Source organism: Dermacentor andersoni, chromosome 1 (assembly GCF_023375885.2).
Source record: "Dermacentor andersoni chromosome 1, qqDerAnde1_hic_scaffold, whole genome shotgun sequence".
Classification (NCBI taxonomy): domain Eukaryota; kingdom Metazoa; phylum Arthropoda; class Arachnida; order Ixodida; family Ixodidae; genus Dermacentor; species Dermacentor andersoni.
Window position 1 is genome coordinate 164281234 of NC_092814.1, and position 72089 is coordinate 164353322.

Sequence of the window (72089 nt, forward strand, 5' to 3'; positions counted from 1 at the left end):
TTGCGACCCATTTGCAACAACGGGCGTCAGCGCCGAGATTCCAACAACTGTCTGCCAGCGGTGAGATCGCGACAACGGAGGCCAGCAGCGAAGATATGCAGTTGACTGTATGCTGAGCAGCACAATGACCATCCGGGAGCAGTGCAACGACCCCTGTGTGATGACTGGTTGCCTGCAGCGGAACGACTGCGCTGAATTCTTGGCTGCGAGGTTTGGTGAGTGCGGGACTTTCTTCTTCTGAGTTTTGCCAGGCTTTTGTTAGTGTCAGAAACAGAGCTGGTAATTGTGGTTGTCGTTGCTGCCGGGTTAGTTTGCGGCAAGACAATAGTAGGCAGTAGAGAAAGCAGCATTCATAGCAGCCATGGATTTGAAGTTGTTGCGCAAACCGAAATTGCTGGAGCTTGCAAGAGAGTTGGGTCTGGATGTCTCAGACAAACTCAGAAAACCAGAACTGCTAAGGGCTATTCTTGAGTTAGAAGCGGAGGATGACGAGCTGTCGGAATGCCTTGAGACCATTGAGGAGAGGGCAAAAAGACAGGAGCGCGAACTTAAAGAACAGAAAGAGAAAGATGAGCGTGAACGTAAAGAACAGATAGAACGAGAGCAACAAGAGAAAGAAAGAGAGCGCGACCGTCAACACGCTTTGGAAATGAAGCGTCTCGAGTTAGAGATGGAACGCGCTCGTAATGGAAGTCAGGCACACGGTGCAGGAGAACGAGTATTGTTCAAAATGACTGATCTGATGCGGCCGTTTAAGCTTGGAGAGGACATTGGTTTGTTCCTGGTTAACTTTGAGCGAACGTGCGAGAAGCAGGGGTTCTCTCGGGAAACGTGGCCACAGCGCTTGCTCACTTTGTTACCCGGCGAGGCGGCCGACGTAGTCGCTCGCTTGAATAGAGAGGAGGCAGAGGATTTCGACCAAGTGAAATCGAGTCTGCTAAAAAAGTACAGGCTGTCAGCGGAGGCTTTCCGTCGGAAGTTTCGGGAAAATGAGAAAGGCAGAAGTGAGTCATATACAGAATTTGCCTACAGGCTAATGTCAAACATGCAGGAGTGGCTCAAAGAAGAGAAAGCGTTTGGTGACCACGAGAAAGTTCTGCAGTGTTTCGGGCTGGAACAGTTTTATAGTCGGTTACCTGAGAACGTGCGGTACTGGGTCTTGGATAGGCCAGACGTTAGTACGGTGGCTAGAGCCGCTGAGCTAGCCGAAGAGTTTGTGACGCGTCGGGCTCGCGGAGCTAAGGACGGTCAAAAGGGTGAATTTGGCTCCAAGTTTGAGAGGCCGAAGTTCACGCCCATGAGAGCAAAGGGGGACACACGTAGTGCGGATGCGAGTGAAAGCAGTCCGACCGAACGTAAGGAGACGGCGGCAGCGGAAGCCGAACGCAGAAAGCGGTTCGAGACGAGGCAAGCGCGCGTTTGTTATACGTGCCAGAAGCCGGGTCACTTTTCGGCGCAGTGTCCAGAAACAAAAACAAAAGTCGTGTTTTTGTCATTATGCAGCACTGACGAGAACATGAAGCTTCTCGAGCCTTACATGCGAGACCTCCTCGTGAACGGGAAAGAGTGCCGAGTACTTCGCGATTCCGCAGCTACAATGGATGTAGTTCACCCCTCTTACGTAGAACCCGATATGTTCACGGGCGAGTGCGCATGGATCAAGCAAGCCGTGGAAGCTCATAGCGTGTGTCTGCCCGTAGCAAAAGTGCTTATTGAAGGACCTTTCGGAGCACTTGAGACGGAGGCGGCAGTGTCATCTATGCTGCCCCCCCAGTACCCGTACCTATTTTCGAACAGGTCCGATCACCTCCTGCGCGAGAAGGGGCTTTTGTTTGGTGAGGCTAGCGTTCAGGCCTTAACCAGATCGAAGGTTCGGGAGCTCGCTGCAAAGGCGGTAGTTGCGGGGCCGACGTTGTCGAACAATGAGAAAGGGTCAGAGGCGCAGCAAGCTGATATTCAGAGCACGCCCGAACTGAATAAAATTGAGCCTGTAGCGTTAAAGGCACCAGATACTGGAGAGGAAATTCCCGATGCGGGTAAGTTAGAAGAGCTATCTGCAGATTTGCTCATCGCGCCTACGTCAGGCGGACTTAATAGGTTGCTAAAAGTCAGCCGGGCGGCTTTGATAGCCGAGCAAAAGAAGGATGGCAGCCTAGAAAACATACGCTGCGTTGTCAAGGAAGGTATCGCCAAGAAAAATGCTCGCTTTGTGGAAAGAGGTGGGGTCCTGTACCGGAAGTATCTAGACCGCAGGGGAGTGGAGTTCGATCAGCTGATCGTGCCTCAGTGCTACCGTCAGGATCTGTTGCGCTTGTCGCATGGGGGTTCGTGGTCCGGACACCTAGGAGTTAAGAAAACTAAGGACCGTCTCTTGCAAGAGTACTATTGGCCAGGGTGTTTTCGGGACGCAGACCACTTTGTGAGGACAAGTGACACCTGTCAGCGGGTGGGCAAACCAGGGGACAAATCGAGGGCGCTGTTGAAGTTGGTACCTATCATTACGGAGCCTTTTAGACGGCTCGTTATTGATACAGTGGGACCTCTGCCGGTAACAACCACGGGGTACAGACACATTTTGACTGTGATCTGCCCAGCGACAAAGTTCCCTGAAGCAGTGCCGCTTAAAGAACTCAGCTCAGTTGAGATAGTCAATGCACTACTGTCCATATTTGCGCGAGTTGGTTTTCCTGCGGAAATTCAGACAGATCAGGGCACAGAGTTTACTAGCGCTTTGACGACAGCCTTTCTCGAAAGGTACGGGGTAAAGCTGTCACACAGCTCAATGTACCACCCACAGTCGAATTCCGTTGAGAAGCTCCACTCCGTCATGAAGCGCGTGTTGAGAGCATTGTGGTTTGAGCAAACTGACTGGGAGCTGTGTCTGCCTGGGGTGAAGTTTGCATTAAGGACCGCGCCGCATGCGGCTACGGGGTTTTCGCCAGCTGAGCTAGTGTACGGTCGCTCGCTGCGATCTCCGCTTCGCATGCTTCGAGACGGATCACTGCCCTCTCCAATGGCTGCAGACCATCTCTTCCACAAATGGCCGCCTCCTGCGCTGGAGCCTCGCTTTGCAACAATATTCCTTTGAGGTGCGTTACAAAAAGGGGAGCCTCAACGGTAACGCCGATGGCTTAAGTCGAAGCCCCTAACGTGGGAATCAGCCTCAAAATTGTTTGTTACTGATGTTTTTCTTCCTGAGGCAGGATTTTTAACATATTGCTTTTGTGTAGTGTTTCAAAGTGATGATGTGCTTTCTAGTGCAATTTTCCGATTTGTGGACGCGTTCTGAGTGCTGCTAGACTACTGTAAGGAACTAGGCAGTGGTATAAAAGGGGAAAGAGCCTGGCAGGACTTGGTGAGGGTTGTTTCGTGCTTGCTGACTGAGCGGTTGAGTTTCGGCGTAGTTCTAACGCTTGCCGGGAACGAGAACAAAAATGTCAACTCTCCCGAAGTCACTTTGCAGTGTCCTGTGTGAACCTGAACGAGAGAACGAGGCCTTCTCTGTGCGCTGCGCTCAAGAAACGCCGAGGGACGACCGACTTCGGTTATGAGCATCATCTAGCGACATCCCTCCGGACAGCGGATGCAGTCCCCTGATCATCGGGATCTCCTTCCCCCGGCGGGGCGGTCTGTTACGTTTCGCCTACGACGCGCGGTATAGCCGGCGCGGATGCAACGGACGCCGGGGCTTCGTTCAAAGCGGCGGACATTTTGGCCCGTTCGGAGCTGCCGCAAAGCCTCCCCACCAAGCGCGTCCAGGCGTGTTTCAGTGCCACGTGTCTTCGTGTGTGCGTGTGTGTGTGTGTGCCCACGCTTGTCAAAGCGCGGCAGCCGGGGAGAGGAGCTCCCCAAGTGTGAAGCGAGGAGGTCTGACTGGCGCCGGCCAGGCGGATGCGTCACTACACTCGTCCCAACGTGTCTCTCAGCCTGTCCGTGCCGCGCGTCACGTGCGCCTCTATCAGGCGTTCCCTCTTGCCCTCGACTCCGAGACTATAAAAGCAGCTGCCCCCGGACGCCGAGAAAGGCTCCGATTTCTTCCGTTGAGTTACGTGCTCTCCCGTCTCTCCACTTCGGTCGACCTGACCGCCCGCTCTTTTGCGATGGTAAAATAAACAAGTTGTTCTGTTACCAGTCGACTCATGCTTTGCCGGGACCTTCGGATGCTTCCAGTTGTGCCACAGGCCGCCAGGCCAACGCTACCCTTGGGGCTTGCGACCCATTTGCAACAACGGGCGTCAGCGCCGAGATTCCAACAATATGTATAGGTAGGGTTCTTCTAAAGGGGAGAGGGGCAAGGCGGGTGGGTGAGAAAACGACCGAAGGTGTGTTAGCGGCGAGTCGTTGGAGCATTTACTTTGTTAGTGCCCCGTTTTCTCGTCCGCGCGCGCGACCCTCGCGCAAGTCTACCGGGCGCAATATCTTCCTTGTGCAACGGTGGATAACCTCCTGCACCCTTCGTGCTGCAACTCTTTGCAGAGGCTGCTTTTCCGCGCGCTCGTGGCCTTCGCCGAAGGCGTTGGCCTCGCTGATCGCCTCTAGCCGCACCTCTCCCCACGTCTGCGGCGTTTCGGCTGCTGCTGCTCCTCGAAGTCTTTTCTCTCTTTTCTCCTCCCGATCCCCTCCCCCTTGTGCAGCATGGTTGAGGTGTCTTCTATTAAGAGACAGTTACTGCGCTTCACTTCTCCCTTTTCACAACTTTACACCCAAGAACCTCTATCCCCCCCCCCCCCCCCGACCCCCGCCCCGAGGGTGTAGAATCTAAAATAAAGGGGTGCTATGCACTCGGCCGGTGATACGGCCGTTTGTCAGCCGGCGTGTCAACGGCCGTGTGCACAGCACCCCTCTATTATCTGCTTTGGTGGGGGTCAGTAGGCTGTCGACTCTGCGAAAGAGATAATAAAAGAAGCGGCAGAAAATGGTGCTCGTGAAAAAAAAATTACTAAAATGGAATAAATGCATAAATAAAAGAAAAGAAGAGGAAAAGTATAACACTATGCGACAAAACGAAAGTAACTAGGCGCTGTTGTCTATAGCTTGAAATTTACCATAGCGAATAGTTTCTATAATGCTCCCTTTGGAACGTTTATGCCTATTGGTTGCAATGTCTTGAACTTATGGATGAAGTATGATTCTCTGTATTTTCTTTCTCGTTCAGAACGAGAATTTGACTGTAAGATGTAGAGTTTAAGTTCATCAAATTTATGACCTGGTTGGTTGAAACGCTCGGCGACGGCTTTGGGAAACTTTGTAGCTGTATCGGCGCGATGTCCATTTAACATGGCGTTCATTGATTGTCCCGTTTCATCGATATATTGTTTCTTACAGAAGGAACATTCAAGCATGTAAATCACATCCGAACTAGTACAAGTAAAGCTAGTTTTCACTTCGTGTGTACAACTATTAGCGGTGCTTTTAATTTTAGTGTCACTTTGAAGGTGCCTGCAGGTTTTGCACCTGGGGCGACGACATGCCTTTAGACAAAGTTGTATTTTCGTCGGCGCACTGCAACCTTGTCTCTCTTTTACAAGTTATTTCACTCTCCACATAACCAACGTCCCTTTCATCATCCCTGCGGCTCACATATCTCCCCGCATTGGCCATGCGTGCACTTCAATTTACTCGCCCACGGGCTCGTGCTAATAAATTTTCTGCTTAAGTTTTTTTCCCCAGAGCAGCCAAACACTGGAGCAGCCTTTCCCATAACATCACTATCACCTGCCCATTAAGCTTCATGCAAAGCGTAAGAAGTGTACTTTCACATTGAATCATTGTGACAATGACGCCTTCTTCTGTACAAACCCACCCCTTATGTAATACTCCCTCGGAGCCTTTACTGAAATATTAATTAATTAATACTTCGCACTCTGACGATCCAAGAGGCTTTAGACTTTTAGCAATGAATTATAAGTTGTTATTTAATCCTACTGCCCCCCCCCCCCCCCCCCCCCCAAAGGGATGCCAAACCACTGTCATCGATTTCCGTTTTATTGACTCCGTTTATTGACAACGTGCAGCATACTCTATACACTCCTGCACTTGTGCAAGAGCCGCACTGTAAAAAAGTTTCACATGCTGGGACTCTTTGATGACGCGGCATTTTGGTTTAAATAGCCTTCGAAATACCCGACAATAATTTTATTTGTTTCATATTAACCTTTTTAATGTCTATATATACTTGTGAATGGCTTTCCAAAGGCTCTTTATTGGTTTCGATGATGCCGCTCCTAAGGCTTGAATCGTGAGCGCTTCGTAAAGATATGCAATGATCATCGACAACATACCCCGATGCATTGTAAATTCCCTTCAACTAATCAGGTAGTGTGTACATCGTGCGCAATATACGTTCAAGGTCAACGACTAAACGGACCCTCATTTTGGCAAATGTATATTTCCGTAACATATACCGGTACATGAGAATTTTTAGCCCCAAAGTGAAGAAATATGACACAGTTTACATCTCCAATGACGCTCTGGTAGGACGTATCTGTTAGCCATACATGTCGTAGCTTCTTGAGCATATGTATGCGTGCGAAATATCGGCGGCGCGAGTGTCTGTGACACAGCTGTCCTTAAAAGGGGTGCAGGCGATGCCCGAATCGCCTCGAATTCAGCTGTCGGTGAGACTGCTGAATTCAGGTGGCCACCTTTATTTTCTAACCGCACTGAGCCGCTATGCCAGCGTACAAAACAGCATAATTTCTTTTTCTGTCCCTGACTGGGACATGTTATCGGAGTGGGTTGAATACTACAGCTGGCTGTCTCTATAGTATGAAACGCTGGGAAATATTTAGACCCAGACACTGGAGAAATGCCTCATTATATAAAAAAATTTGCCCTTTTGCTATTTTGGATGGTTTTCTTTTTAATCAAAAGAAAATGGGGTTTAGTAAAACGTCACAATCACCCAGTTACGACAAGGCACTAACTGTTGCTTTTCTTGCGATTCCACGTTATATTACCAGCCAACATGCATGCACGACGTTGACTGAACGTGATGGTGGTCACAAGAGATTCTTCCACGCTTACAGTGCCAAAACCACATGATGAAAGGATATAGGCAAAGCAGAAACAGACAAAGTCAGGTTATACCAATGCATGATAGTTTTACTTTCTTTCAAGCCAGGAAGGTGAAAGATACAGATCAGGTCGCTCTTTGCGAGCGCAAAATACGTCATACAAATAGAAATAAATACACAGTATAGAGTACAGTAAGTATAAGGTCGCGCAACTAAACAAGACTAGCCTCTTTGGTTTCAAGGACGCAGCAGGGTACATATTTCCGGCACACAGGACGATAGTAAAGAAAGACCTCCGTGAAAAGCAGCTTTCATTGGTACAGACACTGTCATATTCCAGTAGAAGCTCCAGTTGACGCTTCATGTTTAGCACTTCACACTACTGACAAAGAATCAAGCTTCTTTTTTTGCACTTTCATTTCTACCATTTATGGAAGGCAGAGCTCACTACTGAGAACAGTTGTTCATACCGGACGCAGTGCACGGCACCTGAGGTGAACGAGCGACATTTCCGCCGAGTGTTGCCCCAAAATTTGGACTTTAATGTTAATTTGAGCACAATTTCCCTTCTGAAAGGGCGGGGCGAAGTAAAGAAAGGAAAAAAAAAAGTAAGAGAGAGAGAGAAAAGTAAACTGATTTGGGAATGATACGAAGCCGACAAATAAAATGAATTGTCCTGTTTTCTATTACTAATGGATATAACTCTCAGAAAGTCTTTACTTTCCCGTCGGACGAAAATAAGTAATGCCCCGACGCCGTGAGGCACGTAAGGCCGCAGCCGAACGTCTTGACAGATTACAGCATCGTCATCCGACTGTTACACCTCGCTTACGAGTTTTCGGAATTTCGCTGAACGCGACAGGTGCCGATTAAACTGCGAGAAAATTCGTCGATCTATCGGTCGGCGCTACATTTTCACCGTCCACTCTGTCGTAATCCAGAGCCTCAATTTTCGTCCTTTTCTGGAATACGCTTTTCGTTTATTTATTTTTTTGAAAACAACCCGTCGCACCAACGCTGAAGTATTGACAACGCCTCTCTGTGAGGCGAGGCTCGCGCCAACAAGAAAGCGCCGCGAGTGAGATTATACACTTTCATTTCGACAACCGGGAACACGTTCGAACATGTACACTCACGCACCACATCAGGGAGAACACAAAAAAGTATCCGAAAATCACCCACGGGCCGCACTCACACAGCGTTGCTCACAGCTTTTGGCTTCATGCGCTCATCCGAGCAGCTGTTTGTCGCACTCTGACGTCAGGCACAAAGCGGCGCCCGCGTCCACGAACGAAAACAAGGCACTTGTGGATTATATTTAGAAATCATTCAAACAGAAAGAAAAAAAAGAAAGATACAGTCAAGGCACTTAGAGTTATTGCTCTCCAACGCTGAAAAAGCGATTGAAAAACAGGGCCGTTCACACGCGCTGTACAAACAAACAGTGTAAGGCGGACGTCTTCTATAGTCCGTGGTATCTGCTGTTGTGGCCGTAAATATATCCACGTCATGTATTATACTAGCTTCAAGGCACTGGACACATTTCTCCGTCCAACTATTCAGCAACAGAACGCGAGCTCGTCCGCCGTCGGACGGCGCGTAATAAGGCACTTGCGGTGATGCTGGTCTTTAAAGAAAAAAAAGATGGGAAAAATATCGGCTGAATACTGAGCACTGTATACACAGCTGCGTTGCCATAAATATAACGGTCTTCAATCGGACCCAACCATTCTTGACACTGACTAAGCGCGAACGACGAACACATAAGAGCAACAGACAACTACGGCATTATACTTTGAACGGGGGCGCAGAGGTGAGGGCTGTAAGGGTGCCATGGTATAAGGCGTCGCGCTGCAGCGAGGGCTCAACTTTCGTCAATGGCGCCGTTTTCTCTGCAGAGCAGAAGCGAATTTAAATTTCCACCGCCGGTCGTCGACCGGCCGATGGGAGTCGGTGCTCGAGAAAGCATGCATCGGAAGACGCACGCCAATCCTGACACCGACACCATGATAATCACCGGAGTGCCGCGTCCTGCTCTGCAGAGGCAACCAGGCTCCAGCAACGCTCGCCATCGAGCCGCAGCCCGAAAGAGCGAGCAGCTCAGTGGTGTCCTCACCCCGTCGCTCTCCCTCCTGTGGACGCCTCTGAGCTGCGTGCTCTCCTTGCCCTTGCGGTCAACATGGGAGCAACAAGCGCGCCTCAACGAGCTTATGTTAAAGAAACACTGGGAACGACGAGTTACACGGCAAACATATTGCACAGGCCGGCCTAACCGTGCGCTAGCGATCGGAGCACAACCCGAGGACTTGGACGAAAAGTGCTTTCCAGCCAACTTCTCGCACGAATGCCCTCGGAAACGTGGACAGCTCACGTATGTAGGCGCTAACAAGGGCACCTGTGACGAGGGAACTTACTCTAGCCCCATCGCACCAGCGGCTGCGCGCGCGTTACACACAGAGGTAAATATAGGGAGTAAACGTCAACTTCTGTTCTCACAACAAGGAAAAAAAGGTGGTCACGTCTAAAAATAGGTTACATCTGATTCGATGAAATTGATGTAAAGGTAAGGCACGTCGTGAATGAATGTCGAAGTGTATTTGCTGCTAAGCTGCAGGAATGCTCGTAATAAATGTTCGCGATGAGACAGACAAAGAAGGACGTTTTGTGAGTTGCACTGCTTTCGCTCGGAGCAGGTGCGAATAACGTCATCGTCGACTCTATGTACAACCATGGTCTGCCAGCGTTTTAGAGCTACATAATACATGATCCTTAGACTTGCCGCCGAAAACTCAACTCCGTTCAGGACAGAGCTGCCCAGAACAATTTTTTTGATCATGAACTAGATTCTATGAATTGACGTTAGATGCCCAAAATAAATATTTTCCCTTTGTCTATGTTAAGGGCCGCATGGTCCTTTCCTGATACTTATGTCGAGGGAAATCCACTGCAGTCACGTCCACAGAAGTTTGAACTTCAGTAACCACATCCATGCCGCTACTTCCACTATCACCATTTCCAGCTTTAGAGTCGCCGGCAAAAAAAATTATTTGTTTCAGCATTGGGCTACTCTTATCTGATGAAGGAAAACATTTAAAAATGCAAATATTGACACTTCCTGGTACGTTTTTTCGTCATGTAAGCATTTTTGTCGGGTATGCAAGGAAAAGAGAACTACACGTTGCTATTTCTTTAATATGTTGACTTGACCTGTAAAATATAAGCATTCACGTCAGTACTAAAGCGACTGGTAGCGGCACTGACTTACGCCTTAAGTAAGAAGCAAACGAAAAATTAAGTAACACAGGTTAAGTTGATGTCGGCTGTGCATTATGGTTACGTTTACTTCGTTTTCGGCGCTGTAGAAAAACTGCAAACAGTGGGTCTTCATCCCACGATAACACCGGAGTATATGATCCTTGGCATTTTGGACCCTCCCACAAGCCTCGCCATCGTATGTAGCCAAAATCGGCCTGCATTTGTACATAGCATATTCAATTATGCCGTTAGGCAAACTTCTGCAGCGTAAGAATGAGCCAACATATCAGCACTTTAAGAGGCGCTGGCTTGTAGTTTCTATCTGATATTTTAGGTAAAAACTTTAAAAACAAAGTGGTAGAGCACAAGCGCATTGTTTTAAAAACTTCTTTTTTCCTCTAAAAAGACGTGTACAATACTACACACCCAAGTATAAAGAATGGAAGTAAAGCATAAAGATAGAATAATGCACAGCTTTCTTCTATGTCGTATACTTCCAAACAATGAGGCCTTTTTTCCCTCTTGTTGTATTCTTAAAGCAATTAAAAAAAGAATAAGTAAATAGATTTGAGTAATACTAAGCAGAGGAAATCTGTCAATGAAAACTGCGTCGCTTGAGGAAAAGAATCACGTGAATAGAAAGAAATACCCTTCAGTATATTGCATAGGTAGGTTGGTGCATGAGTTCATGCCGTTTTGTTTCTAAATTAATACAGAATATTTTATTGCATTAGGAATATCCTTAGAATAATAAAACTGCACGTCCCCCCACCCCTTTTTTTTTGTTCATGATGCTCTCACATCTGCGGAGGTTTTAGACACCGCACTTGAGAAGAAAAAAAAAAACATCACCAGGAATATTCTAGAGTTTTTCTCTATGCTTAATTTCTGTGTTTAAAACATTAATAAATAAACACAATGACATGAATTTATGCACCGACCCAATATCTTTGATACAGTTGGTAGTGAATGGGAAACTCCTCAGTAGAAATGATACTAATAATGACACTATGCTCGCAAATATATGCTGTCTAACTACATATGTATTTGCTGTATAAGCACCCTTCATGAGCCCAAACAAGTCAAGACATCGTTGTGCATGACTCATTAAATGCAAGAGGCAGAAAACAATGCTGACATGCTGGGCACATATCGTAGACTAGCGCTACACTCTTGTGATCAGCTGAGAAACTCGACCTCACATGCATAGTAAGTCGTGCAAAGGCACGGACTATGTTTAAGCATTTAAAAGAAAAGAAAATAGAGATGGAGGGAGGAACTCAGAGAATACTTTCTCTTGCACGAATGCGTTCGTTCCGAAGTATAGGTTGGCGAAGACAAACCGTAATCAACTCTTTTACGGCTAATGCGTTCACATAGTTAACGATGATTAAGCCGCGCCCATTTAAGCACCCTGGAGAGCAGTGTTTATGCTACATATTTTTTTGATGTCTCACTTCAACAACATGTGTACGAAAATGGACGGACGTTGATAAGGGTGCCGACCTCGGCGGGCCGAAGATCATCATCACTGCCACAGTGGCTACAGAAAGAACCGGTATAAGGAAACCCACGAGGCGCCGGACAGCCGAAAAAGAGAGTCTGCGCCACGGCGCCGAGACGACGCCGTTGCGGACGCCAAGGAGGGCGAGGCAACCGCACTGGGAGACGGCGCTTGTCGCAAGTCCAACGCGCGCGCCGGCGCCGCCTGGCTCACACGTCGGGTTCCGCCTTGACCGCGGCTGGCGCCGGAGCCCCGGCGTGGACCCTCATGCACGACGATTCCTCGTGCTTGTAGAGGTAACTCTTGAGCGCGAACGCCTTCCCGCAGCGGCGACACACGAACGGCTTGGTGGGAGAGTGGGTCTGGACGTGGGCGCGCAGGTTGGACTTGTCGGCGAACGCCTTGGAGCACTGGGAACACTTGAACGGCTTTTCTCCGGTGTGCGTGCGGATGTGGCCCTGCAGCAGCCAAGGCCGGGAGAAGCACTTGCCGCAGAAGGGGCACTGGCAACCCTGGCCGTGCGTCCGCACGTGCATGGAGAAGGCCGGCATGGACACGTACACCTTGGAACAGTGCGGGCACTGGCGCGCCTTCTTGTCCGTCACGCTGCGGTGCGTCTGCCGGTGTCGCGCCAGGTTGCTCGACGTGCTGTACCGCTTGCCGCACTCGGGGCACGCGTAGTACGGCTCGCCGGCCCCGCTGCTCGAGAGCCGCGAGCTGGCGCCGGGCTCCTGCGACAGAAAGCGGCCCTTGTCAGCGCTCCTCGTGACCAGATTATCGAGTTCGCCGCTCTCACCGTCACCCGCCATTCGAACGTTTTCCTCGGCTTGTTAGTAGCCATTGTATCTCTTAAATGTGTGTTGCCTGGAGTCATTTCATTCCCTAGGGACTCGTTTCACATCGTTAGTTAGCGGCTCACATCTGCACGTTCGTTCCACTGCATTGTAGATTTGCTTTGCGATTCGGGGACTAGCTTGTGTTTTGGCCAGAGTTGGAGGTAATTTTTGGTTACTAAATTCAAAAGTCAAATTTAACGACTGGGTTTCCTTTACACGCAGAGCATAAGGGTATCGTTCATGGCGTAAAATTTTTAAAGTTTGACTGTAAACAACTCCTGTTATTTATCTATCAATAATGGTAACGGCGAGTTTTATTTTATCAGAAACGCACACTTTATGATGTAAACTTACGTTTCACGAGAGAAAAATTTACAAATAAATAAAAGGTAATGCAACACCTACGCTTTTATCATTTGTGCTCACAGAAAATTCTAAGTGACCTAGTTTATGGTCCTTTTGACTATAGTTTTTGAGCTCTGCGTCATTACACGGTCTCGCTGTCTGCTATGAGGCTCTGTATTTTTCTTGTTGAACCGAAAAATGACCTCTCAGTGTCCCGTTGTTTGGGTTACCTTCAGACCACAACTTCTTCGCGAGTCTTTTACAAAGGTATTTTTCTAACCTCGGTGACTTTGCGGAATCAAACCAAACTTGACATGTGCCAAGAGTGTGTCGTAATGGTTACGTCAGTAGGACGATTTGAGCGGTTGAATGCAAATTACGCTGATAGCATCTTTCTAAACACATCCCCGAGTTTCAATGCGAACGTAAACAAGGTCATGGAGCTCAAAAGAGTTTCCGCAGTAAAGACAGACTTGTCACTTGGCGAGAATGGCGTGCACGTCACGTCAGTGAAGTAATTTTAGTTCATGAACAAGTGTTGCGCCACAGTCAATGTTTAAAAGGCTGTGCGAGTTATGCGGGTGCTCTTCACCAGCTGCCGATACGTGGCGCTAGCGAGCGATGTCCCAATTTCTTGTAAATGAGCCGAGCGCTAAGCTGGCGTGCATGCAGTTCCGGCTCCTTGCAGGGGGAGCTATAGGCTTGAAGCAAACTTTGACCAGCGCCAAGAAAACGAGACGAAAGACGAGGAACACTGAGAAACCCAGACGAGCGCTAACTTCCGGCTGTTCATTTTCAGCGTCCAAGCAGTATTTATACATTAACTTTAACAAAAATTCTAAGAAAACTTCAGAGTCGTACAATCATTGCTATAGTGCAACGTTACATAGGCTAAAGGAAACCATCTAAAATTTTATCTTTTTATCAAGCATTGACAGTGACGGTGTACTAATGCATTTTTGATTCGCTTTAGTTATGTAGTAAGCCTCTATAATCTCTCACTCTGTTTTATCTGTGGCTCGCTTCAGGAACATTATTTTTTTCCACTACTGGCTTACACCCGTATCTTTGCTATGGTCACCCATGTGACCACCTGGGCACTGCCAGACGGTGTTTGCGTGCTCTATCGTTGAAACACCGGCCTGTCTGTCTGATATAAGAAAGGCCGCAACTAAGTGGAATCTCGTAACCTCGCTACGTTACGTGTACAATCGGTCAAACGTTTTACATGCACCTTACAGCAACCAGAAGCAACCATCTTAGGCAGTAGAACTCAAATGAAGAAGTAACAACTCTAAAGATGAGTCACTACTCAAACCAGCCGTGTTCTGAAAATTCACTTCTGCATAAACATAAATCCTTTCTCGAACAGCGACAAACAGACAAAGAGGCAGACAAAGAGGGCGGTTCCGTCTGCATGATGCCGGAAGGCTTTTTGAGACAAAGGCAATGAAGGCCGTTGAGAAGAATTTCATGGGTACAGACTTTATCCCATAACAACAGAAGAAGGTTGCTGCCGCTATGTTGAAAAATTGCCAGCTGGATTCTTTAAGAAAATCTGTGGAGCAGGCCGAGAATTGTTCCTTGCGAGTATTTTTCACAGGAAAGACCCACAAGCCAGATTTCCCCCTCGGGGCTACCGTTTCTGAAAGGCACAGCTGGCAACACGAAATTGGCCTCTATCTTCAGCGAAACACGAGTACCTCGACGTATGATGATCCATTTTTTCGCCTGGAGTTCAGCAGATGTGGGGAAGGATTCGGACAGCGTGCAACCACAGCGATCTCCATAGATTTATATTACTCCATTCCTCACGATGTTCTGTTTGTCGCTGTTCGCGAAAGGATTGATGTTTGTGGAGAAGCGAATTTTCAAAACACGGCTGGTTTGAGTAATGACCAATCTTCAGAGCTTTTACTTCTTTATTTTAATTCTAATGCCATTTGTTTTGACGGCACGTTTTACGTACAAAAGATAGACATATACACAAGCTCTTCGGTTGCGCACCGCCATTCGTGACATCTTTGGACAGGCGCGTAGCCGCGGACATCAGTGACCTTCAGGTAATTAAGGTTTACAGATATGTGGACGATTATCTGGTACTTTTAAATCCCCCTGATGAAACCAACCTAGATGGTATGACTGCTGACGTCATCAGCAAGTTCATTGCTCTTTCCAGGAGCTAACATTCACTTTCGAAAAGCCAGGAGCAACGAAAATTCAGTTCTTAGACTTGCAACTTGATTTCACGGCCCTGCATGTATGTTACATGTATAATCCCAGAACGAAGAAAGCCTTCTTTCTTTTGACGGTGCCCAGTCAGGGTTAGCTAAAAAGGGAGTTACCTACAACGTGTCTTCAGGCCGCGCTCGTTAAGTCTTGTCACCATAAAATAGATGTTAGCTTTAAAAACCAGACCCCTTGTCTAAATAATGCTGGTTACCCTTCGGCCTATGTCAAAAAAAAAGTTTGGGAAATCTTTTGCAAATAGTGAAAGGAAAGAAGTTGCCGCAAAAAACCCAGTTCGAACGTAACAAAACGTACGTGATCCCGTACCTTCACCGCATCTCCCACAATGTAAAATAGGTTGCGGGAAGACATAACGTAAACGTGCTGCTTTCCACCCCGTGCAAGCTGGCAAAATTATGCCCTTTGTTGACAAAGAAAGAGGCACGTGTGGGTTTCTCTATAGGATGCATGTAAATTGTTTCACAGATTGCACACGTAACGTGGCTTACGAGATTCCACTGAGTTGCGGCCTTTCTTACATCGGACAGACAGGCCGGTGTTTCAACGATAGAGCACGCGAGCACCGTCTGGCAGTGCTCAGCAATAGAGGTGGTCACATGTGTGACCACTGTAAAAGATGCGGGTGTAAGCCGGTACTGAAAAAAAAACGAAGTTCCTGAAGCGACACACAGATAACACAAAGATAGAGATTATAGGAGGCTTACTACATAACTAAATCGAATCAGAAATGCATCAATTGACCGTCACTGTCACTGCTTGATAAGGAAATAAAATGTTTGGATAATTTCCTTTAGGCTATGTAACGTTGCAATATCGCAGAGGTTGTATGACTGCAAGTTTTCTTAGAATTTTTATTAAAGTTATGGTATAAATATTGCTTGGATGCTGAAAATAAGCAGTTGGAAGTCAGCGCTCGTGTGTGTTACTCCGTGTTCCTCGTCTTTCGTCTCGTTTTCATCGCGCTGGCCGAAGTTTGCTTCGAGATCATGAAGCAACTAACTCGCACCAGAGTCCTGCTAAGGAGCTATGGTGTTTGGCGAGAATGCCCTAGTTCGATTGATCTCAATGAAACCTCTCGGAACGCGGTGTCAGGGGATGACTTGTTTACGTGACGTGCATATAGTTTATGATTGCAACAGGCAAGCATCTTTTTTCCTTGTTTGCGCCGGGAAGGCGTCTCACCTGAAGAGTTCGCACTTGTTGCAGTACTGCAGCGAGTATGCTCGCCGAAGCTGCTGCTGCAGATGAGAGCTGTGGTTGCGCATCGTGCACCGTCAGGCTGAGCGGCTCTTCAGACACGGTAGGCGTGACAGTGCGCGAGAGGCTAGCGGGAGACCGCGGGCTGGCTGGTTTCCAGGAGGCCCAGCAACCCTGGGCCGTCGCCTCCGGGCCGCGCGACGACGGTTCCGCCTCGTGGTCGGCAGGTGCCTCGGCTGTGCTCACGCGCCGCTCGGGGCTGTTCTCTGCAAAGCCAGACTGGCTGGTCAGTGGCGGGCCCAACGTGCCCGAGCCCAACAATGCTACGCCACTGACAACTCTGCGCACCAAAAGCAATCCGTCCGCCGGTAAATAAGAAGCGCAGTGTGTCCACCCGCAAGCGCGGCCCTGGCAGAGAGAGACGGGGAGATAAAATAAACGGAAAGATAATTAGGTTAGCCAGAGGACATCTCCGATTGGCTGCCCTGTGCTGGGGAAAGTGTCCAAAGATTAGAGAAAATTAAAGATAAGAAGCAAGAAGGAACTATCGATGCTACCCTTGGGAGCAGTGTCACACACAGTCACGCATGCAGTATCATACGCAGAGGCGCACAGGCATACGCAGTATAACACGCAGAGGCTCACGTGGACGTACAGACATACATAGCGTCACACAGTGCACACTGTTACACACAGTCAGTCGTACAATCAGGTCTCTCTTATGTAACGCTGCAGGGATTCTCCACCTTGCGGGATTCTGCAGAACTGATTTGTGATAAAATGGCTAGTGGTCATATAAGAATGGAACACCTGAGACCTCACTCGCACGCGACACAAATAAATTTCGCGCTAACACTTACAGAACGACGTGCATGCGTTTATAGTATAATTAACGGGTAAATGTTACAGAGAATGATGGCAAACATTCTGGATTACGTGAATTCAAGAGGTCTCCCGACAAAAGTATTGCTATGACTTTCACGTGGAGGCGTAGGGACAGCTACCCACTGGTATTGTACCATATATTTGGAACAAGTGCAGAAGACAATATGCCTGAAGCAGCGACCAATCGAACTGCTCTGGAATATATTCACAGAGTATTCAACCGCAACCCACATTTTCTCTGACGGCTTCTGCAGCTCATCGCCGTTTTTTGAACAGTGATCTTTTTTTTTTTTTTGACCTATGCAGGGCATTTTCCTCCCCCCTGGAGCGAGCGACACCATCAACGTCAACCGGGCTATGTGGCATTAAGGAGGCCTTTATTTTAAGTGCTTCCAGAGTCATCGAGGCGCTGGGTCATATTCACGGATTTGAATGTAGCTCTATAAAATATGTGGAACATTCACAGGCGCTATAACAAACGACCTGCAGGCCATCCCGTTAGCTATCTTTACCATGAGGTCAACATTACTGGACATCGCATCACTTTCCAGTGGATACCTGGCCACTCCGGTGTTTTGGAAAACGAAAACAACAACGGATGAAGCTGTCCCAAATAGACGTCAGTACAGAAATTGTAGAATCATATAATTTTACTAAAGCCAACGCTTCCAACGTGGCAAAAAAAGAAAGTGCCTTTGAAGAAAGGTATCGTCTCTGGAGTATGCCGCTTTATGAAGATAACTTCCTACGATCGGTTGACCCCACTGTAAGGTCAAGAATTTCACGACTACTTCCCCCGTCAGTCCGTTATAATATCACCCTCGACACAGTTATCTGTGTCGCATAGGGCGTACTCCCGATGCCTATATATACTGTGATAACTGTGCCAGTTTAGAGACAGTGGAACACGTATTACTTGAATACCCTGTGTACCGCGACAAGAGATTGTCTTCAGTGCAGAATGGACAAGATTTTTCATGCTCCGCTAACATTACGTGCCATCTTAGGTTCCATGAACTGTCCTTCAAAACTGCGGCAGGCCTTGAATTTATTTGATCTGTTACCTCTCAGAAATTGGCCTTCTCGGAAAGCTGTATTCGCTTCATGACAGAAAAAAAATTGAATTTTTCGCCATCGTCTCATCTGCAATATTATTATCAGAATTACTCGTACATTTCTTTTGTCATTTTTATTCATTGTCCTCTGGAATATTTTAATCGCTTTTCCTCTACCTATGCAGAGCAGCATGTCAATGGTCATATGCACGACTGCAAAATGATATTCAAAATTTTCTCTTTTTGCTGGGTTCGCTCGGGGGGACATTTGGCCAAATGGCTAGGAAACGCGATATATTTACGCATAACTTAGGTTAATTAAATATGGCTCATAAACATAAACCATCTAGAGCGCTCAAAAGTACCCTGATGTCGATACGTTGTGCTTTCCGCCATACCGGAGAAAAACATTGCTATGCAGCAGTTACGTAGCCCCCCCCCCCATCCCCACCCTCCGGAAGATTCTGTGTTTGCAAGCAACCTGCCCTCCCCTGCCCCCCTCACACTCCCCGTCCCCGATCAAGCACCTGCCCTCCCTTTAAAAAAAATTTCTGGCCACACCAATGCTGTGCAGAGGAGGTCGCAGTTAATCAATTGCTTGATCCGAACTATAGTGAATTATACAGTAGCTTCAAAGCTGGATGTACACTAATGTGCGAAGGGTCTTGGACAGATGCATTAGTCTCCTTGGCGGACACACCATGTGCATGTATTTACAGCCAGAAAACGTGCAGGTAACTAACATTCATTATTGGCTTCATAATTTCTGCGTTTACTGCGTGCGTTTATATCGGGAGTTTGGAGACACTCGTATCTCAAGGCAAGTTAATTTAGTTCAATTTTTCTGCGAGGCTGGTATCTCAAGATATAGGCATGGCCAAATAAGCGTGGCTAATTCTGCATCCTGAGACGCGCCTTACAGGAGTGACGCAACTCGTCGCGTACTCGCCTCCTCTTTTCGACAGGTGAGAGCGAGAGCGCAGCTATTATCATCTACGCGCTGCCTTCACACTCGCCTGCAACACGCGGTGAGCATCCCCATGGGTCAAGTCCTTGCGCTGACATTCCCGCCTCAGAATTGGAAATTTGGCTTCACTGGGCGACAAATTCAGCGAATATATTGAGAGATGAGCCTCGAAGAAAAATCAAAGAAAATAAAATACGACCGTTTGTCGAGTTTCAAATATGATATGCACACCGTAAGCGAGCAGGCATGGAAGAAATTCAATTGAATCCTATTTAATGGTACATTTTGCGACTGTACTTTTCCGCACCCAATATCCACGCCAAGAATCCTAAAATATTCATGTAAGCCGCCCTTACATAGCTCCTGCATAGCCTTTAAAATAAACACAGTGAAAGTTTTTGAAGGCCCGATATAATGTATATCGATATAACTCTTCGATAGCACTGAATTTCTTAGTCCACAGAGCGCAGAAACCTGCGTGTTCAACTCAGCTACAGTCTGCCGATTCTAAATTGCACGTTTCAACATGTCAGATGCCGATTTTGCGAACTGCGCCGCACTTGGACACGCGGCTAACCACAGGCTCGTTCTGCGCACCCAAAACAGCCGGGCGGACGGGCTACCTCAGAGGCCATACGGGGCACGATCTGCTTCAGTGAAACACGAGGCAGAAGCCGTGTGCGTCTAAGGCCCTGCTTGCCAGATTACGGACACTTGAGTCACTCGAGCGCTCGAGGTCCTCGCGCGGAAGCCAGCCTCGATCCGCGTGCGCAGGTGCCGATAAAAGGGGGCGCCGTGGTTCCGCCTACACTTGGCTGTGGTGACCTTGGTTCTGCCGGTCGTCCCTTCGCGAAAGGGTCCCCGCATGGAGCGGAGAATGTGTCGATTATGGTTGAAAGACGCCCGGCGAAGGAGGCACATGGCCGACGACGAGACGCAGGCCGTGGCTCGCTAAGAATGGATGGCCACCACGTTGAACGGACGTCTGAGCGAAACGGGGGCTGCCTCATGAACGAACCACGCACGCAGACCCCTTCGGAGAGCTTCCCCTTCCCCTTTAGTTTCCTGCATAGGCTTAGACCGCCGTGTCGTCGTCTTCGCAGCCCGACGCAACGCTTGTGTTTCGCCTCCTTCGCGAGGTTTGCCTCGCGCGCGACAAGTCGGCATGTCGTCTTCTGCTCGATTTAGCACAGCCTGGCGTTGTCTGCCGCACGACACGCTAGCAGACAGCGCTGGCCTGGCGATGCGCCAGAGACCACCGGGCCGAACGTGAAATACCGCCGCTGGGTAAACTCGTGCAGGCTGCAGTACCACGGCGCAGCGGGAGGCGCTGTCTGCCGTGCCGCTCGGCCCCTGGCTGGTGTCTCTCTGCGCGGTGCACTTTTTTTGTTTCTGTTTGGTCTCTTGTTTGTTTGTCTCTGTGGCTAATTCCGGAAACGTTCTGACTGCCAAAGTACCTGTTGGCTTATGCCTGTGAAATAATACGTGGGCGCGCGTTTCAGATCACGCCTGTGCATGCAGCAGAGGGACGGGGCATCAGTATAGAACCTCTGGGGGGTTCCGCAGAAAAGCGTTCTTTCATACTGTTGCACACCTGAAGGCAAACTGTGCGAGCTAGCGGACGCTTGACGAGAAAAACGCCCAGTCAAAGCGGGAAAGCTCTGCAGCCACAAGAGCTTCAACTTTTTCACAATATGCACAGTATATTGCGTGCACACCTCAAAAAGAGAGAACGGACATACCTATCTGTATTTATTAAGCTATTCGACCGGCGGCACTGTGCGAAACTGCTTCTGGTTCCAGTACACAACAAGTGGTAGGCATAAAACAAAACGATAGATTATCCTGTTCCTATACTGCAGTTACTGAACGCTCATTCCTTCGCTCCGGATCATTTTGAACTGCAAGCATGAACGGTTTGACCATGTCCAGATTTTTTTTACGTAAGTCTTCTGACGAAAGTAATGTCAAACGACGGCGTCTATAGACTTTCAAGTAAGGTTTCATGCGGGCGACACAAGTGTGGTTTGGGACGGCGTTAGACCCACAGCTCTCTTAAATATTTTCAGAGTCCAATACTATGACCATAGCCGTCGACGACGCCAAAAGCAGATCGAATGCTGCTACACATTTGTTTCGATTATCCTGTTGCACAGCTTGGGTTTCTTTCTTCTTCTGTACATTTTTTTTTATAAGTTTCAGTGTAATCGCTTTAAGAGGAAGATTTAGCTCGGGCCCAACTCCGACACGGCCTATTCAAATACATGTAAAACGCAAAAACGCTTTTCTGAGATAATCCCTGGACCGATTTAATGGAAGTTGTTACATTTGAAAGATAAAGGTAACTTATAGCGACTGTTGGAAGCAGAATTTCGATTTAGGGCCTGAATTTTGTAAGAATAATTTTCAAAAATTCGAAAGTTCGATAAATATAGAAGCGCAAAGTTTAAAATTAATAGCTCTGCATCAAGAACAGATATCGCGGTTCTAGAAACGGCATCCATTAGATCATTCAAAGCGACAAATTTGATATGTCAATTTGTATCTTACGTAAATGTATTACGTTGTGCACAAGGGTTCTGCAAAAGCTGTATTTTCATATTACTAACTTTTTATATATTAATGTGCAACATATCAAATTTGTCAAATTAGATTCAATTCACAGGATGGTGATTTGATTTTTCATTGCTGAGTTACAGAGTTGTAAACTTGATAGTTTCGATTTCTTAAAAAAATTTATTTTTGCAAATTTTAATAAAAAGTTGACAACCTACATAAAAAATTCGAAACAAACAGTCACTGGTTTTTAAGTTTTCTTTTAAATGCAACACACCTCGTCAAATTTGATGCGGTGGTTGCCGAGAAAAAACGATTCTACTGTATTTAGATAGGAATACCCGAGCTAAAGCTTCCTCTTAAAGGGCCCTTCACCAGGCCCCAAAGCACATTTTTGTTATACGCTGGAAGTTACGTGTCCTCCAGGAAGCGTTCTGCCGCAAAAAATTTTCAAATCGGATCATTAATAGCCGATAGAAATATTTCAGTGCCGCGAACCCATGATTTCAGCAGGCGGGCTCCACTGCCAAGCAATACGCTCTCTCCACTCACCCGTCTAGCCTCCGCAAGCGAAATTCCTTCCTTGCGTTCTCCCATACCGGACCTCGAGGATCGCGTGATGTATACGTCACAGGATCCACCTTCATTTTTTTCCTCCTCGCTTTTCTTTTTTTCGGCGCTACGCACTTCCGCTGACGGCGTCGCGCGCGAGCTGTTGTCTCGTTCGCGCAGCGCAAGATTTTGCGCGCTGTGCACAAGGAAGCATGACTGGCGGTATAATTCAGTGCTACACGAATACTGAGGCAGAACAAGCGGATCGCACAGCATAATCACGCGCTGGAACACGGAAGAAAATGGCATAGTTTCGGTACCTGCGCACTTGACCGCACGACCGTGGGAACAAGCAGACGAAGCTTAAGTACATCTCTCTTGCTTCGGTGCGAAGTAAAACAAAAAACACGCAGACATTCCGTTTGTGTGTTTTATTATTTCTCTAAACTTCAATTAATCAATTCAAGCAACATATCGCACAGATAACAGATGTTGTCTTGAATAATCCTCGAAGTCACGTGTCACCACGAGCGACGTCACACTGCGGACACCAGCACGCAGGCGCAGGCACACGAGTACGTCATCCTCCGGCTTGGAGCGCGGCGGCCGCAAGGAGAAGGAAAAACGGCGTTCGGTTTGAAATTTCGGATCTTGCCGCGGCGCGTAGCGATGTAATACTTTGCAGACACGACCGTTATCGCGCAATGTACGCTCTGCACTTGTCAGCTCAATATGGCTAGACCTGTTGAGGGGCCCGTTAAGCTGAAGACAGGTACATCTACCTACTGGGGACATCTACGGCCCTGGGAACAGTCTAATGCATCGTATCATGCCACACGTTCATTCTCCTTTTCCTCTTTATATCGTTTTTTTTTTCAGCCGCGTATATAAACAGGCATCCCTTCTTTTTCTCTCTTTGCTTAATCTTTCTCTCAAGGTCGTGAGGAAAAAGAAGAAACGGCCATCAATGACAGCGGCGTACGCAGCTATAGAACGTGCTGCCTGATAGTCACGATTGCGCATATTTGTATGCCACGCTCATGGAGCGCTCCTTATGCTGTACAATGTGAAAACGAGCAACTCGGTGTGACCAGCAGACCAAAGATTTAAATGCTCGGCGTGAACAGAAGTAGGCGAACTCGACAGGTCTGTTCTTATGCTACTATAACTTCTGCGCACCTCAAAGCGATGTCGGGGACTCCCATCGCCTAACCGAAGGTCAATGGCGCTATGTAATTGGACCACCGCTCCATCGCTTTGAGATGCACAGGAGTTATGGGGGAAAGCCCACAAGGACGCGGCACCATACCAGATAGGAAATTCGACGGGAGCAAGAAGCGGTCATTCTCCCTGGGCCTGTCGTTGGTTGAGCTGAAGTTTTCCAGCCTCTTAGCAGCAGTGTGCAATCTGTTAAACAGTGCTGTAATTCAAGCACTTCCTCCCCGTAACAGCCTCCGTCCCTAAGGGGGCCCTCGTATCCTACTCGTGGTCTCTTCTTTCGGAAGAACTTCCGGTAGCGGGGCATTCAACATGTGGCCACTTCCGGCCCTTCCGACGGCGACAATTTTTTTGCTGTTCGCTCGCGTCGCAACCTGGCAGAGCCGTGCTCCCGAGCGAAAGCGCCCTCTCCCACCGCGGCCGCCGCAGTTCTCCCCGCACGTTAGCCGCTGCTGCGGAGCACCCCTCCCGCGCAAAGTTAATTTTGACTCGGTGTTTGAGAGCCGCGATCTCGGGCCCACGGGCGCGCGCAACCGCAGGTCCTGGCACGCGGATTTCCCGTCGGTTGCATCTTGCGCGCAAGTGTGCGTCGCGCCTGCAGAAGGTGGGCCGGGCGTCAACTTTCTTTCTTTGCTTCTTGCGCAGCATCTTCACCTCGTCTGGATGCTCCGCTGCGAGGTGCACTGACACAGGATGTGACGTCATGGAAGCGTGACACCGCCGGCGCAAATCCAAACGCAAAATAAACCGACATGGAGAGACGGAAGTGGTGGTCCTCAGTTCAGATGGGGGTCTTTTTCCTGCAAGCTCGATATAAGCGCGATGAGCGTGCAAGGACGCTGCGGGGTCGTTTGTTTTTTATGCATTCCCGTGTTGCACACCTAGGGGGTTTTTTCTTGCATATTTTTTTAACGTTCAATGTAATCGCTCTAAGCTCGAGACACTCAGGGACTTTGGGCCATCTACGGGTCCCTTTCTGTCTTTTTCTGCTCCGCCAGAGGAAACCAAAACAGGAAATCTTAATTAAAGAAGAACGGTATCCGGTACTCCACTATCACGTGTGCACGATGCTCAGCGCAACATATGGTACGATAGCTATGACAAATGCACGCATAGGCCCATTTATACGATATAAATTTGTTCGGCAGCAACGTTGCGATTTTTTCACATATCAGTAGTCGAAAATGCGTACGCCGCAGAATATTGCGCAAAAAGAAAACAAAATCGAAGTCGCCTCACTTAATAGACGAATTCAACTGCTCAACATTCAGTAACAATCATGCTAAGACAGCGCTCGGCTTTTTCTTCGATATCGGCAACATCGCTAAAGAAAGAAGGTTTGGCTCTTCTAAGACGTTTTAGCGCAGCAGAGTGACCAAACTTTGCGGTAAAATTGTTTCCAGCCGGATAGCCTGTTAGGAGCGTGCGTCGTGTTGCAGTGTCTCGGTCTATAGTAGCGAAAAAGAGACCCAAAATGGAGCTTTGGTCTGCGCGCCACGCATGCGAATAGACCTGAAGACTGAGAAATGTACGTGAAATGCTGCAGTTATATACTATAATTCAATACAGTGAACGCGGAGCAAGGTGGTTATCGATATACCAGCACGCATGCCTTTCTTGTCATTGCGTAGCCAGACGCAAGCCAGATAGTGCGCGGTAATTCTTGATAAGCAGACCAGGTTTCGTCTCAGTGACGACACAGGCTAAAGGTGAGAACTCAAAGAGCTGCAGTACCCCCCAAAACAGAGTGGAGGTTGCAGAGCACTAGCTTTGACTCAAAAAGGGGTCAAAATCATAGTGTCAGATTCCAAAACAGCCATCAGGAATTATACCGCAGGGAGAATTTCCAAAGAGGCACTCAACATATTGGAGAAAGGACCAATTCCAGAAGAATTAGCAAACCTAATATGGACTCCTGCCCGCGAAGGCTTGTCCGGCAACGAGAAAGCGCACGCATTGGCCCGAGAAGTTATTTACCGGTACACCAATGCAGCCTCTCCAGCCACGCAGGGAGCCCCAACAAAAAGAAGAAGGCATAAACACTTACAGCGAAATTCTCACTTCCTATAGAATGGGAAGGAAAACACTGCCAGAGGCGCATAAGAAACTGAGAAAGCAAGAAGAGATAACACGGAGGCAACTCCAAGCGGGGGTGATCTGCAACCCCTACATTATGAAGAGATGGCACGGTAACACTGAGAACATGAATTGCAAACACCGCGGGGCAAAGGCGGACATGATACACATAATATGGACATGTCCTAGATACAATAAACCAGATAGGGATAGACAATCCTGGGAGACTTTAATGACCAGCTCGAAGGAAGAGGATCAAAGAGAAGTAATCCGCATGGCCCTGTACATCGCTCAGCTCAAAGGAGCAACAGCCAGCTGAAAAGTGAGGAGCAAGCCGAAGAGACAGAAAGACTCTTGACTCCTCGGGACTCTTTTTTCGGGTGCAAAGAAACGTTATTTCTCTCTCTCTCTCTGTCTCTTGATATCTAACGTTACCAAGTCAGACAGCACTCACCAGCAACTATCAATCTTTTTGGCGCTAAGTGAAAAAAGTGACAGTATGGTTTTCTTCTTACTTTTTTATGTCTTTCTCTGTCTTCAACTATGTTCTTTTTTCATTATATTTAGGTGGGATGGAAAGATGAGCGGGGAGCGTTTGGAAGACTGCAGTATTACAGCCAAGAAGCGCTGCCATCCGTCAGAGATAGGCAGGGAGTGGAGAGAGAGAGAGAGAGAGAGAGAAACAGGAGGAGGAGGAGAGGACTCTACAAGGATAACAAGAAGTCTCATTTCTCTCTTTCTCTCCCCCGCATACGCAGGTGCACAGAAAATTGATGTGGAATTCTTTCGCGCTGCAGACATGACATGTTTTTACGATTTTTGACGATGCGCGGTCATTCGATACCTACAGAGGCACGATGAGTTCTGGAACCTGTCAGCGGAGCCTGGACGACGAGCCGCTGTGATTACCGGGTCGTAAAAGAAGTCTTGCTCCAAGCTTGTGTGATGCTGCCGCGTGCTTGCCGGCCAATCATTTTTGCCTGTAACCTAATATTCGCGCTGAGCAAGTTATATAGAAGGGGGCGCACGTTTTTATGGTCCATCCGAGGCCAGCAAGCTGTGTAAACCATCCGGTTTATGTAGGAGCAGTGCACTGTGTAATCTGCAAAGACAAGCACTGCAGGCTCTTTCGGCGTTTTAGATTATAACGACAAACGTTGCCTCCAGAGGCGTAGATTCGTGTAAGTAAGTTAAGCTTCACTACCTTGTATTTTTTCCTCGGCTGTCTATAGTTCTGCGAGACTTTTTGCTTTACCATTCCATTTCTACGTCTTCGCAATGTGACTGGCGATATTGTGTCATCCGAAGTACTTGAACCGTGTGTAACACCACTCTGAAGCATTGGAATTTGGGCTAATGCCATTGTCAAAGTGCCGCTTCTGTCAAAAGCCATCTGACATCTTCGTTAACTGGTAAAGCTTAAAGGGCATGCACGTTTTGTGCACGTGAGAATTAAACCGACCAATCTCCAAGCGTATTATTCTATACGTTTAGGGGCAGGAGACCAGTGCATAATTCTCGCCACTGCGCAGAGTCTCGGACGAGTGTCTTCCGATCTGACAATAGCGAGGACAGGAAAGTGGTCACCATGCACTTTCTGCTGCGTATACCACTGGTAATCTCGCACCTTTAAGCGCTATTACAATGCTCTCGTGCGAGCACTTTGTGAGGCATGTCAAAGTACTCAAAAGTGCTCCTTAACGTCCACCGGTATGGGCTATATGTAATTTACTGCATAAACGCCACGAAATATGGCCGCTCGCGCACAAAAGCACTAATAAACTTTCACTAGCACATAGCTTCTCGAGGTTCGGGCTGTTCTAAGATCTGACTTGTCCGCGCCCCACGAGCGGTCTTTGCAAGGGCAGAGTGGACGCCATCTGCCCGTATGGTCGTGGTCCGTACGCATGGGCCACCGTGAAGCTACACGTGAAAAAGAAGACTAAAAAAAAAAAAAAAGAGAGAGAACGCAGCCGATACAACAACGATGAGACACAAGGCTGTGGGTGCAGTTTAGCTCACAGACGCAGCCCGCCTGTTTATGTGCACCAAGGTGGTCGCGTTCGGTACCTCCTGGGTGTCAACGAATGGTTGCCAGCCGCACGCTAGGCGCGTGTCGAGCTGGTCGCCTCTGTGCGCAGACGCCACCTGTCGTCCCCGTCGTTATCCACACGTTTCTTACGTCGCCCGGACGCGCAAACACTCATTTCTTCTTCTTTTTATGCTCTTTCATTTTATTCTATTTTTTTTATCGTCCTCGCTTTGGGTTCTTCCCTTGCTTCCTGTCTGACCCACCGTGACGTGCTGGAGGCGGTGGCCAAGGCTTCTGCGCTTTTCAGCTTAAAAGCACCCGTCGCGGCTCCTTCGTCATAATGCGAAGGCACCAGTGGACTGATTTCTACTGCGTGTGGGAAATGTAAGTGTAAACAGCAAATCTGTTACGCAGGCTGAGGTCGTAGTTTTTATTAATTACAGATCCGTAACGCCATGTCTACAAAATTTAGATCTGAGTTTTTCTCCCGATGACCCACCTCAGCGGGCTGGAAATTCTGCCGTTTTGTTGCCGCCGCACAAGGTTTATAACAATACTTCTGCGCAGACTGGATAGTCCGTATTCCGATAGAGGCTAAATGCGAAGACGCCTGTGTACTTATATTTAATGAAGAAACAATAACTGATGATTTTAAGCCATCACAACCACAGAGTGGGGGTGCTTATGATGGGCGCCATGGAGGAAGGTTCCGAGTTCATTTTGACAGGCGGAGGTTACTTCTTCAATGGGCACGCAAATCTGAGCACACCATGTTGCATTCCACAGCCGCTGCAACCGGGAATCGAATCCACACTTAGTACTTATAGATTTAAGAGAGGCGTTCAAGAAACCCAGACGTTCAAAAATTAACCCTGATCTATCTGCTAATACGCCCCTAGTGGCCCGGTGGTATAACCTCCGAAATGCAAACGAGAACCCTAGTAGTTCGAAAGAAATGTAGTTTACTCTCTAGCCTACGAGGAATCTTGTTGAAACTTGGCTCGTTATGTTAAATCTTTGGTATACAATGACGACTGCTTAATGAAGCGGTTCCTCGTGTCCAGAAGACCATTTATCTTTCTCTATCTATAATTTTTTTCTCTATGCTAGACAGGAGATGCCAAAGTGCGTGTTAAATGAAAAAAAAAATATACATCAAATATAAGCCATCTCTCTCCCTCTCTTATAATGGCTGATTCAGTGCTTCACAACCGCAAGGAGAAAACAAGGCCATCATGTACTCCCCTCGACTGCCCATCCACTGAGTACGCAAACATTTGATTACAAATACACGTTATTTATGCGCTTCATGTTGCTTCCGATTCACTCGTTGTGGGAAAAAAATTACGCGATCATTGGAAAACATGCCTCAGGAAAAGTAGGAGGTAGCATATGAATGATGCCGTATTAAGTGTATATTTGCACTGCCTGGAGCTGTACGCTTTCTATCCTCCTTCACCTACTATACAGTGCACGATTAGTATAGCGCTGCGCTGAAGTTTTCTGTGCAGTGCTTTCTTGCAGTCCTTCCGGCCTCATTTTGACTTTTTTAACGTTATTCTTCACTCCCGAATATTAATATTAAAGGAGGTGGGATCTTCTGCTTCATATCCCTGTTTTCCTTTGTCTCCGTCAGGCTTAGTCTAATTTGTTTTTGTTTTATAAATGATCGTTCCTGTGCTGTAAACAAATGACTGATAGCTACCAGCCAGTGGCCTAGTATAATCATATGTTAAACTATGACTTAAACCTAGCTGGCCATAAAAATAACTACACACATTGCCAGAACCTTTTTTTATTCATTTTACTTGAAAACCTTTTTCGGGGTGCAGTAATTTTCCTATCTTTATTACCTTGCAGCGTCTCCTCTATCTGAGCTTTGGAAAATATTACAAGTTTTCGCTAAGACTGTTGCCTATAGCTGTGCGTTCTTCCAATTATTTGGTCATGGACCCCTGTAAATGCATGAATGAAGCGACCCCTCACTCATCTATAGTTTTCACGCTATGTTTCATCGACTCCGGCAAAGTGTTTCCTTCGCGAAACACTCCCTATGTAAGATTGAGGTCGGTGAATTCTCAGTGCACATTGGGTGGATCAGATAACAGCTTACATGTGCTGTTGAGTTGTCAGCCCTATGACCAGCAGCAGAGAACTGTGTGTCAAGCTTAGCACACGCGATGGAATCATACGCTCTCCCCACGGCCTTTGTCTCTAACAGTAGCCTTCTACAACCATCGCAATGGCAGCATTGCGTGCTACGTGCATGCGTGGGAACTCATCTTTTTGTAAACTACACGCCAAATTGTCAGACGATATGCATTGGTGTTCCAGTTGATTTTGTGCTTCAATGAATAAAACAGCCATTTGTTAAAAAGAGTAACTGTAACGCCAACACCTCTCGTGGGACATTTTGAAAATTATTATCTCGAAACTGGAGCAGTCCTGAGAATTCGTTCCAAGTGAATGCGCCTTGCAAACACACCGGCTATAATTCGTAGATTGAAATAGTGGACGTAATGTTAATAATTGAAAAGTTAGTTAACGTAATTATGTTAGTTATTTAATTAAGTATTTTGATTTCTCGCAGTAGTAATGGCCGCCTGTTGTAGTAAATTAGATCAAATATTAGAAATGTGCTATCTGCCACAGGCAATTTTTACAAATTTGGTGCAGCTGAAAAAAAAAAAATAACACCCTGTATGATGAGGTGACGAAATGTTTTCCAATCGCTCATTCGAACGAAATCAAACCGACAGAAGGTGCACCGCGTACGACCAAGACTGTTCAAGGACACGAAATCAATTTTGAGAACGACAGAAGAGGAGAAACCTCATTGAGGTGGCAAATGAAGCAGCTCGAGGACTTTCTAGCCGTGCTCTTCAAGACCGAGCAACTTACACTGCACCCGGGGAACACAGGGATCGATTATTAACATATAACGAAATCACGAAGCACTATTATTTAAGCAGAAGGGAATACCCATTGCCACACGGTAAGCTTTGCAGAGCCCAAGCTGTCACATTACGTTTGCTACAGACAAGAACATACCCAAGTCCAGATTTTATTAACAGGATCTATCCGGAGAGGGAAACTCAAACCAACTGTAATAAGTGCAATGGCATCATTACTCTTGACCACATGCTTTGGCAGTGCCCCGCGGTCTTCACAGACTGTGACAAGGAACAAGAATGGTGGCGGCAAATGCTACACAGTGAATCACTCTCTGACCAATTACGGGCAGTCCAGAAGGCCTGCGATGTGGCTGAAGGGCTCGGCCTGACAGTCCCAACGTGGGAGCGGCCCGCCTCAACCTAGGGTTGGCCTTCAGGACCCAATAAAGTTCTTCATACCATACGGATGAGGAACAAAATGCAAGGGACAAATCAACCGTCGTCATCAGCCGACCCGCGTAGCCACAGAAACGGCTGCAGCAACCGAAAGCCAAGTGGCGCGCGCGGTGCCTCATGCTTGCGCCGAGCGGCACGGCGTGGTCTCGGCGGCCGTGCGCTGCCCGCCGCTGGCTCACCTGTCAGGTAGTGCACGAATGCTGTGTGGTAAAGTGCCATTGCCGTCGATGGCCAAGCAGTGCGTTTCGCGCGACGAGTGGCAGAAGCGGCGGTTTGCGAATACTTGCTATACGACGGCACTACGGGGCTTGTTCGAGTCGCAGTTGTTGCAAAAGGCCGGTGTGGCTAACGCTCCTTGGGTCTGTGACGCAAGTGTCATTGCCAGAGCCGCTGTTTCCTCAGCTGAGCGGCGAAAATTAAAAAGACGAGGGAAATAAAGAGAGGAAGAAATACCTACTGGACATTGAGCGGAGATCCAGAGAACAACGAGAGTCAGTGCGTCGTGCACTGCATAGCTCTGTGGCGCCGAAGATGAAACGTACTCTAACAAAAAAGTGATAGCGAATGTGTCAGGGCGGCTAAGAGTTCTGAGGAGCGGACGTAGAACGTGTCGAGGTGTGCAGGCGATCTTAGGGCCGCAGAATCATAAATTGGTTCTACGCGGGAAAGTGGTCGTTTTGCAACGAAGAAGGCAGGAGAACAGGGCGCTATTCTAAATGGATCTTCACGTGATAACGATCACTTTCTCGAGCGAAGTAAAAACAAATGAATATGAGCGTTGTGTACTCGCAACAATAAATAAATAGCCTCACTAATTCCATTCCTGATCTCGACCGACATTTTAAGGGCCGATTTTTTTCAATGACGCTTTACCTGACAAAGAACTAGAGGGAGCTGTTTCCTGTTCAAAAAGCGTTAAGTTGCAGATTCTGCAGGAGGGCATTCTTCCAAAGCGCGAATTCGGCAGCCGAAAGCGCGTCCTTGCGCGCTTTGGACAAACGTCGCTCCCGAACTGCACTTGTCGTTCGGCAAACAGGTTCGAGGTGCGCGCTAGTGCTTAACAGTTGCCGTAGGAAAAGCGACGGACGTAAATGCTCACCTCTGCCGCCACCGGCGGGACGGTGTTGATCGGTGTCGTCGTGGTCGATGGTCGAATTGTAGCGCTTGTTCGTGATGAGGAATGCCCGAGGCATGGTGGCCGCTGAGCGTCACGCACCGGGCCTCCCCCTTTTGGAGGCGACGGTCTTGGAGGCACGACGTAGTCTTGAGCGGCAGCTGCCTCGCTCGCACCGTGGCGCTTCGTCTGGCACGCGGCGTCGTCTGCAACGGAATGACGTTTCGGGATGCCCGAGAGCTCCTCCGGGAGGAGGCTCCTCCTACACCTCCTTTTCCACGGGTCCGGAGGTGGGGGGAGGAGACAGAGAGGACGCCGGAGGAAATCACGTAACGAAAACAAGAGCAGCGCGCGCGTAACACACTGATCTGGAAGAAAGAAAGAAAAAAAGGAAAGTCATGCCACCAGGAGGGGAAAGAGAAAGTCGCGGCAGTGAAGGGAGGATCGTGTGACGTATCCGCCGGCTCGCCACCCCCTTCCACCTCCCCCCCCCCTCGGACCCCCCTTGCTGCAACGTCCCGACCTCCGTACGCCGCCACCACCGCCACCACTCCCACCAACCCCTCGCGTGCGGCGTGCGCGCCTGTGTTTCTTTCTCTCTCCTCCTCACATGGTGCTAGGTTGTGGATTTTAGCCGACTGTGGTGCGTTTTCACCGGTAGCAGCTCGACGCCGAGAGGGATGGCGGTGCGCCTCGCGTCATTTTATTATTATTATTATTATTATTATTATTATTATCGAGTCGGTCGTTCGCTCGCTCAAAGCGGGAGCCATTGTCACCTTAGCATTACTAGGGCTAGTGATGACACACTGGTGTGCGTTATTGCTTTTATTTCCGTAACTGAGAAGTTGAGTCCCCCCTCTCGGATAAAGAGGGAGGTAGATACTGCTGCTTCTAAAGAAGCGTAATGGCATCGACTCTCAGTACTACGACTTTTCTTGCGTGCGTGTGTTCGCCTGTGCTTGTCTTGCGACGTTTTAGCTGACGCTTTTTCTCGTACAGCCAACTTTTCTTAGTCACTGCTAAGTTGGAGCAGCTGCACTGTTGCACAAAGCCTTCATAAATAAGTTATTGTTTTCTGAATAAACTTGTACACAGTTTCTTACTGCTTTTAGGCGAATTTTTGGTGCGTACGAATGTTTATAGAACAAAAATTACAAAGCCGATTTAAAGAACCAGGAGATCAAGTCTGTACGGTATAATAATTAGCAATCTGCGCGCAATGTCAACAGTGTTTTGTCTATTATTCTTGTGCTATGACTGTCAAGGCGCATTATTTGGTTTATTAAGTCAGTCATATAGCGAGAGGAATAGCATTCGTTTCACCGTCTGCTCTCACGTTACACAGGCATTTACTTCTCCGTAGGCATTCTTTTTCATCTACGCACATGTCGTTCATCTCAGTCATCTCTTTTTATTTTTGGTTATTTTGGACTGAAGTTTTTGCCTCGTCAATTCCTTTCGAAAAGGCGCGCCATATATATGTATAAGTCCAATAGCACGAAAGAAGGTCACAGAGCGTTGCGGCCCCTTTATCCGGCAAGCGCTTGCATTAGTGTTTCTAGCGCAGCACTTTGAAGGCTTCACCAGCAGTAGCATACCAGCGGAGTTACAATGATAAAGCGCAAACCGGCAATCGATATCTTAGAATAACGTTCATAGTCTGACAAACATAGGAGTTAGTGTGCGTTGGCCTCTACATATTTAATACTGCACATACTCTTTTTCCTTTCTTGTTTTTTGCATCTCACGCGTGATACGAAGACGTGGGTTCGTATGCCACCTGCGGACGGTTACAGTTGTTTTTTCATCCACTTTTATATCCATTTATTTCTCATCTCTTTAATAAATTAAGAACTGCAGATTAGTTCCCCTATGCTCTCCTTGATCTCCTGATATTATTAATAAAAAATCGGACACACACACACACACACACACACACACACACACACACACACACACACACACACACACACACACACACATATATATATATATATATATATATTCACTATGCCAATACAATTCACTCCTGTGATTAGATAGATAGATAGATAGATAGATAGATAGATAGATAGATAGATAGATAGATAGATAGATAGATAGATAGATAGATAGATAGATAGATAGATAGATAGATAGATAGATAGATGCGCGGGTTTTATTGGAGACGCAATAATGGAAGGATCCGGGTTAATTCTGAGAAGTTGTACATTTTTACCGTGCACCTAAACTCCCAGAGTTCGCCACACACGAATGTTTTTTGCATTCCGCCGCCATCAGACTGCGGTCGCCCCTGCAAGCGAAGTCGAACCCACGATCACGTACTCAGCGGCAGACCACCATGTATCCACTGAGCCACCGCGGCAGCCAATTCACACAAAAGACAGAGATTGAGTGAAAAGAAAGCAAGAAAATACAGAAACAAAATCAGGTCAGCTACAAAGAAATTATGCATGTCATAATTGCGGGACGGGGTCGCGTTTGTTGCCATTCATCTTCACAAAACGTGAATCGCGCATAACAGCGAATAATAAAAAAAAGCGTCTTGCTGTATTTGTGTTTTCTTTTTGGCTTTCTTTCTGATTTATTGTCGGTCACGCTGTGCAGCTAGCTGCCGGGCATGAATTTCGCGAATCATGACCAGCAGCAGCCATTTTAATTCCACTGCAGGACATGGTCCTCTGCCAGAGATCGCCGATTACCCTTTTACTGGGCCAGCCGAACTCATGCTGCGCCTGCAAGTTTTGTAATCTCATCGAGCTACCTATAGCGATTTGTCGCCTTCGACAGGATTTCCTTTCGCTTGGCACCTATTCAGTTGTTCTAGCAGACTACAGGCTCTCTGTGCTACGCATCATAAGTGGCCTGACCAAGCCCTCTGTTTTTCATTGTAATGAGAACTGTATCACCTATTCGTGTTTTGTCTCCGATCCACCATTGCTGTCTTTCTATCTCTTCGCGTCACACCTGTCATTTTCCGTTACATCGCTCGTTGCGCGGTCTTCAGCTCCTTTTCGAGCTTCGTTACCGCTGCGAGTTTTGGCACCAGAGGTTAGTACTGCAGAACCATCCAGATGGTGGCAGCTTTCTTATGTATACTCCTGCAACTTCCACATATACTTAACAGTCTGGCAGCGCCAGATGTTTCGTAAGACACGCGCACACATGCACAAAAGAGAAAGAGAGAGGGAAAGAACGCGAATGTGCGTGTGGGGACGCAACAAGTGTCTCGGCACTGCGCTTTGCGTGGGGCCGGAAGCCACATGCGTGGTATCCTCTCTCATACACGGACGCCCGCTGGCACACTCGTCTCACTGCTTGCCTTCCCACGTGTGCGTACGAACCGAATTCTGCACGAAAAGAATGAAGAAGAAGGATGCTCTGGCGTTCATGCCGACGTTTGTTCCTCATCGCCAATGTAGACTCGTTTAGAATATCACTGACAACGCTTCCGTTGAACAACTAAACCAAACAAACCAACAGCTATATTGCTAAGAGACCAGCAACGATAATAAAGAAAAAAAAAAACCTAAAATTTGGAGCAAGCGGAAGATCGGTGCCTGCAGGTCTGCTCCCTCTTCATCCCGCTTTTGCGGCAGAGTCGCCGCTTTTTTCGCCCCCTGCCTAGCGCATGCGTTCATTTTTGTCCCACTCTCTGCTTTGTTTACTTTTGCCTCGGCACATGTGCGCGTGCTAATGTTCACTTCACACGTGCGCCTGCTCTTCTGCTCTCGATTCGACCGCGCGGTTGTTTCACTCGGCGGTTGTTTGCGTGTGCGTGCGCGCTCCCATGCCCTGCGGCCACGTGTGCGAGTCGGCCGCGCGGCTTGCGGTGTCCCGATCAGCGTCGGAAGAGGAAGCCGTGCTGCCCCTCCAACCAACGGCCCACTGACGGTGGATGCCTCGGTGCATGGCCGACACTGATAAGCTTACGTGCATGGTTTCACTGTCATTTCACTGTCAGCTCTCCCGAGAGCTTTCTCTGCCCTCGTCGATTTAATGCAACACTATCAATCAATCAATCAATCAATCAATCAATCAATCAATCAATCAATCAATCAATCAATCAATCAATCAATCAATCAATCAATCAATCAATCAATCAATCAATCAATCAATCAATCAATCAATCATGTAACTCATGTAGCAGGACCAGAGTAAACAATCGTACAATACTGAACCAAAATTAAACTTTACACCAACACGCCAGCACTGTGCAACTCTTTGGAGAGCAGTATAGAAAACTCGGTGTTTTATTGTTTAGTAAGTGTACGCAAACGGTAAGGTAAGTATAGGGACCGAGGTTAGGTCTACTACAGCAATATGTGTGACTCAGCGAGCGAATGACCTGAGAACCGTTCGGACCGATGGTAAGAGCCGAAGCAGCTCTTTCTTTTTTTCTTCTTCTTCCATTTCCTTCTAACCTCGCAGCTCGCAGCACGAGGCACAAGACACACTCTCCGTAGCGCGCCATGTATAAAAGGCGGCCGAGGAAGCATAACATTGGCTGCGAGAGTGCTCCCCCCCTTTTTTTTCTTCTTCTTTCTTTGTTACGTTTTCTTTCTTTCTTTTTTAAAGAAGAAAAGCAGCGGTGCCCAAGAAACAGCCTTTGATGCCGAGCGATCGGGTAGATCTGCCATTTCAGCGGTTGTAAAGTTATTGAAAGCGGATAATGATGGCGAGGTCGCTAGGTAGGCTGGTTTGACCCTGTCTATCACCGAGACTTCTTCACGTCCGTTGAGGTCGATGGTAACAGTTTTTTCTGTCCACTTGAGTACCTTGAACGGGTCGTCATAGGGAGGCGTAAGAGATAGCCGGATGCCTATACACAACAGCTTCGCAGTGTGAAACCAAAGACGGGGAGGCCGGAGTGACTGAGCTATAACAACTGTCACAAGTTGTAGCGTGTTCTCGGTATGTTGGTCACTAAAACTATACTGCAAAAAAGATGTGAGGCGTGCAGACAGGACACAAGAGTAGAGAAGTGGACAACACGAACGCCGGCGTTCGTGTTGTCCACTTCTCTACTCTTGTGTCCAGTCTGCACGCCTCACCTCTTCTTTTGCATAATGAATCCTTACCAACTAGCTCAGCTTTCTGTCATCCTAAAGCTATACTGGTTTGCCGAGAACATAACATGCCATGTGGACTTCTGGGCATATAAGATCAATTTGTCCTGCTCGCTATCACACGGATGACTGCGACTTTCACTAACCCCTATTGGATTTTAAAATTCTGGATTCCCGTGATGACGCAAGCAGCGAGTGAGCAATCAGTGACCCAGATCGCTGCTTGTCGCCACTAAGTGAATTTATTCACCGACGCAGCAAAAAATAAATAAATAAATAAATAAATAAATAAATAAATAAATAAATAAATTAGTTAATTAGTTAATTAATTAATTAAATTAACAAACCTGTGATCTCGATTAGAACCGGTGAACTCGCGTTCGCGTTATCGCGAAACTACGCACGTGTATGAGCGCAAAACCATTCGCTAACCCCTCGGGCAAGCGTTTCGTGGTGTGGACAGCAGTACAAAACTTCTGCTAGATTTGTAATCACGCTTGTTATTGGTTGGTAATCACAAGTTATTGGTAATCACAAGTTATTGGTTGGCAATAACTTTATTAAATTGTCCGGCAGGTTTTTTGGCGACCCAGGCTCCGGTCTCCACAAAAGAAAATAAAAACAATTATTACGGGCCAGAACCACGATTTGATTACGACGGGCACCGTAGTGCCAGATTAATTTTGACCATCTTGTGTTCGTTAATGTCTGGCTATATCTAAGTAAACGAGTGTCCTTGCATTTGGCCTCCAGTGGAATGCAGCCACCGCGGCAGGGATTCCATCCCGCGACCTCGAGCTCAGCAACGCAACTCCATACCAACTAAGCTATTTTTTTTTCCTTTTTTATTTTTTATTTTTTATTCTGCGACTTCCTTGTTTTTTTTTTTAACACAGCAAGTACCATGCACTGAAGCGTTTTCTTTACAGCGTTTCTAACGTACACACACACAGAGAATCGCAGATCTATATAAGTGCCCGGCATTGCTGCAGGCCCTTCTGCCACACCTGCCGTCTCTTGCTAAACTTATCTTCGCCGCCCTGCAGCGAACTTGCATATGCAAAGCTATACAGCGACGAGCGCGCGTTTTGGACACGCTGAATGATATAAAATCTGAGCCCCCAAAAATATTTGATGGCCACTTCTAAGTTGCACTCTACGATTAGACGTGTTCTGCAAAAGGATGAAAACTCGGACGTATACGCTGATGTAATGATGAAGTACGTACGTACATAGTTCTATAGCAATGATGGGATCGGTATAGCTACATGATGAACGTTTGGCTGGTTCTACGGGTAGGTAGACGTAAAACTTTTGCTGCATCAACTAAAAAAAGAAAAAAATTGAAGAAAGAATTGGTTAAACACAGATGCGCATGCGCATGTACCGCCAGCAAACATAGAATCACACTAATTAAGTCAAGTCAGAGGGGTCTACCGCTCACGGCGTGAATGAAACACGGTGGTCTTTAGAACTTCCCTCAGAGATGGACACCTGTCGCAACGGTCTGCCTTTGGCGCCTCGTAGCATCCATGGAGTGTGCCAGCAAACGGAGCGATGGCAGAATGATAGTCAAGGCACCGGTGAATCACTAATCAGATTTGCCTGACAATTTTTTGTAATATGTCCTTAGTAGCACCGCAGAGCTCGATGGTCTAGATGAACCTTATGCTAGCAAGCAGGAATTGTGTGTTCTCTAAAGGCTTATTAAAAATACGCCGCTACAGAGGAATGAGCATTTTATAGGACAAAATCCAAACAATGACTTTATAGAAAACGACACAGGTCATAGCTATCAGCGCTACGAGAAAGGGCAATGCTCAAATTAATCGTAATGAGGTAGTACGATAGCTGGAGCACCGTGACCTAAGGCGACCGTTGCGTTTCAGATGGGCTGATCATGCCAACCCGAAGTCCTCCGAGCTCAGTGCGCACCTGCGTTTGGCAATCAGACGAGGAACTTTCCAGTGCCTCAAAGGAGTCGCCGAGGACTGCAAAGTTGCCCGTCACACCGCTAGCCCGGAGGCACGTGAACCTTTACTTAAGCAATGACTGAGGGGGTGAATGATGGGCCCGCAGAGGCCACCCTTACCTGGAACAGTGTCGGTCTCCCCCAGACGTGGTGGGCACGCACTAAGCCGCGTGGACCATGCGCGTGCTTCCGCTAGGCCTAAAACTCATCAGCCTAACACTCGCCGGACGCGACCTGCTATAGTACGGACGCGGCGGGGGTCCCGAAGGAATGAGGTGCCGCTGGGGCCGTGACGCTCTGCAGACGCCTCGCAGACGCGACCAACCACCTCGGTCGCGCCGGAAATAGCCGGCCAACAGGTGGAGAAGGCTGGCAACCACCTTGTCCCTCGTGAGCCCTGGTCCTCGCCCCCGGCCGCGCATCGTCACTCTCTTTTGGGCCGCGCGTCCAGCGCGCATGCTCGGCCGGCTGCCAGAGCGCACCGCTTCCGCCTGGGCCCCGCGCCCGCGCGACGGGGCCCTGACCATTTACGCTCACGCGGCCTCGGCCAGCGCCGCTTCCCAAGGGAGCTCTGCAGGGTGCGCTTCGCTATTCAGGACACTGAATGGCACACGTGTACTACGCGCTGGTTCGCCGAGTGGGCCGAAGCACAAAGATCTTGTGTTGCCGCGGGTCGCCAATGACGCGTGACAATACAGGAAGACATTCACAGTGCTAAGAGCTACTACGTCACTGTATGAAATGTTCTGCGAGCCTCATGGTTCCCGAATTTTTTTTCATATATATATATATATATATATATATAGTCATATCATGCGAAGCCAACAAACACTGACACCAAGGACAACATAGGGGAAATTACTTGTGCTTAATGGAATGAAGAAACGATAAATTAATGGAAATTAAAGTGGATGAAAAAACAACTTGCCGCAGGTGGGAACCGAATCCACAACCTTCGCATTTCGCGTGCGATGCTCTACCAATTGAGCTACCGCGGCGCTGTTTCCCCATTCACTTTCTTGGGTTGTGGATTCGGATATATATATATATATATATATATATATATTGCAACACGTATAAAAGCAGGCTTGCACCAGAGGTTTACTTATCTAGGACACCATGAAAAGCTTCGAAAGAAATTTTGTTTAATTATGTTTATTTATTAATCTGTTTGTTTGTTAGTTTGTCAGTTAGTTAGTTAGTTTGTTTGTTTGTTAGCTCCTACACGGGCAACGCCTAAGAAGAAATTCATCACGCACGGATTCCTAGCGCTCTCCGACAGCGGTGCCATACTATCTTCGGCCTTAGTGAGGAGGCCCTAGACGGGAACTGTGGGCGAACGAGGGAATTTCGCCCAGCCGTGTTCTCGATCAATAACCGCGGTTCAACCTGGAGCACCGCCACCCTCACCACCCTTCAGCGCTTCTACTCCTTCCTCCTTCTATGCAGGTTTGAACCTGGTCCACCAGGACGATCTGCACGTTTCGTGAAAAGCAGGCCCTCGTATAGCGGATGGTGGCCGCTACAAGGGCTTGCTTTTCCGTGGCGGCGGAAAACAAGCCCGCGTGTTTGCTCGAGCGAGTAAAGCGCCAGGCCACGCTGTTCTGTGCTGTTCGGCAAAGAGTATACTACTCTCGTTCCGCTTTTACAATCTTTTATGACGACAGTTTGTTTTGCCAGGTTACGTCCCTGCCACTCGCATTCCGCGTTCTTCACACGAATGTGTCTTTACTGCGCAGCCATCGCTGTCTTTCTACCACTACTGCGGAAGCTCCGCTTCCAGTGAAAATAGCTGGTTTAAATAGCGCAGGTTTGCCAAGTACAAAGAGGCGAGTGTTTCGCTCCGTACTTTTCACAACGCTCAAGTCTACGCTTCCTGACCCAAATGACTCATAACTCTATGAACTGGTGGCATCCTCTAGCCAACATTTCTCCAGGTGTCAAAAGGAAATAGATGCCAGGTGCGCTTCATTGGCGCACAAGACACCGATAGTTGCCAGTATTCCAATCTTGGAGATGCTCTTCATCTCTTCCAGAACAATATGATGCTAGCAAGCGCAAATAGGATAACGTGCTCGTGGCTTGATTTTTCGCTCTTCACGAAAGGTGCGCCGCTTTTACGGCATTCTTGCATATCTGTATGAATGTATGGTGTATAGCCCTGCAAAGGTGGTACACACAGGAAAGTTAACACACACACACACAAAAGAAGAGACCAACACGGACCTTGCATATCCTGCAACATAAACAATACTGCAGAAAAGGTGCACAGAACAGAGTACAAGCGCAGCTTATGAGATGCATAGATGTCACGACCTCGTCAAGTGGTTGCCTAAAGAGATCAGGTAATTTCTTTTACCTCAAGTTCATGTTAATGAGGCCGCATAGAGTTGTCTATGATCTTTCTACAAGTCTTTCGAGTTAGCATTTACCATATTATGCGAACTGAACGGCGTGAACGTCGTTAAGTACTCTTGTCCTTTAAAAGAAAAGCGTACAATCAGCGCATTCTAGCAGGTGCCAAAACTTTGAGGATAACAAAGAAACTCGAGAATAAACCCAGGAGCACGCAACGGGCGATGGAACGGAGAATTGTAGGTGTAACATTAAGAGATAGGAAGATGATATTATGGATTACAGAGCAAACAGCTGTAGCCAGTATTCTAATTGCGATAAAAAAGAAAAAGAAAGCGGGATGAGCAATTCATGTAATTCAAGAAGTGACGCAACACAGTGGCGACAAGAATACTCAAAGTTTATTGCTCTGCAGATTGGATAACAGGTCGTATATTACATTAACGAAATGGGTGACAAGGGAAGGGAAATTAGGCGGTGTGAGGAGATCAGGAAATTTTTATAGGCATATGATACAGTTGGCTGATGCAATACAAAGGGGTGAGTGCAGATCACTGGGAGAAGTCTTCGTTTTGCAGTGTAAGTGCAGCAGGAAAATGTCGATGACGATGATGATAATGCTGATGTAGCTACTGCAAAACTAGGCTCCTCACGTCAGTGCTTCAACGGATTTATCGCGTTCGAACTTGCAGCCCACGACAAACAACTCGGAAGAGGCAGAAAGGGCAGGTAAATAAAGCGGCACATGAAAGCTTAATAGGAGGAAGACACAAAGTTCGGCCTTGGCCACCGTGCTGATACCTGCACTTTGTGCAGAAAAGGAAGATGGGGGAAGTGGTAAGAAGGAGAACAATGCCGAAGGATGACGACGAAGGCGGAGATATGGGAGGCGTGTTCCAAAATATTTAACAAAGCGGTTTTCTTAAAGCTGCGCAAGTCCACATCGCTGCAGCGCCCCTATAGTCGTCCAGTTGGTATGGCGATCTCTAATAGCCGAAAATGCGTCAGCAACGGGGGAGCCGCTAGCAAGCGGACGAGGGCGTAGAAGGCTTCGGCTTGAGCAGGGCCCCGTGTCAAGCGAACGCCACTTTTTGAATAGGTCGGTGAGAGGAGGGCGTGTGATGTCGGCAAAATTTTTCATGAAGTGATGAAAGTATGAGCATAATCCAACATAGCTTCTTACGCCCGCAATGGAAGGCGACACAGGAAAGTTCTGGGCAGTGCCAATTTCGTCAGGGTCAGGCTGAACGCGAGCGGCACAGACCAAGAAGCCGAGAGCAGTGTAACTTGATGACCTCCAATGTGCCACTTGGACGAGCTCAGTTCCAGAAAGACAAACAGTGGTGACGTGTCCAACGATTCCAACACTTGGTAGTGCACGTTCCAAGCACGGTATAATTGTGACACTCCATCGGTGGCGCGAAGGGCGTGTGATGCGGCAGATGTAAGTACTTTGTTCAGGTGGCTGCGCCTGAACAAAGTACTTGGAGCTTGTTCGGTAAACTGAGCATTTATGCATTTCCGCGTCTGTGTCGAGCGCTGGGACACTTCCGCCGTTGTCTACAGCCTCATTCAAGTTCTTTCTTGCAGGCAAAGTGAGCAGTGGGTGTTGTGGTCGAGTCAACAATGCAACATTACCTCCGGAAGCTGCATCACTTAGTTTTCCAAAAGAATAGCTGACGGCAAATGAGACTGGTGAAGGCAGAATGATTACGACAAACTGCTCCATGCAGCGCTATACAGGGTGTTTTTTTTTTTTTTAGCTGCACAAAATTTTTTAAAAATTGTCCATGGCAGATAGCACATTTACAATCCTTGATCTAAATTACTCGATCAGGTGACCATTACTTCTGCGAGAAATCAAAATATTTAATTAAATTTAGCATAATTACGTTAATTAACATTTTACTTATTAACATTACGGCCACTATTTCATTCTACGAATTATAGCCGGTGAGTTCGCAATGCGTATTCACTTGGAACGAATTCTCAGGACTGTACCAGTTTCGAGATATTAACTTTCAAATTGTCCGACGAAATGCACTGGCGTTCCAGTTACCTTTTTTAAGAAAACGCTGTTTTATTCACTGAAGCACAAAAGTAACTGTAATACCAATGCATTACGTCGGGCACATTGAAAATTAATTTCTCGAAACTGGTGCAGTCCTGAGAATTCGTTCCAAGTGAATGCGCATTGCGAACTCACCGGCTATAATTCGTAGAATGAAATAGTGGCCGTAATGTTAATAAGTAAGAGGTTAATTAACGTAATTATGTTAATTATTTAATTAAGTGTTTTGATTTATCGTAGAAGTAATTGCCACCTGATGGAGTAACTTAGATCAAGGATTATAATTGTGGTACCTACCACAGGAAATTTTTAAAAATTTGGTGCCGCTGAAAAAAAAAAGCACCCTGTACATAGGGTCTCCGTTAGGCAGCAGCTGTTCATATTGAGGCTGAAGATGACGCGGACTCTGTTCGGACCTATTATAAGTGGCGAGCGATGGTCAGAATCGCTCAATGGTGGTCACAATGGCGGTGGCAATGTGACCGGTACGACGGCATCTAAAGCAGATTTTCCAACAGTCTGCAGTCCATCACTTGATCGGATTTCAGTAGTTCTTGACGGACTATGGGCGATCACGTAGTATACCGTAGGCAAGTCGTTCAGCTTACTAGTGCGTGAATAAAGTGCGTCAGGAAACATCACTTCAGCTACTCGCCACACAAGCTGCGTCAGATAGTCTGACATCGGTGGTCGTTGCATCCTTGCATTCCCTGTTTGTCCTCACGTGAGGATGTCGCAGTTGTATTCAGCAGACGTGCGAACGTCGTTGCAATGCTCTGGCTCTTCACATACTCTAAGCTTCGGCATATTGTTGATGATGCCTTGTCTCTTAAAAAAATTAATTATGGGGTTTTACGTGCCAAAACCACGATCCGATTATGAGGCACGCCGTAGTGGGGCACTCCAGACCGCCTGGGGTTCTTTAACGTGAACCTAAATCTAAGTACGCCGGTGCTTTCGCCCCCATCGAAATGCGGCCGCCGTGGCCGGGGTTCGATCCCGCGACCATAGCCACTCAGCAACCACGGCGGGCGTCCCCCAGCTTGTCACACAACTTATGCACATGCGTCGAACATGCCGAACTTATTCCGGATTCAGCCGTATTCTTGTGAGCCTTACGGCACTGAACAAACGCGTGCTAGATCTACGCGTCGAATGATTACGTGGACGTTCAGGCGCGAATCGCTAGCTCTTAAAAACAGCAAGCAGTAAGTACATAGCAAGCAGCAGTGCGCCCCATCACGTCCCCGGACACCTGGCATGCAGCGTTCGTATACATATGAAAGACTGAATGTGAGCCAACCGAAGAAGCGATATTTACAATGGAAGTAAGCCGTTTCAAGGGCAAAACCTGCCGCTGAACTGCGTTCTACACTTCGTTTTTCTAAGAAAATGAAATGTGCACGCAGTTTCGCCAGTATTCGTTTCGCTCGTAGACTAGGTTTCGGAAGTTTTTGGGCCTTAGAAGCAGTGGTTGCATTTGTTTCAAGGAAATCAAGTTTACATTCAGTGCTTATTCCATTTAAGAAAAAGAGTTGTGCTTGTACGTACGTACAGGAACAATGGGTTTGCGATGTGACAGTCATGTGGATCTTGTTTTCATGTTCTCGAGTGACGTGTTTATAGAGTGGTGCATTCATGAGGGCAGTTGTACAATCACCTGCCCAGTGGCGTATTTCTGTGAACTTTACAAGTTGCCTCCGCGTTTTCCTTTCTTTCTTTCTTTCTTTTGCTTGTAGAAATTTAGCGCTCTTATACATGATTTCATGTAAGAGAAGAGCGACATAACTAGCGTCGCCTACTGCTGGGTCAACATAGTAAAAGAAAGTAAGCTTCTAATGCTGGTACGATGTCTTCCAGATCATACTGCAATACAGCCATGCCGAGAACGATTTGCTACTCGTATTTTAAATCTTTGATTCCTTAAGTCCCTTCATGACGAATTATAGTCTTTAAGAATATAAGCGTGGCCGTCTTAAACGTTTGATATCACAGTTGCAGACACTTACAGGCACCACTAGACGGCAGTGTCTATGTGATAAGCACACATGGATGGGCTATTTAACTACAAGTTACTAAGGAATGAAAATAAGAGAATTCGAGGGAACAGGGACAACAGGCTGTCTAGCAATTACGTTAGCAATAAAGTAGCAGTTACTCTAGTGAGAATTGGCGACCACAATATTAGAGGAATTAACAAAATAAATATGGTTCCAGGCTGTCATGATCTCGTCACTGGGTGAAAGAGAACTCAGCTGTCGATCGCTGCACTCGCTGGAAGCGTGACGAGGATGCTTCACAGAACCCTTACATTCCGGTAGAAGTCTACATCACACTGTTCATCACTTTTCATAGCCCTTTGGAAAAAAAGATTTCCTTCGCATATTAGGCCCCCTGTTTTGAGGTACACCGAAGAAAAAGCGTCGTACTGCATAGGATGATAGGGCGGTAGGAAGCTCCAGACAGTTCTTTTCTTTCAGCTCAGTTCTTTTTTTTTTTTTTTTCATTTCATAGAGGAGATGAGTCTCCGTGCTGGGCAGAAGTCCTTATGCTCATATTTTCTGGTTGCCGCCATCCGTCAACTAAAAGCGATTACAAAACACGGATTAATAGACTATTAGATTAAGATACAATTCTTAAGTAGGAGCGACGGACGATACGACCTATATGAAATCACAAATGGATGGACTATGGACTATTCAGCTACAATTTACTAACTATCTTAATTAAAACTTTAGGAGGCACATGGTAATTGCAGAATTGAAAAGAATTGAAACCAGCGATTACGTAAAGTATATCCCTTCGACAGAAATCGTGTACCTAACAGTGATATTAAAAAATACGCCCTCAAAACCTACGGCATATGCATTGCTGTTCTTGGTATTATAGTTTAAAAAAGTCCATCAATTTGAGATTTTACCAACTATAGCTTAAATGAATATAGTTCTGGTGTTCTCTAAAGTTGTTAATTAAACTGTTATTGAGTGAATTATAATTCATTAGCATATTCATAGCTGATCAATACATCCATCCTATATCATGACCACCGCCGCGAAAGACATGTTGCGAAAGAACAAACTCCTAATATCAGTACGTTATTTTGCGGGTTTTTTTTTAATCGCTTACCTCAATATACCCGGTATTGTTGGGGAGAGGAGGCTAGTCTCGGCATACGAAGAAACCTCATTGCTGTGGATATCACTTTGCCAAAATTATGCTATGCATGCCCCCCGCCCCCCTCCTTTTATGCCTTTCCTCCCTCCGCCATGCACGGAAAACCAGAGAGAGAGAGAGAGAGAGAGAGAGAGAGAGAGAGAGAGAGAGATGTCGCGCAGTCACGTCCAGCAATCGATCGACCCAAATCCCCGAATTTTCATGTACGCACACGCTGAAAACAGAAAAAAACGAGATAGATAGATAGAGAAAAGTAAGGGCTACCACTCGTCCGGCCTGTGACGACCCCTGCTTAGCCTTTTGAACCCGCTTCTCTATCAGGTCGCGTGCCTCGGCTGAGGGAATTCGCGTGTGACGGCGCCGGCGGGTGCGGCGGGTGCGGCCGGTGCCCAACGCTCCGCTGCAGATCGAAGAGCAGGCACACGCAAGGCAGCGCCAGGCGCCCTTGCTGCATGAACAATGGCTGTGCCGCGGCAGGCCTGTTTACCGACAGGCTGGCGGAGGAAGAACCACAGATGGCATCTCGGCAGAGCGCCGTGCGTTCGCGGGGTATCATGTGCAGCGCATCGGCACGTGGCTGCACGTGCTCGCGCTCAGTGACGGGCAAAATCCAAATATTTAAAGCAGCCCGCTTCCAGTGTTTTTCTTTTCCGCGCTCACGCTCATGTTTTGACGAGCCGGGACAAGATTACGGGAGGAACGACATCAATGCGCGAGCATCACTGAACAAGACGTCGTGACACACGCGCGTTTCATTCAACTTCTCTCGCGCCGTCGTACGCGTGGCGTGCGCGTGGCGTTCGAGTGTTTCCGACCACATTAAGGATTAAGCCATTTTGGATCCGTGGCTGAGACGGGGTATGTCGGATCGATCGTACGCCAGTAACATCAGTGTAGCACAAATATCGCGCTTATACCATTCCACCACAGTCTTGCGGAGGTTGTGTGGGCGTGACAAAAGCTCGGGGTCATTAGCCGTTTCGAGATAAGGCCGCGCATAGTGAAGTGAAATTGCAGCGTCACCCACGCAGCTACCGGGGTTAAAAAGCGCCTGCGCGTTGTCGGAAGGCGCTGACAAAGGCAACCAGTGATCTAGATGAGACAACAGAGGGAGGGGAGGATCCTGGTAAGAGCTGGTATTTTCTTGTCCGTTTTTCCTTCTCGCTGCAGCGCTCATTGCTGACATCCTCCTCCTTCGGCACGGTGGTTTGTTTACGCAATAAATCCGGTCGGAACAACACAAGCGCGACAGCCGCACGGCCGGTGGTGCTTGCTGTGCGCGCCGCGCCCGCGGCCGGGCCCGCCGTCCGCCCCCCGCGGGCCGCTATAAACATGGCGACGGCAATGGTGGTTCGGGAACGTGGCGGCCATGTGTGCAGGCGGGCGTTCATGGAATCCAGGCGGCGCTGATCGGGAATGAAATTCTCGTTGCGCCCCGTTGTTATGAGGGCGAGGCTGGTGTTTGCACCGCTTGTCCGCCCACTGTCCCCCTGCGCGTAGACCACCGAGGCGACACGCGCCACTGCTTAAAACGGTCTCTGGAGTCGCTTTTCTTCAGGCGCAAACTGGCTGCACGTATTTCGTGCGCTAGCGTGCTCGCGGAATGACGTGCTGTTCCAGACCGATGACTGGAGAGACGTTCAGAGATTCCGCCTGCAGCTGAGTTCTTTGCGCGCTGGCTCGGTATCGGCTCACTCAAGCCACTGAGTGCAATGTTTCCATAATCGGCTGACGCTAATTCCCCCCAGTCAGCGCACAGACGTGCTTCGATCCAGCGTCAATGTCCTGCAAGAAAAAGATGAGAACGTGCAGGCAGCAAAACGCCGTAATGCAGCCACAGAGTGTCGCAGGAGAGGACAAACCATCGTGCAAGGACATTCACGCACATTATTTTCACGTGAAATGACTTTCAGATCGATCAGCATTGGGTGTCGCTTGCTAAAACCACATGTAACACGAACATGTAATACCACTATCGTTTACATCTTTGCAACTGTACTACTACCTCACCTCACCATTGGGATCATTGCGCAGAGAAAAGAAGCCATTACTCGATCATGCATCGGTCGCGTACATAGATGGCGCTGTTGTCGCACCACGCATCACGCAATCCAAGGTAAAATTAGCCTCTCGCTCGTCGTTTAGAAAGGCATAATTTGGCAGTACGTTTGTCGATCCGAGCGGGAGTGATCCCGTTTGAGAGAGCTCACTCTGCCACAGTAGGTATAATACATAAAACTTAATTTGCGCATTTCATTGCGTGCATTGATTTACGTGCATTGATGTGCGTGCTTTATTACGCAGGCTGTCCTGTCATGTTTTCAAGAATTTATACGCAAGTAACTATGCGATGCAACAGCAGGGAGTCCTTTATACCTCTGTGTGATTCCAGATATGCAAGCTGGCAAACTCACATTTGCATTCCGCATTGTTTTCATACAACGTCGAGACGCACTGCTTTGGGAGGCCGCCATCAAAATGGGAAACCATTTTTGTTTTCTACAAAGTGGCGAAGTACGGGAAACTAGTGCCGGTATAATGTACGATTCCTTTCACTCTGTTCTATTCTTCTCTTACCATCCACCGGACATGACCGGCCGTGGCCCTGGTGGTAACGTATAGGTGGAAGGCAGCTAGGACCACTGACGAAAAGGACTGGAATTTCAGGAGGTTCGTTACATCATTGCGCTACCGTAGAGCCTGTGATTTAAGCGCCACCGCCGACAATCAATCAATCAATCAATCAATCAATCAATCAATCAATCAATCAATCAATCAATCAATCAATCAATCAATCAATCAATCAATCAATCAATCAATCAATGCTTTTCCTATTATGTTTGCTAGATCTAGCTCGCCACTCGAGTCTCTGGCGCGTTATCGTAAATGGTCGACTCGCATTGGGTTTTTTCCCAGCTGCCTTTTGGCGCAATTCGCAACAGCCGCAGCCAATCAAAGTTAGACAGCACAAACATCGCAGTACATTTAAAGATATCGAACAGCAAAGCAAATTGTTGAAGTCGTTACCATTTGTCAGATAAATGCTGACATATGCGTCAGAGCACCTTCGATTGCGTTTCGTGGATGTAGTCACTTTTGTTCTTAGAGCGAAAGAAATATAGGGGTCACGAACATCGAAGGTGAGCGGTAACGTGGAACGGGTTTGTCTTGACCTGCTCTCTCTTGCTTTCCTTTGTTGGTGTTGTAGTTTTTTTTTCGTTGTTTTTTTCATTCAGATTATTTCCTCGTGTCGTGCATGGACATGATAATCTAATGTTGACTGCACCATTGTAATAACGGAAGGAGACAGTCCTCCAGAGCGTGATCTGTGATCTGCCTCTCCTTTCTCTTTCTCCTCCCGTTCGGTCTTTCCCTGATTCTTCCTTTTTACAGTATGTATGTATATGTTGCGTGATCGGGAAAAATAAACAGTTGAAAGTGTTTGCCTCGTCCCCATTTATGCATGCATACGCCTTTCTTATTTTTTCCCCCTGCTTCTTCATGTTGCATGTCTTTTTCGGTAGCGCGTTTCAATCACCAGTGCGTTCTTATGAGATGTGCAGCAGCGCTCGCCCTTCGCGATGCCTCGACGTGTTCCTTTGCGATCTCTTGCCGACTCTCACGTATACATATAACCATGCCCCGAATAGCCACTCGCCGGCCCGACATCCTGGGCTGCCTTCATGCGTCGTGACACTCCCTCGGGCTAGAAATGCAACGACGGCTTCCAGCGGAGCAACCGACCGCGTCACTGACGACCGCACGTGCGAAGTCGCGACACGAGACGCGCGACTCACGCGGCAAGCGCTCGTCCTGCCCAGTCAGCAACGCGATACGACTGGCGCCGAAGGGGCTCCTCTTTTTGCGCACTGCTCGGCGCTGGTCTTTGCGGTGGTCGCTCGGCACGAGCGCACACAGACACACGGCTATGGCGCGTATACGGCATCCTTCGCACTTTGTGACTTCCCTTTCTCCCCACTTTTTACTTATCTCTTAGGAAGCACTGCTTCTGTGCCGGCAGCAGGAATGATTGTCTTTTACTCTGCCCTCTTCACGCATCTTTAGACTCGTGCCACGTGGTGGGTTCCGCGAGTTCTGTACACGAGGGCGGCAGCGCACGTGGCGTGTGCGCTGCGACATGTGCGCTCAACGGCCGTATACACGCGTTGCCGAGGCATGCAGGCGCGGGAGCGCAGAAGGCGCCGCATAGAAAGTTAAGACATACTGTCCTTTTCGTTGTGAGGTCAACAGGTGGTAAGATGTCGGGTCGCAGATTCAGCTTTCGCGTGATGTCACTCGCATGCGTTAGCCTAATTTGTTGACCTTCGGAGAAAACAGAAAGGCGCAGTGGAAAAAAACAAAAAAGGCGGTAAGTTGCGCGCACATGAAATTGGGTGTCGCTAGTACAATGTAAAGTGTTTAAAATAGTATGGCTGCGCTAGGCAAAACCAAACAACACGCGTGTGAGCAGCCGTTGGTAGCGGTCACTATAACTGGTGAAGCTGTAATAACCATTTGTAAGCGTTGCCCCTTCCAGGCAATAAAAAAGTGACGGGAAGAATGATATGAATTGAATTGAATTGCCTTTACTTCCAGAAACATTCAATTTATGGGGGTTTGAGGAAAAAGTTACACGCAACTACTCGACCGGCCTTAAAACCCAGTCTGAGGGCAGCAGCGGCAAGCACAGGCACTGATTCAGAACCGACAACACAAACAATACATTACAATACGATACAATGTTGACTTCAACTTGTGCCAGAAAAAAAGAAAATTTCAATATAAAAATAACACTACAAAAGATCAAAGAATCCGCAGTTTAAACATGAAAAAAAAGCAGCAAATTGCGAATTTCGCAATTGCAAAAAGCAGCATGAAACAGCAAATTCAGTCATGATCAACTTTCGCTGAAAAACTCATACAAACGCGAAACAGGGCAAGAAGTGGCATCCATGCTATTGCGCATGAGTGTCTTTAACAAGCGTGGTAAGTGATGATGTAGCATTTGAAAAGTGTAGTTTGTTCGAGGATGGGGGGGGCGGGCACACGCCATTGTTCGGGTGATCGTGTGTTGTATTCTGTTCTGTTTCTAACTAACTGCGTTAAGGACGTAATGTACGACTGATTTTGTTTCTCGTCCTTACGATAGGCTAATGACAGCCTGAATTCTGACAGAGAGTGCAACGCGAGTAATTCCAGCTGTTTGAAGAGAGGTGCAGTATGAGCACCTGCTGGAGCATTACAGACAGTACGAATTACCTTTTTGTGAAGCAGGAATAATCTATCTAAGTTGGCAGCAGATGTCGTACTCCACACCAGACAGCAGTAGCGTATGTGACTCAAGGAGAGAGCACTCTATAAGAGAAGTTTGGCTTTGTGTGGCAGCGGTTTTAAACTGAACAGTATTCCAGCGACTTGCGCAAGTTTTCCTGCAAGAAAGTCTATGTGGTCAGTCCATCTGTAAAAAAACAACAAGAAGATGAGAAAAAGGACACTTCGGGCGCAGTATGCAGTTCCCGGCACACTTGCCTATAGAGCGTGAGAACGGTGCACTCACAAGAGCAGAGAGAGCTACTTTGTCAAACGTAGGCATTTCTGCCGGCATCTGTCTAACCACCTATGCATGGAGGAAGTTCAAAGAGGAACTTCAAATGTCTGGCACCAAAATGTCGAATCAAATGTTTTTCCTTCCCGTTCTCGTTCTGGTTCATCAAAAACGGTTCAGTTACGGCTCATCACTGGAGGTAAAAAAAAAAAAACTGTTCGAACCGCTTTGAACCGGTTTATGTTCGTTTGCACAACCGAAGAATAATTACGAAAAACCGCCGTAAATTTATGTATACAAAAATTATAGTACGTAGTGCTATAGTGCTGTCAGTGTTTTGCCCGAAGGGAAACTCCCTGACAGCGATAGCAAAGCAGGAATATGGTCGATCCAATGCACTTGTGGGAATCAACGTCAATGGAAGCTTTGTTGACACTTCTCAATTAAATGCTATGCAAATAGACACATGATGCGGGCAATTCTATTTTAATTCCAATTACGCGCAAGCAACTGCTTACGTTCTTCTTCCATCACACCAGACTTTTGTTGTTGCTTGACTTCGTGGTAAGGCGCACTTAACTTTTCGTGTTCTGCACCGTGTTTTGTAGCATAGCGAATAAGTGCCTGCCCGACAAGGCGTTTCTACTTGGCTTTCGTGGTGGAAACGTATCTATTTACAGCGATGAAATCGAAGACAATGAACAGATGGGGGAGAATATCGCACGACTCATATTAAATCAGGGAGCTTAAATTGAATTCGACTTTATGCGAAAGGAGCGTGCTATGATGCTGTACCCTTTAGCCATTTTTTTTGCGGTCCATTTTCGTCCCGAGTGCTGACTCCGGTTTGCGAATGAACTTCTGTCCCCTGAAACAAGCGCAAAATGCCACACACTCCCACAATGTGGGGTTTTATACGCTCAGGCCTTGCCTATGTGTTCTCCCATCCAAGACACTGCGGAGGCCCCCACCACACGGCCCATGTGACCCACGCGACCGTGGATTACAGTCTCCAGAATTGGCAACGTTTGAGTACGCCAACACCTGGATTGGCCCAGTTTACTATTACACTGCCTCCGGGATCGGTCCAGCTTTGATTACATCATATCCGAGATCTTCCCAATTTTGATTACATAATATCCGGGATAAGCCCAGTTTTGATTATACCATGCCCGGGATCAGCCCAGTTTACATTTACACTGCCTTCTGGATTGGCCCACTTTACACGGCGAGAAACCGACCGAGCATATACAGTCCAAGCCCCGTGGAGGAAGGCAAAGGAAGCTTCACTTTAAGAAAATAAGTATGCGCTTGAAGGCGGATATTTGTTGCAACTAAGATACTCCGATACCATTTGTTGCTTTATTGCACAATTCCGCAGAGAACAAAACCGGCCGCCGGCACTTCTGTAGGGCCGGCCACTAGAGATGGATTTATATAAGGTGATTGGTCGGTCTCGCGACTTTTACGTCGTGTATATTTTGCTCCTCACATTCCTTCGTTACGCCCTCACCAGGTCTCGGCCAGTCATCTGGTCTTAGGTTAGAAACGCCATTCCAAACCAATGGTGACCACGTAAAGCGGTTGAAGGGGCAAAGAAGCTGTCGCATAAAGCTCGACGATACTCATGAGCTGCACGAAAAGACTGAAGAAAAAACATTCGTGCTGTGCTACATTCCACACGTAATTAGTTATAATTAAAAAAAACATTGTGGAAGCAGACCTCAGGAGAAATACGTCATTCCTACCGTATATACTTCAATTTACAGACCATTGTGGTCAGAAGTGACCGCTTAGCTAGGAACCGCTTCTTCCTTTGAACGATTTTACTATATATAGATCTCTCACCCTCGAGTATAACTCTTTGACAGCCACAAACTTTTAAAAGACTCGAGAATGTATTACTAATCTGCCTGCGCCTCCACGAGCAACGCTGAAAACTGCACTAACGGTGCTGCCACTTATAAAATTACAGCAAGACCGTGTGACTTTGCATATGAGGTGACACATCTGAGCTATTTCAGTACCGGCAATGCATGGATGAAAAGCTCCAGAGAAGGTCGCTTGCCTCTCGACAATATAGCGCGAGTAGACACAGATCAGAGTGTCTCGTCACAGCTGAATGTGTCCCATGCACGCCTCTCAGTGATAGTGGTGTCTGACAAACGGCATGCATTTCGACAGGGGTGAAATGCACGAGCGCCCGTGGTCCCGTGCACTGGGGGCACGTTAAATATTCCCTGGTGGTCAAAATTAAACCAGGGTCCCCCACTACGGCATGCCTCATAATCAAATCGGGGTTTTGGCGTGCAAAACCCCAGAATTCAATTCAATAGAATCCATTTGACATTGATAGTACTTCATCTCTGTAAGTTGAGCTTTCTAATAAAGCATGCTCTACTGTTCTACTAAACAACCACAATAGTCACAATACGGATTGATGGTTTCCCCCAAGGCGACACAAATAACTGTTCGTGAATGCAATGTTCGGATGAAGTCAATGATATAGGGTTTTTTGCTACCGTGAAAGTTAACGTGTAAGTTTCGACTTCACCAACTTGAAAAAGGGGGGTACCAGCGAAACACAAAGGACGCTCACACAAGGAGAAGACGTTGGACACGGACGGACGATTTCGGGACTGGATCGACTAAATTCGTTCTTGCGTTGTCAATCGTAGGCCACTGGTTCGAGCCAACATGCTTTGAGCGTGCTCCGCCAGCGGGGCTGGCCGTCATTGCTCGTACTTCTCGCTCTGTGGTTGGCTTTGGCGGCAACGTTTTATCAAGACACCATCTCTGCGCGCCAGGCGAGCCTCATTAGTCGTCAAGCTGGAAACCAATGGTTCATCTTATTGCACTGTGTGGTCTGTCACACATATTTCAGCAGCCATATTCGTCACACAAAGGGCAGTGAAAGAAGCGGTGATGCAGCCAATCAGGCACTGCTCGATATCAGAACTATCCCGACATACGAACCTTCGGTACACGGAGCAAATGCAGTTTGCAATACACCGTTCCCACGCTCTAGAAAAATTGTGCTGGGGCTGCACAAGCACTCTGCGTACTGTGAAATACCTTATACGATTGAAAGCGCTCTTTGGGCATGCCACTTGTGATCTGACGCGTACAGGCTACTTTTCTTCGTCCGTTTCATGAAACAACGTTCTGGCTCTTATCAATCATAATCATTTGCCAGTTTTAATAAGGACAATTGCAAGCTCAGACAAGGAAGGTGTAACCATCATATTGGATAGGATTAATTCATCATCTCCCATAAAGCGCTCCGATTGCACAGGGCCGTTTGTAGCCTCGGGGAAGGACTCTATATTATGGGTTTTTCCGTTGTCCCGTAGCCACAGACGCCAAAGCTGTGTTCGTATACACTGCCCGAGTTTAAGAAAGAGCAGAACTACTTTTAAATTATGGAGCGATGGGAGGCAATTTATTCCAATGTAGCTCGGTCGGCGATAGAAAGGAATGCCAACCAAAAGGGCGTGGCATGTCCTCGTGCAGTCGCACAAGAATGGGCTGGTGTGCCACGCAGTAGCGGGTGCACACGCCATAAGATGTTGCACCGCCAGTCACGGCGTGACGAATACGCCGGTTCTTCTCAGGTCACAAAGCTTATCAGCATCGTTCATGCTCGATATTTGAAATGGAGACGAATTTGGAACGTACCCACTTGAGTATCACCCACCCACGCACCTCTTGAGTATGATCTTTAAAGCCTGTAGTCACAGAGTGCCTGTACAGCATGAAACTGCTATCGTGAGAGCACACCGAGAAGCGTTGCGTACGGACACATTTATAAGCCGTCAATCTACAGATGTGTCTTCTGTAACGTCTCCCAGCTTTTAACCCTCTAATTAAAATAATAATAATTTTAAAAACGTGCATATAAACCTTGCAGCTTCTTTGAAGCCGATGTAGATCCAAACGGAGTACTTGAACAAAATTTTGTGAAAGTACCACCGCTCTAATGTCTTTAAAGTATACGATGGATTTTTAAAAAAAAAGGAGGGGGGCGGAATCAGCGTTAAAAGCAAGCCCAGCTTTTAGTTTTGCAACTACCTCACGTGGCATTACTTCGTGTGTGTTCACGCGTGCTCCTTCTAGTGCCATCAGCGGCTATAACGTGTGGCACACGCCAGCAACAGGCTGCAACATTTCGACAAAATTGCTATTTTTTTTCTCTCTCTCTCTATTTCTCTACCTAAGCCAGCGCTCTCCCCATCTGCCGTGCCCAAGCATTTGTGTCAGAAGCCGCTCATTGGTCAGCACCTACCCCCCCCCCCCCCCCCCAACCCCGGCCTACTCTGTACCGTGAACACGTTGAGTGCCGCTTCGCTAAAAAAAGAATGAAAGGTACAGGACGAGAGCTTTAATGCTGGAGGTGCCACTTCCGGCGCCACTTCCGGAAAGCCAGAATCGTCGCCTCCGACAGCGCTCGTCTAACTGTCATTCGTCTGCGCTCTAATGTAGTCAACGCATCGAGGGTGATTTATCATCTCGGCCTGCGCCAGGTTTTGAGCCGGACATTCGCGGAAGCGACGTCGCGTCCCATTCTAGCGCGCAGCTTCAGCGCGCCTGGACGAGAGAGGCTCGCGCTCCAGATGTTCTTCCTCCCCGCCCCTCGCGACAGTCTCGCAGAGACAAGCCGCAGCCAGGTCTGATGATTTATTCCCCACCGTGTTTCGGCGATATTGTTGCGTTTCTTTGTATGCTCTCGTCCTCAGGCATCCGCATTAAAATCAGATGGTTTTCACCGATCCCTTACTAAGTTGCCTCGAGTTCAGTTGCCCTGGAGCGCAGACGAATTCAAACATGAGACACGGCGCAGCCCTACTCTATATACGAGTGGAAATACCTCACTGAGTCGTTTAAAAAATCAGTGAACCCCTAACCCGGAATATGTCTCTCTTATGCTAACAACTCAATTCCCTTCTCTCCGAAAAGCCAAACCACCCCACCTTTTTTCTTCTCCTCGACGCATTAAGACATACATCTGGCGCGAAACTGCTCAAAAGAATTTCATGGCTAACTTTAGAATTTTCTTTCGCTAACGCCGCACTGCTCGCCTCGCCGGGCGCTCTTCCGGCGGTGCGAAATCTGGATGGCAAATGCAGTGCCAGATGGAATGCTCGAGCTTTCGGGCTTTCAAACGCAACTGTGGAGACTGAAATAAAGGGTTGAACTTTGAGATCGAGGTTTGCAGCTGGCACGGAAGTGACGTCAGGTGGCGCATTAAGTATTCCTCCCGACCGAAGCAGCAGTGCAACAACCAGCGGTGTCGGAGGGGGCGGAAGCGCGCCAATGGCTGCCTGCCCATGTGCCGACGCCGCACGTGAGCTGCGCTCGCAAGTTGGAGGGGGGAGGGGAGACGCGGCGCCAACAGCTTGGCTCGACCCAAGGCCGGGGCCCCGCGCCCACTCTTGCCCACGGGGAGGAGATCTCCGGGCGATCCGGAGCGGCAGAGAGAGACAGAAAACGGCGCGCGGGCGCGCGGAACCAAAACCCAAGGTTCCATCGGAAAACGGCGAAATAAATAAAAGGCCCAGGAACGCGGTGCGGGCGCTGCGTCCTCTTCTCGCTGCCGCCAGTAGCAGCCGAATCAAAAGGCGGGGACAAGCCTGGTGAGTCGAGACAAGCCGCGGCGAAGAAGACGCGTCAAGCAAAGAAAAGAAAGCGGCTCCGCGGTGCCCCCTGGTATATACGACGAAATAAATATACGCGCCCCTTCACCGGGGGTACAAGAAGCGCGCCTAAAAGTAGCCCGTCTCCCCCGTCCACCGGCCGGCGCCGGAAGCCCCTGGAAATGGCGCATCACAAGCGCAGCGAGGATGGGGCGGCACGCGCTCGGCACGCGCCGGGCTCGCGCGCGTGCGCCTGGGGGTCACGGTTGCGACCCCGCCGCGCAGGGTTCCCTCATCCCGCCGTGTAGTTCGGGGTCGCCTTCGACGGGGCGACCAGCTTGGCCCCCGCGGCCACGTGCCGATGGCCGGCGGCCGACTTCTAAGCGGTGTCTGCGCTGCATGCCTAATCTGGCCGCAGACGACGACAGCGGCCCCGCGTGTAGGTAGCGAGCGGCTGGGCGAACCACCCCGGCCCGCGTATGGCCGCAGTGTTCCCTTTCTTGCTGCCTTTTCCTAACGAGGCGAACGCCCGTGAACAGGCCCTGCGTTCGCCATTCTTGTTCTAGCTTTTTTTTTTTTCTGCTGTTTTCTCCGTTTCCTTGGCTCTCGGCAAAACCCAGCTGTGGGCTGAAGGATTATGTCGTGGCTGTTCGGAGCCCCTGGAGGCGATATCGTGCCTCGCCTCGGGGCACTGCCCTGGCAACGTGTTCGACGGCGAAGGCGGCCCTTGGATTCCAGTGGGGCCGTTTTGCGAGGAAGGGAAGCGCCATCTGAGTGGTGTCGCTGGTCCCGAAGGACACTTTAGGAGGCGAACTGCAATTTGATATCGTTTTCTTTCTGACGATTTTATTACACGCTTTAGCGACAAAGCTTAGTTTGTCGCGATGATTTTTAAGCCTGAAAGGACTTACAACTACGACCAATGCAACTAAAATGTATTTTTTTTTCTTTTGTGCTTAGGTTGTCTTCTTTCATGAGACAGGAGCCCAATGACGAGCAGTGACACCTGACCATGGAACATAGAAAACGCGAAAAGTCAAAGATCACGCTTTTCTCATGGCGATATCATCATCATCATCATCAGCCTAGTTACGCCCACTGCAGGGCAAAGGCCTCTCCCATACTTCTCCAACTACCCCGGTCATGTACTAATTGTGGCCATGTTGTATATTATATCAATTATAAAGAGTCCTCGCACTCGCGGGATCGAATCCCGGCCACGGCGGCCGCATTTCGATGCTTGCGAAATGCGAAAACACCCGTGTACTTAGATTTAGGTGCACGTTAAAGAATCCCAGGTTGTCCAACTTATTCCGGAGTCCGCCACTAAGGCGTGCCTCATAATCAGATTGTGGTTTTGGCACGTAAAACACCATAATTTAATTTTAATTAAGGACCTCCGCATAATACAGTTCCTTCCGTTACTCCGTCGGTCGGTTGATCGTCATCACAAAATTCCGTTGAGGAGCAGCATAGAGACCTCGTCTCCGGGTGGAGCGCGAACTCGTGACTTTTCCGTTGTGAACCATGTGTTCTAAACCCAGGACAATCCACCAAATGTTACCCACTGATTACACGGCAATTACACGCTAGAGGACTAGAGAATGATTTTGCAAACAACGCTATGCTGAGATAGGGAAAAGATACATTTCTTAGTATGTGCAGCCAGATTTCTTGCTTGATAAGTAATGAACCTGATGCAATTGTCATTTGAGTAATCTCTCTATCCGCATCGTAATATGGAGTCGACATATTGCATATCATATGACGCATTGTGACGCGCTTGCATAAACGCGTTTATTCGAATAAACATTAGTTCCTCTCGGCTATCGCCATTACATCTTTTTCGCTCTAGAAAGGGAAAAGTTTCGTAGTCTAGCACAGAATTGCAGCGGGTCATCCCGTATGAACGTAGTGTTTTCTATATGGCATAACTAATACAGTGAGGCCACCGCTAGTTTTTAAGTAAGTGTATCTGAAGTCAGGGATGTCTGTCGTATACACGCTCAATAGTTAACACGCGCTCACAGGCAAAATTGTGGACGCTGTTTCTAAAGGCCTTTAAATAAGCATGTACACGGCAACCAGCAAAAATTCGTTTCTTTTCGCTTTTTTTTTCATGTTTCGTACTAAAACAAATAAATAGAGAAAGCCAGCGCTAGTTACACTGCCTTTAATAACAATCATGTAAGGACTTAGGACTCGACGAATCTACATCTAAGAATGCAAAAACGTAGAATCGTAAGGACTGAGGACCATAGATGCTCGGGCTATGATATTATTGGAAACTGACTATATGCACGATATAGATAACTTGACGAAAGAGGGTTATACCAATTTTTTGCAGTACATACACAACGCGCAGCGTTATTCTGTTCCATTCATCAAAAAGTTTATACAGCGCTCAAAAAGTGTTTGAATGTAGTTGTACTCGAGAGAGCATCTTTACTCGTAGCCGGCTTCACATGATGGTGTCGAACTAGATAGGAGAAACGAGTGAAGGGCGAAGTGGTGCATCTTTAAAGTCAGTTCACGTCAGTTCGAAGATACTCTTACCATGCTCCGCATTAAGGGAAAAAAAATCCCTAATTGTTTTCTTCCTAAGTTCCGTCGGTCTCGCCTGGCAGCGATTTAGCTGACTGGTAAATTCATTGTCGTGTGGACAGGGAACATTTGGGAACCTGATCAAGCGCGCTTATACCGGAGTCTAAACGTGATCAACATCCAGCGTCGACAACCCCAAAGCGCGTAGTCCGCCGGTAAGAGACGGCACTTTAAATTAAATTATGGGGTTTTACGTGCCAAAACCACTTTCTGATTATGAGGCACGCCGTAGTGGAGGACTCCGGAAATTTCGACCACCTGGGGTTCTTCAACGTGCACCTAAATCTAAGTACACGGGTGTTTTCGCATTTCGACCCCATCGAAATGCGGCCGCCGTGGCCGGGATTCGATCCCGCGACCTCGTGCTCAGCAGCCCAACACCATAGCCACTGAGCAACCACGGCGGGTGGGAGACGGCACTGAAACAACAGCGCTTGTTTTCGGCTGCCGCACCGCATTCGTCGGCATCAAAGGTCTCACCGAAGTAGTCCCGGGGAGGGCTCACTGTGATCGATGCGACCGCGCTGCATTGTCACAATACGCTGTGGGCGCTCGTCGCTCATGCAAGTGATATACATCCTCAAAGGAGCCGTGTATACGAACGAGATCTCTCAGTCTTTGGGACAAAAAAAATATTACAGATGGCCACACATCAAGATTTGACGCAAGTATGGCTATATTCAATCAGCGTTCGTCGGATGGCTATTCAGCGGTCCAAAAATAAAGTGAGATGCGCCGATTGTCGATCGCTGTTGTAGTTGTTGAAGTGACACATGTTCTTTTGTCGTACAAGTGCTAACATTGTACTCCTGTATAAAGACTGCATAAAGCAAGATATTTCTGGCGTGTAGTACGTTGGCAGCCCACTGAACTTCTTCGGCATTCAGGGTCTGAGGCGACGCGCACTTCACACTCTCGGTGCTGTGTGCCGGGTTACTCAGAGATTGCCAGCGTTCTGGACCACTTATAGAGCTTTACGTGGTCGTGTGCATTCGTTTGCTTGAGTGTACTTCCGTCGTCCGGGGCAGTGTGCAAGGCGAATTCTCACATTATTGAAACCGCACAGAAAAAGAATTGTGACCATTTTTGACCGACACTTTGACGAAAAGATTGCCTTCGCGATGTACGCGCTAACAAAACAAAACAAATATGTAGTTTTAGTTCGAGACAGGTATATATTTCTTTAATGAATTGATTCACGGCTCAGTCGCTCAATCCCCGGCTCTGAATCACTTGCTTGGTTATATTGCTTGGCATTGCAGTTTTCATTCTGTTCAGTGAAAATGACTCAGTTCCGGTTCAACAAACTAACGTTTCAAAGTGGGTTGAAGCGGTTCATGTTCATTTGCAAAAGCTAAAAATGATTGCACGAAAACAGCATACACTTATTTTGCATTAAAAAAAAAAAAAAAACTCTACGATGCTCATGAGCGGCACGGCGAGACTAAAAAAGAAAAAAAAAAGCGCACGTGCTGTTTTTGCACGTGGTAGGCGTTCTCACGCGTGTACCACTAACACATAACTGCCTCCCAGATACTATCTCTCTGTTAAACGTAATCATGAAGCTATCGAGGACGTCTCAGATGCGTTTGCCCAATACTTTCAGTCAGTTTTCATCAGACAAATCACTGAAATGCAAAGAGCACGCCCAGAAAAAGAGCGAAGACCGGATAGAATAAATGGAAAGCTGAATTCATGTAGTATCGATATCTCTGTAGCAAACTGTATGATCGTGATCACAATAACTACATTAGCTCAGCCGAAAATTATCTTTCTAAAAAACCTAGAAATTTCTGGAAAAAGTCTGCAACTGGGAGGTCAACATCAAACAAAACAGATACTATCTCTCTGTTAAACGTAATCATGAAGCTATCGAGGACGTCTCAGATGCGTTTGCGCGATACTTTCAGTCAGTTTTCATCAGAGAAGGTGACCCAATTTCATCCGACCTTCCGTTGCTCAGTGGCGATGCGCCAAGTACCTCGTTGTTTCTTAGTGAAGAACTTATCGCCAAAAGCATTCGCAGCTCGCAAAACCGTGGCTGTCATGGGGACCTGATGGCATTGCTATGACTCTTATTAAATAGTTCAGTGATGTGCTTGTTACAATCCTAATTTGCATATACAACACATGCTTCAAAAAACGAACATTTTCTGTAACACGGAAAACCTGTCGTGTCATTCCCGTCCACAAATCTTGCTCGAAAATAGACGTGCAGAACTACAGACCGATATCTCTCCTCTGCCTCGAAAATTTTTTAGTCTGTCCTGCGCACATTAATCGCATGCAGCGTGCAGAACAGCCTAATACTTAATCAACATGAGTTTATACCGGGCTGTTCAACAACAAAAAACATCGTCACTTTTTTTACATGTGTTATGGTTGGCGTGTAACACCCCGGGCAAAAAGGATGCTCTACCACCATGCCTCATCGAAAAGAAGGGTGAATTCCTAATTTGCTGTGGTTGTCTCCGGTGGTTACCGGTCTGGCAGGTGCACCGCAGTACTTACAGGCCCCTTCGTGTGTGTGCGTGAAAACCCTTTCCGCGAATCAGAGATGAGCCCCGGGCTGCCGCCAGCGGAGGCACCTTCGTGAAAACGTCAACTGGGAGAATGGATCAATCGCCCATCCACACCCACATGCCCTTTCCGCGAACCAACGACGCGCTAAAGGGAAGGGATCCGCTGCCTACGATCCTCAGGACCCGCGGGTTGCCACCAGCGGGGGCAAGCTCGGGAAAACATTGTCCTGGGAAAATGGGTACCGCCGCCAAGCACCGTGGGACTGACTCGGTGCACATCACGTGACATTGACATGAGAAAGATCCCGCCTGCGAATTTAGTGGGCCTATTTAAAGGGCCCCGCAATGTACTTTTTCCCTTCATTCTCTTCTCATCTTTCACCAACCATTATATAAACCGTGCAAGTTTCGCACTAGAAGTCGTCTCCCGTCCCTGCCTGATCGCTATGGTCTACCGGACGCCTGCAGCCTGCCCGCAACGCCACGCTACCCAATAGTAACGCCGGTTGAGGTTGAAGAACCAGGCGTCGCAACAACTGTCGGCAGCGGTGGGGTACGGTATACCCTGGAGAAAGCAACACATGCACGCATCGAAATCGGCCGAGAACAGGAGTCAACTTGGCACAGTTTACTGTGACCTAAGCAACGCGTTCGATGTTGTACCTCAGTCCCTGTTGCTTCCAAAGTTCTACGAAACCGCTGTTTCCGCACCTTTAATGCCTTTGCTGCGGGGCAACCTGTCAGACCGACAATGCTAAGCCACCTCCAATGGACAGTACTCAAGCACGTAAATAGCTACCAGTAGTATGCCACTGGGCTCTGTCCTTGGACTGCCTCTCTTCTGTCTATCTGTAAATGATGTATCCAAAGAGATAAGAACTCGTTTTTCTTGCTTTATGTGGACGACATAACGATATTTAATGAAATTCTGAGCCTTCGAGACTGCATTCTACTTCAACCAAGACATATCCGCCTTTGCCGATTGGTGCATGTAAAACAACTGTAGTGTTAAACTGGCAAAATACGAAAGTAATGTCATATACATGCAGGACAGGTGAGTTCCGTTTCCCTTACCACCTGAGCTTTGCCCAGGTGTCTAGGAAGTGCTAAGTTATTGACCTTGGAATCATCTTCAATTCCCAGCTCACCTTCTCGCCCGACATAGAACGTGCAACTAAACGGGGCCGGCGCACCTTGGGCACAGCAAGTCGAATCTGGAGAGAGTTCAAAAACGCAGGTGTATTTCTTAAACTGTACGCATCTCACTTCCGACCTCTGCTGGAATATACCGCTTTTGCTTGGAACAGTACTTGCCGGCCTAACGAAGATCGAATAGGCAGAGTTCAGAGGAAACCTGTCTCTCTACATCGATATCAATGCTCCAGGCAGGTCGGCCGTGGACAACAGCCTCGCCCTCAGTCCTTGCTCTGTCAAGAAGACTTGGACTGTAGACGCGCCAAAGCTGACTTAACCTTCTTATTCAAGCTTGTAAATGATATTGACATTGATATTGAATTGATATTGATCTAATGATATTGATATAGATAATCATTGATATTGAATATGTTAGTATAAGGCTTCCGCGAAAAAAAAAAAAGACTAAGGTGCCTAGATCTTTTCATGTGTCTACTTCTGGGGTCTCAAAGAATCCTTTGGCCAGGATTCTGCAGGCCTGCTACGAACGTTCACACCAATTTGACATATTTCACAAACATTTGCCCACTTTGCAAGCAGCACTCGAACACACTTTATTACCTATTTCCCGAAATATCAATGTCCTTTTTGGATGTTATATGGTGATACCCTTAATGGATAACACGTTGTAAGATACGGACCATTTCTCAGCAACGATCAAGTTCCCCGAGCGCCACCCCATGCAAAATTGCCGCGTGACTGGCCGCTCGAGGCACTTTGCGTAGACTGACTGACTGAAAAACTTTATTGGTAGAAGTATTTGCAGGGATTCGCGGGCTGCTTTCACGCTCGGAAAGATACTTTTAAGTGGCGCGTATTGAGCAAGAGAAAGCTGTATCGTGAGTTTTTCATGTTGCTCAACAATTTTCTCATTGACACTTTTCATCTAATTACAATGTTTGAGAAGTTGATTATTAATTAAGACTAATTCTCTAATTAGGCGGAAGAAAAAGATAATCTGAGTATCTCTAAGCGACGGCAAAGAACATTACCTTGGTTCTGTTTAGCTGCGTGGCATTCACATATTTTTAAACTCTGGCTAAAGTTAGCTGGGACACTCTGTATAGACACACTGTGGACACGGTAGAGCGGCATCGCTGCGGCCGATCAAGAATCCGATTTTGCTTTTTGTGCAGTTTATTGCCGTGTTTGGCACATGCCTACAATTTTTGGATCCAGAGATCCCCGGCTATTCATCCCCAATGCTGCTGTCGGCCCCGATCTTCGATAATGCGTCTTCCTGTCATCAGCCCTGCTTTGACGATGGCATCGTGGCATCTCTCCCATCTACGACTGGTCGACAACACTGCCAGTGACTACAGCGACGTGGCATGATTTAAGGAAAGCGCAATACCTCGGCACCTCGAGTGGGCAGGATGCGGCACCAACGCGGCCGCTCAATAACACGATTTTGCTTTTTTCTGTGGCTTAGTAAACCACCCTCTCTCTACTGTAAGTGGTCTAGAAACGTCTGCCTGCTGCTCTTACCATGCACAAGTGGGCTTCTTGAGTGCTCGTGTGAATGCGTGTTTGTCACAAAGCTGTTGCTATGTTGTGGAGACGTTGAACTAAGCCCTGGACCTGCGAACAATGATCCAAACAAAGACATATTACCTGCTATCACTAAACTTTCTGCACCTACAGCATACCATTAAACCTTGTATATATCTCTCTCTCTCTCTAAACGTTCTGCAAAACATGACCACCGCCACGGTGAAGTCATGAATGCTCTTGACGAGCTAAAGATAAGACAAGAGACTTTAGCGCGAACTGTGGCGGACCTAATAAGATTATTGGCGGTTGAAACATTTCTGGAATCATTTGACAGTTCCACAGTTGTCAGTGACGTGGCCCGTCTAGTCACGGGACAAGGCGCTCAATTATCGACTGGATGACCTTGAAGACTAGTCCATACGAGATTATTTATTGTTCTTTGGAATACTTGACAGGCCGACTGAGACGTGGGTACAATCTAAAGTCTTTGTTTGTGATACCTTGTTTTATCAAATTAAGTTGCAAATTTCGGACTATGAAGTTTCCCTAGTACACAGATGAGATTTTATGCAGTTGCAAAGACTGGACCAATTAATCATCAAATTTTCGCCGTCTAAGGCTAAGGTGCAGAAACATAAGCTCAAAAGGTATGGTGTATTCGCTAGCGAATATTTTTGTAGAACTACCACGGAACTCAAGGACAAAAACTAATCAAATTTGGAAAGGCAAACGAGCAGCCGTTCTCGCTTCGTCTTAATAAACTTAACATGAACAAAAATACACACGCCTGCTGCGCAGTAACTGACAGTGTAGATGAAGTCAATTTATGGCAAGTAAATCCAAACCGAGTGTCTGTCGAAATAGTTTCCGCTGCCAAAGAAAAAGTGCAGGCTTTCAGGACGACCAGAGATGGGAAGTTTCAGTGTCAGCGTCGCTTCCTTAGCATCGGAGAAACGCCTTTTGATGCTCTCAAGTGTAGGTGGCCTGAAAGTCAAGCCCTTCATCCCAGAGTCATACACGCGAAACGTTGGGAGAGTAAAACATGTGCCTCTGCAGTATACAGACTAACAACTCCTAGACTTCCTGAAAGACGCAGGAGTTATATCGGCACGCAGACAGATAAGGTATTCCCGCCAAGAAGATAGAGCAGTAAAGTCACATCCACTTCACACGGTAATTCTGACTTTCAGAGACGATCGCCCTATTACAGGAAGAATTTACTTGGGTTTCACCAGTCACCCTGTCGAGGAATACCTAGTACCAGCACTTCGCTGCTATAATTGCCAGAGATTTGGACACATGGCGAAAACCTGCCGCAGCACACGTCGAATGTGCAAACTGTGCGGGGAACCATGCCGCCTCCTTCTCAGGCTGCCCTCAGAAAAAGGTAGTGACACAAATGCGTCGACATGAACTAATCCATGGAAGACAACCACGACGCAATGAACCCACACCAAACCTTGAGATTGTTCATCAAGTGCCAGATCACCCACCTCAGCGGGCACCGGAACCACCACAGCCAAGAGCACCAACAAACTATCCCTCCTCTAGAGAACAACCAACAGTGCAATCAAGAGACCAATCAAGAGGAGTACGTAGCCGTCACCATTATAAGGTGACTACGTCTCTTTCTTTTATTTTCATTTCAATAAAAAAAAAGAGGTTCACAGTCAAGCGCCCAGTCTTATGCATCAGTGCTACGGAAATCCAGACGACAACAGGCAGAAAGTAATACACAAGAAAGCTCCAGTACTCGCACACATTTCTCTCAGCGACCTTACGCATCTACTGCAGAAGTAACACCAGCTAATAGCGAACATACCACAGCAGCGGTGACACAACTGATTTTGCCAATGCTTTTCGCAGCTCTTAAGGCACTGCCGGAAGCAAACAACCTACCAGAAGTGAAAGCCTTGTTGCCTCTAGAAGCACTATTGTGTCAACAATCCGGGCCGAAACTGCGGCAGGCAGTACATGAATAACCGCTACAAAAATGTCTCCATATTTCAGTGGAATGCCAACAGCCTTCGAAGGAAGTGTGCTGACTTTCGTAAACTGCTTGTGCAATACAACTTCCCAATACTTTGCATTCAAGAGGCGGGAATCAATGACGACTTTCGCCTCTCGAATTATGTGATATACAAGACTTCTCGTCAAGGTGCTGTTAGCAGAGTGCTCCTGTGCGTCAGAAGGACCTACCATCTTATCAAATTCAGTCCAGTGATTCAGACTTCCCGGAATTCATCGCATGTAAAGTATCCTTTGGCAAGCTCTGTATAACAGTGATTAATCTATATCTACAACCTTCAAACCGGATTTTAGTAGAAGCGCTTGTGGATATCTTCAAAATAGCTCATTCTAATGTATGTATATGTGGTGACTTATATGCACACATCATCTGGGGCAGTGATCATTGTGATGCACGGCATAACGTTATTGAGTGCGCCATAGATAAATGCAACTTGACTGTTTTAAACGATGGGTCGACAACATTCCTTCGTGGATATAATTACTCAAGCTGCGTAGATGTTACGCTGTGTTCACATGATCTAGTGAAGGGTGTGGGATGGACAACAGATATCGAAACGCGCGGAAGTGATCATTTTCCCATCCTTGTTAATCACCCTAGCATGCACTATGATATCGGGCGTTACAGCAGACTAACCAACTGGCAAGCTTTTCGGTACCGCCTAACGGATCAAATTAATCAACATGCAACAATGGAAATATTTACAGAATTTTTGCAGGATAATATGAACATATGCAGAAAGAAGGTCCCAATTCCAAAAGATTATGCTGCAGTTGACGGAGAATATGAACACCTAAGAGCCATCTGACGCCGATCCGAAAGAGCTTACCGACGGAGCAGCAGTTTAGAAGCCTACAGAAACACTCAGAAAATACACAATGTAATGCGCAGACGAACGGAAAATTTAGGCAAACGGCGCTGGCGCGATTTCTGTGGCACGCTGTCTCCTCACACGTCTGTCCCACGAATTTTTCTAGTAATTCGTTCTTTAAGCGGACCTGTAACACAGAGCTTCCCATTTCGTGCTCTCGCTGTAGCTCGGGACACGTGTGAAATAATAGTTGCCGATGAATTTTGTGAACTTATTTCCAGACCTGATTTTTCATCGCAATGTGCAGAATTTGCTATTTCAGTAGTGTTGGCTAAGCGAAAAATTACTGCGTGCTACTGGGCCCAACATCCTCAAACTTTCACATTAAGCGAGCTTCAATGTGCAATTGTATCATGCCGCCAAAAGTCCGCTGCTGGGTTGGACGGCATTACGTACAATATGCTAAGAAATCTCGGACCGACAAGTACAAATGCTCTCTTAGGCATCTATAATAACTTATGGATAGAGGAAACTGTACCTGACTCTTGGAAAGTCGCTTGAATCATACCAATTTTAAAACCTGGTAAGACGCCCTTGTGCCTTGAATCTCTCCGCTCTGTTAGTTTGACAAGTTGTTTCTGCAAAGTAATGGAGAAAATGATTCACGCGCGACTTCAATGGTGGTGTAATGAAACGAATGTGTTGTCCAACTACTTAGTAGTTTTTAGAAAACATAGATGCACAATGGATGCAATATTAGTTATAGTAACCTGTGTGGAGCACGAGCGTGCACGTGGAAACATGACTATAGCAGTATTCCTAGACATCAAAAGGGCATTTGACACTGTTAGTCACGTTCATGTTCTGCTAAGCATGTTGGAACTTGGTCTGTCTGGCAGGTCCTTGCGATGGATTTCTGAATTTCTATCAGGTCGCAAAATATTTGTTCAGACGGGTGAAGGAAAGAGTGCTGAACATCTTGTCAAACAGGGAGTACCACAGGGAAGCGTACTCAGCCCCTTCCTTTTTAACTGCGTCATGGCTGATTTAACAAAAAGGCTGCCATCACAGTTAAAGTTTTCACTTTATGCAGATTATGTGTGTATTTGGACATCTGGGTCTAATGCTCAACTACTTCAGATGGCATTGCAAGATGGCATAAATATCATCGACCAATTTTTGAGAGAGAGAGGAATGGTACTATCACACGCAAAGACAGCTGTATTGCCCTTCACTCGGAGGCAGTTAAAAAATTTCACTCTTAATCTGGAAGGACACCCTCTAATGATTGTCACACAGCATCGATTTGTTGGCATAATACTTGATAGGCAGCTATCCTGGGCACCCCACATAAAAAAAACTTGAAAACGAGGTCAATGCCATAGTGACTGTACTTCGCAGACTTGCAGGCACATCATGGGGCGGATCAGTATCGTCCATGCTGACTGTTTACAATGCATTAATACCACAAAAAATTGCGTATTCCGCGCCCATCTTACACGGACTTTCCCACACGTCAGAAGAGCGACTTCAAAGACTTTTAGCTAGAGGAATACGCCTATGTCTAGGAGTTCCCCGAGGGACTTCTAGTTCTCTTGTAATAGCTGAGGCTCGCCAATCACCATTTCCAGTTATGCGAACTACAGAAACATGCCGGCATTATTTCCGTCTTCAAACCCAGCATAAAAACCACCCATTGGATCTAGACATGATGAAACGAGATAGAAGTGAAATGTTTGGCGTGCTGCTTCTGGCTGCGGGGCTGCCAGAAGCAGCACGCCAAACATTTCAGGGACTGCGTTGAAGGGGTGGTCTACGAAATACCCCTAGATTGCGGCAAGTCATACGTCGGACAAACGGGACGTTGCATTAATGACAGACTGAGGGAGCACGCTAATAGCATCGGCAAGAGTGAGAACGCGCATCTTCCTGCGCACTGTAAAGCCTGTCGTTGTAGACCATGCTTTGAACGAGTATTGATTCTTGGCAGAAGTAGGGACCAAATTGCAAGGGAGTTGTTGGAAGCGTTTTATATTAAAAAGAAAGGGTCTGATTGTGTCAGCGATACATCTATCGCATTATATTCCGCAGAAATGTGCTTCATACAAAGTATGTTATCATGATCACGTTGTTCTGTCACACCTTGGCTCCCTGCGCATGAGCGGAAGTTGTATTTTCTTCTATACGTTTGTTCAGGCTGTCATTAAACAGTTGGTAGTTTGGCGCTTCACTGTCTCCCTTTCTTCTGTCCCTTTTCCAGAAATGTATTTTGCGCCACAATGTATACCTAGGAAATCTAAGCACCAACTTGCCCAAGAAGAAGTCCGTGAGGAGGAAAGCTGAGCGCCGGCACGACTAGGCATGCGGTGTTGCGTTCTACAGGGTAGCGTACCCCACCGCTGCCGACAGTTGTTGCGACGCCTGTTTCTTCAACCTCGACCGGCGTTACTATTGGGTAGCGTGGCGTCGTCGGCAGGCTACAGGCGTCCGGTAGACCATGGCTATCAGGCAGGGACGAGACGACTTCTAGTGCGAAACTTGGACGGTTTATTCAATGGTTGGTGAAAGATAAGATGAGAATGAAGTGAAAAAGTACATTGCGGGGTCCTTTAAATAGGCCCACTAAAATCGTAGGTGGGATCGTGCTCACGACAATGTCACGTGACATGCACTGAGTCCCACGGTACTTGGCAGCGGCACCTACTTTCCCAGGACGATGTTTTCCCGAGCTTGCCCCCGCTGGTGGTAACCCGCGGGTCCTGGGGATCGTAGGCAGCAGATCCATTCCCTTTCGCGCGTCGTTGGTTCGCGGAAAGGGCAAGTGGGTGTGGATGAGTGATTGATCCATTCTCCCAGTTGACGTCTTCACAAGCGTGCCTCCGCTGGCGGCAGCCCTGGGGTCCTGTCTGGTTTGCGGAAAGGGTTTTCACGCACACACACAAAGGGGCCTGTGAACACTGCGGGGCGTCCGCCAGACCGGCATCCACTCGAGACAACCATAGCAAATTAGGAATCCACTCTTCGTTTCGATGAGGCATGGTGGTAGAGCATCCTTTTTGCACGTCATCCTCCGGATAGGGCGCGGCGGCCGCGAGGAGAAGGGAAAATGGCGTTCGATTTGAAATGTCGGATCTTTCCGCGGCGCGTAGCAATGTAATACTTTGCAAACCCGATCATTATCGCACAATGTATGTTCTGCGCTTGCCAGCTCAAAATGGCCAGGCCTGGTGAGGGGCCCTTTAAGGGGTATCGTAATCGTCGGTGAATTTTTTTTTGTCATGATTTCAATTTACCTCAGCTCGTTCACTTTCCAACACGAATAACTCTCATTTCCGCAAACATTTTAGACGTAATATCGTACGGACTCGTGTAAGGGCCGCACCCCCAACTTGGCAGCCCAAAATT

The 72089-nt window shown here is 47.6% G+C and overlaps 1 protein-coding gene across 1 annotated transcript; it reads right to left on the reverse strand.

Moving 5' to 3' along the window:
* Positions 1 to 7083: 7083 nt before the first annotated feature.
* LOC126547340 (uncharacterized) lies at positions 7084 to 32447 on the reverse strand. Its single transcript, XM_050195312.2, has 3 exons — positions 32194 to 32447; positions 16389 to 16669; positions 7084 to 12506 (listed from the first exon to the last, which is right to left on the reverse strand). The coding sequence occupies exons 1-3, from the start codon at positions 32285 to 32287 to the stop codon at positions 11985 to 11987; spliced, it is 897 nt and encodes a 298-aa protein (XP_050051269.1). The 5' UTR covers positions 32288 to 32447; the 3' UTR covers positions 7084 to 11984.
* Between the last annotated feature and the right edge of the window lie 39642 nt (positions 32448 to 72089).

Coding starts and splice junctions, on each gene's coding strand:
- LOC126547340 (XM_050195312.2), bottom strand. CDS start 32,287: ATGCCTCGGGCATTCCTCATCACGAACAAGCGCTACAATTCGACCATC. Junction 16,670..32,193: donor TCCCGCCGGTGGCGGCAGAG/GTGAGCATTTAC, acceptor CTGGCTTTGCAG/AGAACAGCCCCGAGCGGCGC. Junction 12,507..16,388: donor AACAAGTGCGAACTCTTCAG/GTGAGACGCCTT, acceptor TTTCTGTCGCAG/GAGCCCGGCGCCAGCTCGCG.